Source organism: Triticum dicoccoides, chromosome 5A, assembly GCF_002162155.2.
Source record: "Triticum dicoccoides isolate Atlit2015 ecotype Zavitan chromosome 5A, WEW_v2.0, whole genome shotgun sequence".
Taxonomy (NCBI): Eukaryota; Viridiplantae; Streptophyta; class Magnoliopsida; order Poales; family Poaceae; genus Triticum; species Triticum dicoccoides.
Window position 1 is genome coordinate 417,047,455 of NC_041388.1, and position 72,089 is coordinate 417,119,543.

A 72,089-nucleotide genomic window follows, 5' to 3' on the forward strand; every position below is an offset into this window, starting at 1 on the left:
TAAGTAATTTGATTAATTGAACTTTAATTTATCATGAACTTAGTACCTGATAGTATTTAGCATGTCTATGTTGTTGTAGATAGATGGCCCGTGTTGTTGTTCCGTTGTATTTTAATGCATTCCTAGAGAAAGTTAAGTTGAAAGATGATGGTAGCAACTACACGGACTGGGTCCGTAACTTGAGGATTATCCTCATTGATGCACAGAAGAATTACGTCCTGGAAGCACTACTAGGTGACGAACCCGCTGCAGGAGCAACGCCATATGATATGAACACCTGGCAGAGCAAAGCCGATGACTACTCGATAGTTCAGTGTGCCATGCTTTACAACTTAGAACCGGGACTTCAACGACGTTTTGAACGTCATGGAGCATATGAGATGTTCCCGGAGTTGAAGTTAATATTTCAAGCAAATGCCCGGATTGAGAGATATAAAGTCTCTAATAAGTTCTACAGCTGCAAAATGGTGGAGAATAGTTCTATCAATGAACATATACTCAGAATGTCTGGGTACCACAACCACTTGACTCAGCTGGGAGTTAATCTTCCTGATGATAGTGTCATTGACAGAGTTCTTCAATCACTGCGACCAAGCTACAAGAGCTTCATGATGAACTATAATATGCAAGGGATGGATAAGACGATTCCCGAGCTCTTTGCAATGCTAAAGGCTGCGGAGGTAGAAATCAAGAAGGAGCATCAAGTGTTGATGGTCAACAAGACCACCAGTTAAAAGAAAAAGGGTAAAGCGAAGAAGGGGAAATTCAAGAAGAAGAACACGCAAGTTACTGCTCAAGTGTAGAAGCCCGAGTCTGGACCTAAGCCTGAGACTGAGTTCTTCTACTGCAAAGGGACTGGTCATTGGAAGCAAAACTGCCCCAAGTATTTGGCGGAGAAGAAGGATGGCAAAGTGAAAGGTATAGTTGATATACATGTTATTGATGTTTACCATACTAATGCTCGCAGTAGCGCCTGGGTACTTGATACTGGTTATGTTGCTAATATTTGCAACTCGAAATAGGGGCTACGGATTAATCGAAGATTGGCTAAGGACGAGGTGACGATGCATGTGGGAAATGGTTCCAAAGTCGATGTGATTATCGTCGGCACGCTACCTCTACATCTACCTTCAGGATTAGTTTTAGACCTAAATAATTGTTATTTGGTGCCATCATTGAGCATGAACATTATATCTGGATCTTGTTTGATGCGAGACGGTTATTCATTTAAATCAGACAATAATGGTTGTTCTATTTATATGAATAATATCTTTTCTGGTCATGCACCCTTGATGAGTGGTCTATTTTTACTAAATCTTGATAGTAGTGATACACATATTCAAAGTATTGAAGCCAAAAGATATAAGTTTAATAATGATAGTGCAACTTATTTGTGGCACTGCCGTTTAGGTCATATTGGTGTAAAGCGCATGAAGAAACTCCATGGTGATGGTCTTTCGGAATCACTTGATTATGGATCACTTGGTGCTTGCGAACCATGCCTCATGGGCAAGATGACTAAGAGCCCGTTCTCTGGAACAATGGAGCGAGCTACAGACTTATTGGAAATAATACATGCTGATGTATGCAGTCCGATGAGTGTTGATGCTCGCGGCGGGTATCGTTATTTTCTTACCTTCACAGATGATTTGAGCAGATATGGGTATATCTATTTGATGAAACATGAGTCTGAAACATTTGAAAAGTTCAAAGAATTTCAGAGTGAAGTGGAAAATCATCGTGACAAGAAAATTAAGCTTCTACGATCTGATCGTGGAGGTGAATATTTGAGTTATGAGTTTGGCTTCATTTGAAACAATGCGGAATAGTTCCGCAACTCACGCCACCTAGAACACCACAATGTAATGGTGTGTCCGAGCATCGTAACCGCACTTTATTAGATATGGTGCGATCTATGATGTCTCTCACAGATTCACCACTATCGTTTTGGGGTTATGCTCTAGAGACAGCTGCATTCACATTAAATAGGGCACCATCAAAACCCGTTGAGATGACACCTTATGAAATGTGGTTTGGCAGGAAACCCAAGTTGCCGTTTCTTAAAGTTTGGGGCTGCGATGCTTATGTGAAAAAGCTTCAACCTGATAAGCTCGAACCCAAATCGGAGAAATGTGTCTTCATAGGATACCCAAAGGAGACTGTTGGGTACACCTTCTATCACAGATCCGAAGGCAAGACATTCATTGCTAAGAATGGATCTTTTCTAGAGAATGGGTTTTCTCCCGAAAGAAGTGAGTAGGAGGAAAGTAGAACTTGACGAGGTAATTGTACCTACTCCCTTATTGGAAAGTAGTTCATCACAGAAATCAGTTCCAGTGATTCCTACACCAGCAAGTGAGGAAGTGATGACCCACAAGTATAGGGGATCTATCGTAATCCTTTCGATAAGTAAGAGTGTCGAACCCAACAAGGAGTAGAAGGAAATGATAAGCAGTTTTTAGTAAGGTATTCTCTGCAAGCACTAAAATTATCAGTAATAGATAGTTTTGTGATAAGGTAATTTGTAACGGGTGAGGGAGTCCTGGACTAAGGGGTCCTCAGGCGTCCGGCCTGGTAGCCATGGGCCGAACTGATGGGCTATGAAGAACACGAAGACCGAAGACTGCACCTGTGTCCGAATGGGACTCTCCTTGGCGTGGAACAAAAGCTTGGCGACCAAATATGTACATTCCTTTCTTTGTAACCGACCTTGTGTAACCCAAGATCCTCCCGGTGTCTATATAAACCGGAGGGCTTAGTCCGGAGGAGAGAGAGATATTCATTACCATAGCCATACAAGCTAGACCTCTAGGGTTTAGCCATTACGATCTCGTGGTAGATCAACTCTTGTAATATTCATATTCATCAAGATCAATCAAGCAGGACATAGGGTATTACCTCCATAGAGAGGGCCCGAACCTGGGAAAACATCGTGTCCCCTGTCTCCTGTTACCATCGACCTTAGACCCCCTACCCAAGATCCGCCAGTTTTGACACCGACATTGGTGCTTTCATTGAGAGTTCCACTGTACCATCCCCAAAAGGTTTGATGGCCCCTTCAATCATCAACAACGAAGCTGTCGAAGGTGAGACCTTCCTACCTAGACAGATCTTCGTGTTCGGCGGCTTCGCACTGTGGGCCAACTCGCTTGGCCATCTGGAGTAGATCGATAGCTACGCCCCTGGCCATCAGTTCAGATTTGGGAGCTTGAACTATGTTGCGGACATCTGTGGAGACTTGATCTTTGCCGGATTCGAGACCGCGACAACCACTCCCGGTCACCCCGATGGACATGACCTAAATCTGTCATCGCACCACATCTAGGAGATAGCTCCTGTAACCGGTCTGGCCTTAGATCCGGAGCAGACAGAGCCATCCAAGGACGAGAAGCTCAACCCCGCCACGAAGGCCACAGATTCCCTGATGTTGGACCCGCGAATAGACTTGATCTCACACGACACTTGTGCCACCGGAACTCCGGACTCATCTCGGTCATAAGTTCCGAACCATGTGAGCCCATGGATGCCGAACTTGATCGTTTATCGATCTTCAAATTCAGCGCCGCAGACATCTTCTAGCACTCGCCCTTGGGCAACATGCTAAACTTATGAAAGAACCTGTCCTTGGCGGAGGACTTACAGCCAAACTATATCCGGTTCGAACTAGGGGATGATGATGGAGAATTTTGCTTCCCACCCGCCACCCACTCCATAGCCACTATCGAGGACTTAACCGACATGCTCGATTATGGCTCCGAAGACCTCGACGGTATAGACGACGATGCCGATGAGGAGCAGGGCCAAAACCCGCCGTTTACCGGACGTTGGACGGTCACTTCTTCATATGATGTATACATGGTGGATACACCTAAAGAAACTAACGATGATGACAAAGAAGATCCAGTCGAGGATAAACCTCCTGAGACACAGCCTAGACGCTGGCGTCAGCGGCGCCGCTCTAAGTCACGTCGTGCAAAAGACAGCAATGCCGGCACCAGAGAAAACAACACCCCACACAATGCCGGAGACAACGAAGACCCTGTTGAGGCAACATCCAAACAGGATGAATGGGAAGACGGGCACGATATCCCTGATGAACAGACCATACACGAAGACTTGCAGGACAACAATTATCTTCCGCTCTTCGAGGATGAGGAGAGCCTCAGCGATGAGGATTTCATCGTGCCTGAGGAACCTCTTGAGTAGGAGCGCTTTAAACGCCGGCTATTGGACACTACAAGGAGCCTGAAAAAGAAGCAGCAGCAGCTCCAAGCTGACCAAGACCTGCTCAATGATAGATGGAAAAACATCCTAATAGCCGAAGAATACGGCCTCAAGTGCACAACCAAGGGTTACCAAAAGCGCAGATTGCTACCTCAGTTCGATGAGGAGGCGCTGGAACCTGTACCATGCGGTCGGGACAATGCGGTTAACCGACCACCATGTGGTCGGGATAAAGCGACAGCTCAAGCCGAACAGCAGCCCGCCACAACCCAAAGAAAAAACAGAGATAAAATAGCTCGGGATCATACATACGACTCCCGACAGGACCTGGACAGTAGAGCAGAACATACCAGATCGATCTACAGATCGCGAGGACGTGCCTCGGCGCGCAATGGCGGCTACCTATTCGGACGTGACAAGTCTAGTCACGACCAGGCCGAAAACCGCAGACGGACTCCATCTAAGCTACGTCGCGACCTGGCCCAATATAGAGGCACCACACACCCACTCTTCTTCACTGACGAAGTAATGGAGCATGAATTCCCAGAAGGGTTTATACCCGTGAATATCGAATCATATGACGGAACAACAGATCCGATGGTGTGGATTGAGGATTTCCTTCTCCATATCCACATGGCCCGCGGAGACGGCCTTCATGCCATCAAATGCCTCCCGTTAAAACTCAAAGGACCAGCTTGGCACTGGTTAAACAGTCTGCCTGAAAACTCAATTGGCAGCTAGGAGGAGTTGGAAGATGCCTTCCGCGATAACTTTCAAGGTACACATGTCCGGCCTCCGGATGCCGATGACCTAAGTCACATTGTCCAGCAGCCCGGAGAGTCCGCCAGAAAGCTCTGGACTAGGTTTTTAGTTAAAAAGAACCAAATTGTTGACTGTCCGGACGCGGAAGCCCTCGCGGCGTTCAAACACAGCGTCCGGGACGAGTGGCTTGCCTGCCACCTCGGTCAGGAAAAACCAAAGTCTATGTCATCCCTTACCGCTCTGATGACCCTCTTTTGCGCGGGAGAAGACAGCTGGCTCGCCCGTAGAAGCAATAGCGCCAGCGATACGTGCACCTCCGAAGTGCGGGACGGTAATGGAAAGCCAGGACGCAATAAAAACAAATGTCGCAATAATAACGAGGGCACACAGGACACATCGGTCAACACTGGATTCAACTGCCCCAAACCCGACCAACGGAAAAAGCCATTTACGGCAAACAAAGACGGACCATCCAATTTAGACAAAATATCTGATAGGCCCTGCCAGATCCATGGCCACCCCAATAAACCAGCTAATCACACCAACAGAAGTTGTTGGGTCTTTAAACATGCCGGCAAGTTCAATGCCGAACAAAAGGGGAAGAGGTCGGCCGGTGAAAACGACGACGAACAGGCTCACCAACCGAACAACTAGGGTTAGAAGTAGTTTCCCCTCGATGCAAAAACAGTAAACATGGTATACGTGACACACACCCCTAGAGGTGAGAGCACGGAACACTCCCTCCGCACAGGACATCATACTACGGCTACCTCAGCCGAACTACGCAGCGGCCTTGTCACGCCGCATACCATGTCAGCCATCATGCCGTTGATCTCCATTCAACATGACTGGTCAAATGTCCATATTGGACTAGCCATTTGGCTTCCGCCGTTCACCTAATATGCCTTCGAAGTGGGTACCATGCATACATAATTATGCACTTGAAATACCCTGGGCATCATCGGAAGCACAATGAGGGTGGGCCTGCAAACCACTATAACCCTACTTTTCTAACTGCCCTTTTCCTTTTTCCCTCTACAGGTAGCTCAAGGGCCGGTCACCCCGAGGACTCTACTAGAGTTCGGATTCGTACAATCACCCAAGGGTTATTCCTGTCAAGGAATCCCTTAACCGAGGACAGGCGGTGCAGACGTGCGACATGAGGTCCAAAATAAATTTTTGTAGACCGCGCTCTCTATTCCGAGCCTATAAAGTGCCTTTTCCACAGCCTTCGACCCCTGGCATGTCAAACAGCCAGAGTCGTGACTTTGTTATCTATATAATGATTGGCATATCACCCAGCTCCTAGTAAAAGTAGCCAGTGTCCAGTATTGACTTTTTCCTAATCGATCCGAATTTTTGCTCCTCTGGTTGTTTTACACACACACCTCGGCATAACCCGCCAAGGGCTCGGTAAGGGAACAAATGAGTTGCCGGCAAGTCCGAACAGCTTTATAGCGTACTTCGGCGTCGCGAGTTTGGCCTTATATGCATCAGCTCCGAATCATGTCTTGGGTCAATAGTTGGGTTGCCCGGCTCCTGTGCTTGCTACCCTATGTTCTGCTCTATCGGCTAGGGTAGTAAAGGGACAACTCCTGCGATTGTGCTTCCGGTTCATCTCGCCAAGCACCTCAGTAGAGAAAGCCGAAAACTGACTGTCATGATGCGACGAGAGCTGATCAACCACTCGACGACTTATCAGAATCTTTAGCGATTCTCTCCGTGTCATATGAAGGATCTTTTTGAGATCATTTTTTCAATGCATCTTACTAAAAAATAAGCCGAGTATATACCAGGGGCTATATCATAGACCCACCATAAAACTCCTATGGCTAAGTGAAAGTGTTAACGCCCTATAGTCTGATTGCTTGGTTCGCCGCATTGTCACCTCCTTCATGGACCAAGACATTGGGTCAAGAGTGATCAAATGCTTTTCTGAACACCCCCGTACTTCCTACAAGGGGTCTAAAGCCGATGACTGGAAAATTTCCAGATTATATAAAAACGGCCGCACAGGAGGAATAAAAGCTTTCGAGCAAAACTTAAAAATAGATTAAATATAAAATTGTCTTTTACAATTCCCATACACCTCACTCGAATATTATGTCTTTTGAGCATCGACCCTCTATCAAGCGGGCAGCCTCTAAGACGTCCTCAAAATAATGCTCCAGTGCGTGATGCTCCTTGCCCTTGGGTGGACTCTTCACTGCAACATCGATGGCCTTCATCTTCCCCCAGTATGTCTTGACACGGGCAAAGGCCATCCGTGCACCCTCAATGCACGCCAACCGCTTAACAACGTCGATACGTGGCGCCGCATCAACAAGCCATCGCACCAAGACGAAGTAGCTATTCGGAATAGCCTCAGTTGGACATAGCCGGATTATGACGTTCTTCATGGCAGCGCTGAATATCCTATGAAGCTCGGTCCATTGGGGCATCTGTTCATTCAGCAACAGAGGGCGTTCTGATGCACTAAACTACGACCAAAAAAGCTTCTCCATTGCATATCCCTCTTACGCCTGGTAAAACAACGCCGCATCAGAAGAACTCTTCGGCAGGTCCAAAAACGCGTTTGGAGAGCTCCACACTTGGTTAAGCTGAGCATAATTCGGATCGCCGAACTTAGTCTGTAATAAAAAGGTCTTACCAGTGGCAATCTCCCCAGCTTGCCGGATCTCCTCACGGGCCGCTCTAGATTCGGACCGCGCTTCTTTCGCCTCTCGCAAGGCCTTGTCAAGATCTGCCGTTTTGGCTTTATTCGCCTTCTCAAGGAATTCACAGCGGCTAGTAGCATTCTTTAGTTCGAGCGCCATCGCAGATATTTTCCCGCGTCTTGGTGCCGAGCAGCTCGTTCGGCCTTTAACTTGGCCCATGCCTTTTCGGCAGCCGCATTACTAAACCGGGCCTGCTCCTTAGCCTGGGCCAGCTCCTCCCGAAGAATCTCTAAAGCGGTGGCACCATCTGCAGCTATATATATCCCAGTATGCAATTTTCAGCGTCATGCTTATATTACAGACACGTATGTACAAGGACTGCTCCGAATACAAACCTTGCGACTCGTCAAGACGCCTATTGATTAACGCAATGTCATCCCCTGCCACATCAAGCTTCCGCTGCAGCTCGACAATATCTATAGTCCGGGCAGTCGTCAGGGGAGAAACAGCCTGCGTTCCAATTAATTAGGTCAGTCCCTGATAACCCACAAGTATAAGGGATCACAAAAGTTTTCGAGGGTAGAGTATTCAACCCAAATTTATTGATTCGACACAAGGGGAGCCAAAGAATATTCTCAAGTATTAGCATCTGAGTTGCCAATTCAACCGCACCTGGAAAATTAATATATGCAGCAAAGTAATATGATAGTAGTGGTAACGGTAGCAAAAGGTAATGATAACAAAAGTAATGTTTTTGGTGTTTTGTAGTGATTCTAACAATAGCAACGGAAAAGTAAATAAGCAAAGAACAATATATGAAATCTCGTAGGCAATGGATCGGTGATAGAGAATTATGCCCGATGCGGTTCATCATGTAACAGTCATAACCTAGGGTGACACAGAACTAGCTCCAATTCATCAATGTAATGTAGGCATGTATTCCGAATATAGTTATACGTGCTTATGGAAAAGAACTTGAATGACATCTTTTGTCCTACCCTCCCGTGGCAGCGGGGTCCTAGTGGAAACTAAGGGATGTTAAGGCCTCCTTTTAATAGAGTACCGGACCAAAGCATTAACACATAGTGAATACATGAACTCCTCAAACTACGGTCATCACCGGGAGTGGTCCCGATTATTGTCACTTCAGGGTTGACGGATCATACCACATGGTAGGTGACTATAGACTTGCAAGATAGGATCAAGAACTCACATATATTCGTGAAAACATAATAGGTTCAGATCTAAAATCATGGCACTCGGGCCCTAGTGACAAGCATTAAGCATAGCAAAGTCATAGCAACATCAATCTCAGAACATAGTGGATACTAGGGATCAAACCCTAACAAAACTAACTCGAATACATGATAAATCTCATCCAACCCATCACCGTCCAGCAAGCCTACGATGGAATTACTCACGCACGGCGGTGAGCATCATGAAATTGGTGATGGAAGAAGGTTGATGATGATGATTGATAACCCACAAGTATAGGGGATCGCAACAGTTTTCGAGGGTAGAGTATTCAACCCACATTTATTGATTCGACACAAGGGGAGCCAAAGAATATTCTCAAGTATTAATAGCTGAGTTGTCAATTCAACCACACCTGGAAACTTAATATCTGCAGCAAAGTATTTAGTAGCAAAGTAATATGATAGTAGTGGTAACGGTATCAAAAGGTAATGATAAAAAAGTAATGTTTCGGTGTTTTGTAGTCATTGTAACAATAGCAACGGAAAAGTAAATAAGCAAAGAACAATATATGGAAAGCTTGTAGGCAATGGATCAATGATAGAGAATTATGCCGGATTTGGTTCATCATGTAACAGTCATAACCTAGGGTGACACAGAACGAGCTCCAATTCATCAATGTATAATAGAGTACCGGACCAAAGCATTAACACATAGTGAATACATGAACTCCTCAAACTACGGTCATCACCGGGAGTGGTCCCGATTATTGTCACTTCGGGGTTGCCGGATCATAACACATAGTAGGTGACTATAGACTTGCAAGATAGGATCAAGAACTCCCATATATTCATGAATATGTAATAGGTTCAGATCTGAAATCATGGCACTCGGGCCCTAGTGACAAGCATTAAGCATAGCAAAGTCATAGCAACATCAATCTCAGAACATAGTGGATACTAGGGATCAAACCCTAACAAAACTAACTCGATTACATGATAAATCTCATCCAACCCATCACCGTCCAGCAAGCCTACGATGGAATTACTCACGCACAGCGGTGTGCATCATGAAATTGGTGACGGAGGAAGGTTGATGATGATGATGGCGATGGATTCCCCTCTCCGGAGCCCCGAATGGACTCTAGATCAACCCTCCCGAGAGGTTTTAGGGCTTGGCGGCGGCGGCTCCGTATCATAAAACGTGATGAATCCTTCTCCTCTATTTTTTCTCCCCAAAAGCAAATATATAGAGTTGGAGTTGAGGTCGGAGGAGCTTCAGGGGGGCCACGAGGTAGGGGGCACGCCCGGGGGGCAGGCGCACCCCCCACCCTCGTGGCTAGGGTGTGGGCCCCTGATCTTGATCTTTTGCCAGGATTTTTTATTATTTCCAAAAAGACTATCCGTGAAGTTTCATGTCATTCCGAGAACTTTTGTTTCTACACATAAATAACACCATGGCAATTCTGCTGAAAACAGCGTCAGTCCGGGTTAGTTCCATTCAAATCATGCAAGATAGAGTCTAAAACAAGGGCAAAAGTGTTTGGAGAAGTAGATACGACGGAGATGTATCAACTCCCCCAAGGTTAAACCTTTGCTTGTCCTCAAGAAATTCAGTTGATAAACTAAAAGTGATAAAGAAAAACTTTTACAAACTCTGTTTGCTCTTGTTGTTGTAAATATGTAAAGCCAGCATTCAAGTTTTCAGCAAAGATTATAGACTAACCATATTCACAATAACGCATAGGTCTCATGTTTACTCATATAAATGGCATAATCAACTAGCGAGCAATAATAATAAACCTTAGATCACAACACTTCCTCAAAACATTCATAATATGATATAACAAGATGGTATCTCGCTAGCCCTTTCTGAGACCGCAAAACATAGATGCAGAGCACCTTTAAAGATCAAGGACTGACTAGACATTATAATTCATGGTAAAAGAGATCCAGTCAAGTCACACTCAATGTAAACTAACAGTAATGAATGCAAATGATAGTGGTGCTCTCCAAATGGTGCTTTTTAATAAGAGGATGATGACTCAACATGAAAGTAAATAGATAGGCCCTTCGTAGAGGGAAGCAGGGATTTGTAGAGGTGCCAGAGCTCGGTTTTGAAATAGAGATGAATAATATTTTGAGCGGTCTACTTTCATTGTCAGCATAACAACCAAGAGATGGCGATATCTTCTATGCTACACACATTATAGTGGGTTCCCAAATAGAATGGTAAAGTTTATACTCCCCCTCCACCAACAAGCATCAATCCATGGCTTGCTCGAAACAACGAGTGCCTCGAACTAACAAGAGTCCCAGGGGGAGTTTTATTTGCAATTATTTTGATTTAGTTTGCATAAAGCATGGGACTGGGCATCCCGGTGACCAGCCATTTTCTCGTGAGTGAGGAGCGGAGTCCACTCCTCTTGAGAATAACCCGCCTAACATGGAAGATACGGACATCCCTAGTTGATACATGAGCTATTCGAGCATACAAAACAGGATATTTATTTGAAGGTTTAGAGTTTGGCACATACAAATTTACTTGGAACGGCAGGTAGATACCGTATATAGGTAGGTATCGTGGACTTATATGGAATAACTTTGGGGTTTATGGGATTGGATGCACAAGAAGTATTCCCGCTTAGTACAGGTGAAGGCAAGAAAAAGACTGGGAAGCGACCAGCTAGAGAGCGGCAACAGTAATGAACATGCATTAAAATTAATGAACACCGAATGCAAGCATGAGTAGGATATAATCCACCATGAACATAAATATCGTGAAGGCTATGTTGATTTTGTTTCAACTACATGCATGAACATGTGCCAAGTCAAGTCACTTAAATCATTCAGAGGAGGATACCACCCTATCATACCACATCACAACCGTTTTAATAGCCTGTTGGCACGCAAGGTAAACCATTATAAGCTCCTAGCTAATCAAGCATGGCACAAGAAACTATGATCTCTAGTTGTCATTGCAAACATGTTTATTCATAATAGGCTGAATCAGGAACGATGAACTAATCATATTTATAAAAACAAGAGAGGTCGAGTTCATACCAGCTTTTCTCATCTCAGTCAGTCCATCATATATCGTCATAATTGCCTTTCACTTGCACGACCGAATGATGTGTATAATAATAATAGTGCGCGTGCATTGGACTAAGCTGGAATCTGCAAGCATTCAATAAACATGAGAATACAAGGCAATATGGGCTCTTTTGTCAGATCAACAATAATGCATATAAGAGCCACTTCAACAATTTAATCATGGTCTTCTCCCATCGACCCCCAAAGAAAAGAAAAGAAAAAACTATTTACACGGGAAAGCTCCCAACAAGCAAAAGAAGAATAGGACATCTTTTGGGGTTTTGTTTTTAATTACCACTACCAGCATGGAAATTAAAACTAGCTAAAAGCTACAACTAATTTTTTGGTTTTTATTAATGTTTATTAAACACACAAGAAGAAATCATAAAAAGAGAAAATAAACTAGCATGTATGATACACTGAAAAAGTATGAGCACTGACATCTAGCAATGAGTGTGTGAACATGAATGTAATGTCGGTGAGAAATATGTACTCCCCCAAGATTAGGCTTTTAGCCTAAGTTGGTCTATGGCCACAGCTGGCCTGGCTGATATCCATAATAATAGTTGGGGTCGTACTGCGATGCAGGAGTCATTGCATCGTGGGATGCATCTTGGAGGCGAGCTATCTCAGCTCTCCTCTTATACTCATCCACCTCCTCTCTGGTTATAAAATATCTCCCTTTTGCCTGAAAGTCAAAGAAAGTAGAGGCAGGGAGAGCGACGTGATAGGTGCGTCGTCTGTCAAAGATTAGTCAGTACTGGAGGAACTGATCGTTCCTCTCAACAAACTGATGACGAACCATAGCCTCGTAATCTAAATAAGCAGGAGGCAACTCAATATCATCCTCACGTATGGTTATACCAAGAAAATTAGCTATGCGGGTTGCATAAATTCCACGAAATAAATCTCCATTAAATCTATTAAGATGCAACCTACATGCAACAATGGCTCCCAAATTATAAGATTTATCTCCTAACATAGCACTCCTAAGAATACTGAGGTCAGGGACACACATGTGACATGCCTCATCTTTACCATTAATGCATCTACCTGTGAAGAGAGCAAAATAATGTATAGCAAGAAAGTGAATGCTCCCTATGGTAGCTTGTGTTATATCTCTAGATTCCCCCACAGTTATACTAGCAAGAAAATCTCTAAATTCAGATTTGCGAGGTTTCCTAACACTACCCCATTGAGGAAGTTTGCAAGCAGTGGTAAAATCCTCTAAGTCCATCGTATAAGATTTTTCATAAAGATCAAACAGGATAGTTGGAGAATTGCGTGAAGATGAAAATTCAAACCTCCTCACAAAGGAACTAGTGAGATAGTGGTACTGGCGGCACTTTTCCTCCTCGAAGCTCACAAGATCAGCTTTACGCAAATATGCGTTAAATTCTTCCTTGATTCCAGCTCGATCCATAAAGTCCTCTGAAGGCCATTAATAGGGCCGCACTGGAGCGTCCCTTGGTGGCTCATCATCAGCATCACGCGTTGCAAGCCTGGGTTCTTGTTTCCTTGAAGAGCCACCTTGGTACATTTTCCTAAACATATTTCTTCCTCTATAAAATTTCTGAAATTTTTAGTAACTTCACATAAAAGTGAACCAAACTCAACAATATTGATAGCAACTACTCTTACAAGTGCCTAGAGCCTATATCATACATCAAAACTACTTGGAACAATATAAATTTGACATGCAAGCTCAAGAACAGGGTCACCTAGGCAGCACAAATTTTCAATGAATAAAGCACTAGAACAAAAACTAATTGGACCAATGGAGGAGTCACACACCAAGGAACAATCCCCCCAAGCAGTTCTGTGAGAGGTGCTTTGAGCAAGGAGATCGAAAATGGCAGCAAAATGAGCTTGGACTCGGGTTTGAGCTGGATAATGGTGTTCGTGGAAGGAATAAGGAGTGTGTGGGTGCAGGAATAAGTGGAGGAGGGCCACCGTGGGCCCACGAGGTAGGGGGCGCGCCCTCCACCCTCGTGGCCAGGTGGATGCCCCCCATGTTGTGTTCTCAGTGCCTAATATTCTCAAATATTCCAGAAAAAATCATATTTAAATTTTAGGGCATTTGGAGAACTTTTATTTTCGAGGTATTTTATATTGCACGGACAATTCAGATAATAGATGGAAAATACTTATTTTTACTTTATTTAATATAAATAACAGAAAGTAAAAGGAGGGTACAGAGAGTTGTGTTTTCTAAATTCATCCATCTCATGATCATCAAAAGGAAACCACTAACAAGGTTGATCAGGTGTTGTTAACAAACTCATTCCGAATAACATGGAACCGGAGAATTTTCGAATAACACTAGGTTACCTCAACGGGGATATGCACATCCCCAACAATAAGAATATCATATTTCTTCTTGATAGTAGGAAGAGGAAATTCGAAACCTCCAAAAATAATTGATGGAATTTTTCCAATAGAATTGATACTGTGGACTTGAGGTTGTTTCCTCGGAAAGTGTACCGTATGCTCATTACCATTAACATGAAAAGTGACATTGCCTTTGTTGCAATCAATATCAGCCCCTGCAGTATTCAAAAAGGGTCTTCCAAGAATAATAGACATACTATCATCCTCGAGAATATCAAGAATAACAAAGTCCGTTAAAATAGTAACATTTGCAACCACAACACGCACATCCTCACAAATACCGACAGGTATAGCAGTTGATTTATCAGCCAATTGCAAATATATTTCAGTAGGTGTCAACTTATTAAAATCAAGTCTACGATATAAAGAGAGAGGCATAACACTAACACCGGCTCCAAGATCACATAAAGCAGTTTTAACATAGTTTCTTTTAATGGAGCATGGTATAGTGGGTACTCCTGGATCTCCAAGTTTCTTTGGTATTCCACCCTCAAAAGTGTAATTAGCTAGCATGATGGAAATCTCAGCTTCTGGTATCTTTCTTTTATTAGTAACAATTTCTTTCATGTACTTAGCATAAGGATAAATTTTAAGCATATCAGTTAATCGCATACGCAAAAAGATAGGTCTAACCATTTCAGCAAAGCGCTCAAAATCCTCATTATCCTTTTTCTTGGATGGTTTGGGAGGAAAAGGCATGGGTTTCTGAACCCATGGTTCTCTTTCTTTACCATGTTTCCTAGCAACAAAGTCTTTCTTATCATAATGTTGATTCTTTGATTGTGGGTTATCAAGATCAACAACAGGTTCGATTTCTATATCATTATCATGGCTAGGTTGAGCATCGACATGAACATTATCATTAACATTATCACTAGTTTTAGGTTCATTACCAAATTGTGTTTGAGCATCAGAAATAGAAATATCATTTGGATTCTCAGGTGTTTCAGTAATAGGTTCACTAGAAGCATGCAAAATCCTATCATTTTTCTTTTTCTTCCTTTTCAAGGAACTAGGTGCACCTATATTATTTCTATGAGAATCTTGCTCAATTCTCTTAGGGTGGCCTTCAGGATACAAAGGTTCCTGAGTCATTCTACTAGTTCTAGTAGCCACTCTAACAGCATAATCATTATTCTTACTATTCAATTCATTGAGCAAATCATTTTGAGCTTTAAGTACTTGTTCTACTTGAGTGGTAACCATAGAGGCGTGTTTACTAATAAGTTTAAGTTCACCTTTAACATTAGCCATATAATCACCCAAGTGTTCAAGCGTATCAGCACTACGTTTTAATTCTCTACCAAAATAAGCATTGAAGTCTTCTTGCTTAACCATAAATTTATCAAACTCATCTAAGCATGGGCTAGCAAACTTAGTAAATGGGATTTCAGCTTTATCATATCTATAGAGAGAATTTACCTTTACTACCTGTGTCGGGTTATCAAGACCATGTATTTCTTCAATAGAAGATGGATTAAAATTATGCATTTCTTCTACGGGCGGTAAACTAATACCGTGTATTTCTTCAATAGGAGGTAAATTCTTAACATCTTCAGCTTTAATACCCTTTTCTTTCATGGATTTCTTTGCCTCTTGCATTTCCTCGGGACTGAGAAATAGCACACCTCTCTTCTTCGGAGTTGGTTTAGGAATACGCTCAGGAAGTGTCCAATTATTTTCATTAGTCAACATATTATACAATAGAATTTCAGCATCATCCGGTGTTCTTTCCCTGAAAATAGAACCAGCACAACTATCCAGGTAATCTCTGAAAGCATCGGTTAGTCCATTATAAAAGATATCAAGTATTTCATTTTTCTTAAGAGGATGATCAGGCAAAGCATTAAGTAATTGGAGAAGCCTCCCCCAAGCTTGTGGGAGACTCTCTTCGTCAATTTGCACAAAATTATATATATCCCTTAAGGCAGCTTGTTTCTTATGAGCAGGGAAATATTTAGTAGAGAAGTAGTAAATCATATCCTGGGGACAACACACACAACCAAGATCAAGAGAATTAAACCATATCTTAGCATCACCCTTTAATAAGAACAGAAAATTTTTATGGATATAAAAGTAGCGAGTTCTCTCATCATTAGTGAACAGGGTGGCTATATCATTTAATTTAGTAAGATGTGCCACAACAGTTTCAGATTCATAGCCATAAAAAGGATCAAATTCAACCAAAGTAATTATATCAGGATCAACAGAGAATTCATAATCCTTATCAGTAACACAGATAGGTGAAGTAGCAAATGCAGGGTCAGGTTTCATTCAAGCATTAAGGGATTGTTGTTTCCATTTAGCTAATAACCTCTTCAGATCATATTTATCATTGCAAGCTAAAATTGCTCTAGTAGCTTCTTCATCCATGAGATAACCCTCAGGAATAACAGGCAATTCTTATTTATTAGGGGGAGAGTCTTCATCATCACTTTCATCAATATTATCAGTTTCAATAATTTCATTCTCTCTAACCCTAGCAAGTTGTTCATCAAGAAATTCACCAAGTGGCATAGTAGTATCAAGCATAGAAGTAGTTTCATCATAAGTATCATGCATAGCAGAAGTGGCATCATCAATCACATGTGACATATCAGAATCAATAGCACAAGCAGGCTTAGGTGTCGCAAGTTTACTCAAAACAGAAGGTGAATCAAGTGCAGAGCTAGATGGCAGTTCCTTACCTCCCCTCGTAGTTGAGGGATAAATCATGGTTTTTGGATCTCTCAAGTTCTTCATAATGATAAGCAGATATAAATCCCAAGTGACTCAAAGAATAGAGCTATGCTCCCCGGCAACAGCGCCAGAAAATAGTCTTGATAACCCACAAGTATAGGGGATCGCAACAGTTTTTGAGCGTAGAGTATTCAACCCAAATTTATTGATTCGAGACAAGGGGAGCCAAAGAATATTCTCAAGTATTAGCAGCTGAGTTGTCAATTCAACCACACCTGGAAACTTAATATCTGCAGCAAAGTATTTAGTAGCAAAGTAATATGATAGTAGTGGTAACGGTAGCAAAAGGCAATGATAACAAAAGTAATGTTTTTGGTGTTTTGTAGTGATTGTAACAATAGCAACGGAAAAGTAATTAAGCAAAGAACAATATATGGAAAGCTCGTAGGTAATGGATTAGTGATAGAGAATTATGCCGGATGGGGTTCATCATGTAACAGTCATAACCTAGGGTGACATGGAACTAGCTCCAATTCATCAATGTAATGTAGGCATGTATTCCGAATATAGTCATACATGCTTATGGAAAAGAACTTGCATGACATCTTTTGTCCTACCCTCCCGTGGAAGCGGGGTCCTAGCGGAAACTAACGAGTATTAAGGCCTCCTTTTAATAGAGTACCAGACCAAGCATTAACACATAGTGAATACATGAACTCCTCGAACTACGGTCATCACCGGGAGTGGTCCCGATTATTGTCACTTCGGGGTTGCCTGATCATAACACATAGTAGGTGACTATAGACTTGCAAGATAGGATCAAGAACTCACATATATTCATGAAAACATAATAGGTTCAGATCTGAAATCATGGTACTCGGGCCCTAGTGACAAGCATTAAGCATAGCAAAGTCATAGCAACTGCAATCTCAGAACATAGTGGATACTAGGGATCAAACCCTAACAAAACTAACTCGATTACATGATAAATCTCATCCAACCCATCACCGTCCAGCAAGCCTACGATGGAATTACTCACGCACGGCGGTGAGCATCATGAAATTGGTGATGGAGGAAGGTTGATGATGATGATGGCGACGGATTCCCCTCTCTGGAGCCCCGAACTGACTCCAGATCAGCCCTCCCGAGATGTTTTAGGGCTTGGCGGCGGCTCCGTATCGTAAAACGCTATGAATCCTTCTCCTCTATTTTTTTCTCCCAGAAAGCAAATATATAGAGTTGGAGTTGAGGTCGGAGGAACTCCAGGGGGCCCATGAGGAAGGGGGCGCGCCCAGGGGGGCAGGCGCGCCCCCACCCTCGTGGCTAGGGTGTGGGCCCCCTAGTCTTGATCTTTTGACAAGATTTTTTATTATTTCCAAAAAAACGTTCCGTGAAGTTTCAGGTCATTCCGAGAACTTTTTTCTGCACATAAATAACACCATGGTAATTCTGCTGAAAACAGCGTCAGTCCGGGTTAGTTCCATTCAAATCATGCAAGTTAGAGTCCAAAACAAGGGCAAAAGTGTTTGGAAAAGTAGATACGACGGAGACGTATCAATGATGGCGACGGATTCCCCTCTCTGGAGCCCCGAACGGACTCCGGACTAGCCCTCCCGAGAGGTTTTAGGGCTTGGTAGCGGCTCCATATCGTAAAACGCGATGAATCCTTCTTCTTTATTTTTTATCCCCGAAAGCAAATATATAGAGTTGGAGTTGATGTCGGAGGAGCTCCAGTGGGCCACGAGGTAGGGGGCGCGCCCCCACCCTCGTGGCTAGGGTGTGGGCCCCCTGGTCTTGATCTTTGCCAGGATTTTTTATTATTTCCAAAAATACGTTCCGTGAAGTTTCAGGATATTCCGAGAACTTTTGTTTCTAAACATAAATAACACCATGGCAATTCTGCTGAAAACAGCGTCAGTCCGGGTTAGTTCCATTCAAATCATCCAAGTTAGAGTCCAAAACAAGGGCAAAAGTGTTTGGAAAAGTAGATACGACGGAGACGTATCAACTCCCCCAAGCTTAAACCTTTGCTTGTCCTCAAGAAATTCAGTTGATAAACTAAATGTGATAAAGAAAAACTTTTACAAAATCTGTTTGCTCTTGTTGTTGTAAATATGTAAAGCCAGCATTCAAGTTTTCAGCAAAGATTATAGACTAACCATATTCACAATAACGCATAGGTCTCATGTTTACTCATATCAATGGCATAATCAACTAGTGAGCAATAATAATAAATCTCAGATGACAACACTTTCTCAAAACAATCATAATATGATATAACAAGATGGTATCTCGCTAGCCCTTTCTGAGACCGCAAAACATAAATGCAGAGCACCTTTAAAGATCAAGGGCTGACTAGACATTGTAATTCATGGTAAAAGAGATCTAGTCAAGTCATACTCAATGTAAACTAACAGTAATGAATGCAAATGACAGAGGTGCTCTCCAACTGGTGCTTTTTAATAAGAGGATCATGACTCAACATAAAAGTAAATAGATAGGCCCTTCGCAGAGGGAAGCAGGGATTTGTAGAGGTGCTAGAGCTCGGTTTTGAACTAGAGATGAATAATATTTTGAGTGGTATACTTTCATTGTCAATATAACAACCAAGAGATGGCGATATCTTCCATGCTACACACATTATAGGCGGTTCCCAATCAGAATGGTAAATTTTATACCCCCTCCACCAACAAGCATCAATCCATGGCTTGCTCGAAACAATGAGTGCCTCGAACTAACAAGAGTCCCAGGGGGGGTTTTCTTTGCAATTATTTTGATTTAGTTTGCATAAAGCATGGGACTGGGCATCCCGATGACCAGTCATTTTCTCGTGAGTGAGGAGCGGAGTCCACTCCTCTTGAGAATAGCCTGCCTAACATGGAAGATACGGACATCCCTAGTTGATACATGAGCTATTCGAGCATACAAAACAGGATATTTATTTGAAGGTTTAGAGTTTGGCACATACAAATTTACTTGGAACGGTAGGTAGATACCGTATATAGGTAGGTATGGTGGACTCATATGGAATAACTTTGGGGTTTATGGGATTGGATGCACAAGCAGTATTCCCGCTTAGTACAGGTGAAGGCAAGAAAAAGACTGGGAAGCGACCAGCTAGAGAGCGACAACAGTCATGAACATGCATTAAAATTAATGAACACCGAATGCAAGCATGAGTAGGATATAATCCACCATGAACATAAATATCGTGAAGGCTATGTTGATTTTTTTTCAACTACATGCATGAACATGTGCCAAGTCAAGTCACTTAAATCATTCAGAGGAGGATACCACCCTATCATACCACATTACAACCATTTTAATAGCCTGTTGGCACGCAAAGTAAACCATTATAAGCTCCTAGCTAATCAAGCATGGCACAAGAAACTATGATCTCTAGTTGTCATTGCAAACATGTTTATTCATAATAGGCTGAATCAGGAACGATGAACTAATCATATTTACAAAAACAAGAGAGGTCGAGTTCATACCAGCTTTTCTCATCTTAGTCAGTCCATCATATATCGTCATAATTGCCTTTTACTTGCACGACCGAACAATGTGTATAATAATAATAGTGCGCGTGCATTGGACTAAGCTGGAATCTGCAAGCATTCAATAAACATGAGAAGACAAGGCAATATGGGCTCTTTTGTCAGATCAACAATAATGCATATAAGAGCCACTTCAGCAATTTAATCATGGTCTTCTCCCATCGACCCCAAAGAAAAGAAAAGAAAAAAACTATTTACACAGGAAAGCTCCCAACAAGCAAAAGAAGAATAGGAAATCTTTTGGGGTTTTGTTTTTAATTACCACTACAAGCATGGAAATTAAAACTAGCTAAAAGCTACAACTAATTTTTTGGTTTTTCTTAAGGTTTATTAAACACACAAGAAGAAAGCATAAAAAGAGAAAATAAACTAGCATGGATGATACACTGAAAAAGTATGAGCACTGACATCTAGTAATGAGTGTGTGAACATGAATGTAATGTCGGTGAGAAATATGTACTCCCCTAAGATTAGGCTTTTAGCCTAAGTTGGTCTATGGCCATGGCTGGCCTGGCGGATATCCATAATAATAGTTGGGGTCGTACTGCGATGAAGGAGTCATTGCATCGTGGGATGCATCTTGGAGGCGAGCTATCTCAGCTCTCCTCTTATACTCATCCGCCTCCTCTCTGGTTATAAAATATCTCCCTTTTGCCTGAAAGTCAAAGAAAGTAGAGGCAGGGAGAGCGACGTGATAGGTGCGCCATCTGTCAAAGATTAGTCAGTACTGGAGGAACTGATCGTTCCTCTCAACAAACTGATGACGAACCATAGCCTCATAATCTAAATAAGCAGGAGGCAACTCAATATCATCCTCACGTATGGTTATACCAAGAAAATTAGCTATGCGGGTTGCATAAATTCCACGAAAGAAATCTCCATTAAATCTATTAAGATGCAACCTACGTGCAACAATTGCTCCCAAATTATAAGATTTATCTCCTAACATAGCACTCCTAAGAATACTGAGGTCAGGGACACACATGTGACATGCCTCATCTTTACCATTAATGCATCTACCTATGAAGAGAGCAAAATAATGTATAACAGGAAAGTGAATGCTCCCTATGGTAGCTTGTGTTATATCTCTAGATTCCCCCATAGTTATACTAGCAAGAAAATCTCTAAATTCAGATTTGCGAGGTTCCCTAACACTACCCCATTGTGGAAGTATGCAAGTAGTGGTAAAATCCTCTAAGTCCATCGTATAAGATTTTTCATAAAGATCAAACAGGATAGTTGGAGAATTGCATGAAGATGAAAATTCAAACCTCCTCACAAAGGAACTAGTGAGATAGTGGTACTGGCGGCACTTTTCCTCCTCGAAGCTCACAAGATCAGCTTTACGCAAATATGCGTTAAATTCTTCCTTGATTTCAGCTCGATCCATAAAGTCCTCTGAAGGCCATTAATAGGGTCGCACTGGAACGTCCCTTGGTGGCTCATCATCAGCATCACGCATTGCAAGCCTGGGTTCTTGTTTCCTTGAAGAGCCACCTTGGTACATTTTCCTAAACATATTTCTTCCTCTGTAAAATTTCTGAAATTTTTAGTAACTTCATATAAAAGTGAACCAAACTCAACAATATTGATAGCAACTACTCTTACAAGTGCCTAGAGCCTATATCATGCATCAAAACTACTTGGAACCATATAAATTTGACATGTAAGCTCAAGAACAAGGTCACCTAGGCAGCACAAATTTGCAATGAATAAAGCACTAGAACAAAAACTAATTGGACCAATGGAGGAGTCACATACCAAGGAACAATCCCCCCAAGCAGTTTTGTGAGAGGTGCTTTGAGCAAGGAGGTCGAATATGGCAGCAAAATGAGCTTGGACTCGGGTTTGAGCTGGATAATGGTGTTTGTGGAAGGAAGAAGGAGTGTGTGGGTGCAGGAATAAGTGGAGGAGGGCCACCGTGGGCCCACGAGGCAGGGGCGCGCCCTCCACCCTCGTGGCCAGGTGGATGCCCCCCGTGTTGTGTTCTCAGTGCCTAATATTCTCAAATATTCCAGAAAAAATCATATTTAAATTTCAGGGCATTTGGAGAACTTTTATTTTTGGGGTATTTTTATATTGCACGGATAATTCAGATAACAGACGGAAAATACTTATTTTTACTTTATTTAATATAAATAACAGAAAGTAAAAGGAGGGTACAGAGAGTTGTTTTTTCTAAATTTATCCATCTCATGATCATTAAAAGGAATCCACTAACAAGGTTGATCATGTGTTGTTAACAAACTCATTCCGAATAACATGGAACCGGAGAATTTTCGAATAACACTAGGTTACCTCAACGGGGATATGCACATCCCCAACAATAAGAATATCATATTTCTTCTTGACAGTAGGAAGAGGAAATTCGAAACCTTCAAAAATAATCGATGGAATTTTTCCAATAGAATTGATACTATGGACTTGAGGTTGTTTCCTCAGAAGTGTACCGTATGGTCATTACCATTAACATGAAAAGTGACATTGCCTTTGTTGCAATCAATATCAGCCCTTGCAGTATTCAAAAAGGGTCTTCCAAGAATAATAGACATACTATCATCCTCAGGAATATCAAGAATAAAAAGTCCGTTAAAATAGTAACGTTTGCAACCACAACACGCACATCCTGACAAATACCGACAGGTATAGCAGTTGATTTATCAGCCACTTGCAAAGATATTTTAGTAGGTGTCAACTTATTAAAATCAAGTCTACGATATAAAGAGAGAGGCATAACACTAACACCGGCTCCAAGATCACATAAAGCAGTTTTAACATAGTTTCTTTTAATGGAGCATGGTATAGTGGGCACTCCTGGATCTCCAAGTTTCTTTGGTATTCCACCCTTAAAAGTGCAATTAGCAAGCATGGTGGAAATCTCAGCTTCCGGTATCTTTCTTTTATTAGTAACAATTTCTTTCATGTACTTAGCATAAGGATTCATTTTAAGCATATCAGTTAATCGCATACGCAAAAAGATAGGTCTAATCATTTTAGCAAAGCGCTCAAAATCCTCATCATCCTTTTTCTTGGATGGTTTGGGAGGAAAAGGCATGGGTTTCTGAACCCATGGTTCTCTTTCTTTACCGTGTTTCCTAGCAACAAAGTATTTCTTATCATAACATTGATTCTTTGATTGTGGGTTATCAAGATCAACAACAGGTTCAATTTCTATATCATTATCATGGCTAGGTTGAGCATCGACATGAACATTATCACTAGTTATCATTACCATATTGTGTTTCAGCATCAGAAATAGAAATATCATTTGGATTCTCAGGTGTTTCAGTAATAGGTTCACTAGAAGCATGCAAAGTCCTATCATTTTTCTTTTTTTCCATTTAGAGGGACTAGGTGAATCTATATTATTTCTCTGAGAATCTTGCTCAATTCTCCTAGGGTGGCCTTCAGGATACAAAGGTTCCTGAGTCATTCTACCAGTTCTAGTAGCCACTCTAATAGCATAATCATTATTCTTACTATTCAATTCATTGAGCAAATCATCTTGAGCTTTAAGTACTTGTTCTACTTGAGTGGTAACCATAGAAGCATGTTTACTAATAAGTTTAAGTTCACCTTTAACATTATCCATATAATCTGTTCAAGCATATCAGCACTGCGTTTTAATTCTCTACCAAAATAAGCATTGAAGTCTTCTTGCTTACCCATAAATTTATCAAACTCATCTAAGCATGGGCTAGCAAACTTAGTAAATGGGATTTCAGCTTTATCATATCTATAGAGAGAATTTACCTTTACTATCTGTGTCGGGTTATCAAGACCATGTATTTCTTCAATAGGAGATGGATTAAAATTATGCATTTCTTCGACATGCGGTAAATTAAGACCATGTATTTCTTCAATAGGAGGTAAATTCTTAACATCTTCTGCTTTAATACCCTTTTCTTTCATTGATTTCTTTGCCTCTTGCATATCCTTAGGACGAAGAAATAGCACACCTCTCTTCTTCGGAGTTGGTTTATGAATAGGCTCAGGAAGTGTCCAATTATTTTCATTAGTCAACATATTATTCAATAGAATTTCAGTTTCATCCGGTGTTCTTTCCCTGAAAACAGAACCAGCACAACTATCCAGGTAATCTCTAGAAGCATCGGTTAGTCCATTATAAAAGATATCAAGTATTTCATTTTTCTTAAGAGGATGATCAAGCAAAGCATTAAGTAATTGGAGAAGCCTCCCCCAAGCTTGTGGGAGACTCTCTTCTTCAATTTGCACAAATTTATATATATCCCTTAAAGCAGCTTGTTTCTTATGAGTAGGGAAATATTTAGCAGAGAAGTAATAAATCATATCCTGGGGACAATGCACACAACCAGGATCAAGAGAATTAAACCATATCTTAGCATCACCCTTTAATGATAACGGAAATATTTTAAGGATATAAAAGTAGTGAGTTCTCTCATCATTAGTGAACAGGGTGGCTATATCATTTAATTTAGTAAGGTGTGCCACAACAGTTTCAGATTCATAGCCATAAAAAGGATCAGATTCAACCAAAGTAAGTATATTAGGATCAACAGAGAATTCATAATCCTTATCAGTAACACAGATAGGTGAAGTAGCAAAAGCAGGGTCAGGTTTCATTCTAGCATTAAGGGATTGCTGTTTCCATTTAGCTAATAACCTCTTCAGATCATATCTATCATTGCAAGCTAAAATAGCTCTAGTAGCTTCTTCATCCATAACATAACCCTCAGGAACAACAGTCAATTCATATTTATTAGGGGGAGAGTCTTCATCATCACTTTCATCAGTATTATTAGTTTCAATAATTTCATTCTCTCTAACCTTAGCAAGTTGTTCATCAAGAAATTCACCAAGTGGCATAGTAGTATCAAGCTTACAGGTAGTTTCATCATAAGTATCATGCATAGTAGAAGTGGCATCATCAATAACATGCGACATATCAGAATCAATAACAGAAGCAGGCTTAGGTGTCGCAAGCTTACTCAAAACAGAAGGTGAATCAAGTGCAGAGCTAGATGGCAGTTCCTTACCTCCCCTCGTAGTTGAGGGATAAATCTTGGTTTTTGGATCTCTCAAGTTCTTCATAATGATAAGCAGATATAAATCCCAAGTGACTTAAGGAATAGAGCTATGCTCCCCTACAACGGCGCCAGAAAATAGTCTTGATAACCCACAAGTATAGGGGATCGCAACAGTTTTCGAGGGTAGAGTATTCAACCCAAATTTATTGACTTGACACAAGGGGAGCCAAAGAATATTCTCAAGTATTAGCAGCTGAGTTGTAAATTCAACCACACCTAGAAACTTAATATCTGCAGCAGAGTATTTAGTAGCAAAGTATAATGATAGTAGTGGTAACGGTAGCAAAAGGTAATGATAACAAAAGTAATGTTTTTGGTGTTTTGTAGTGATTGTAACAATAGCAACGGAAAAGTAAATAAGCAAAGAACAATATATGGAAAGCTCGTAGGCAATGGATCGGTGATAGAGAATTATGCCGGATGCGGTTCATCATGTAACAGTCATAACCTAGGGTGACACAGAACTAACTCCAATTCATCAATGTAATGTAGGCATGTATTCCGAATATTGTCATACGTGCTTATCGAAAAGAACTTGCATGACATCTTTTGTCCTACCCTCTCGTGGCAGCGGAGTCCTAGCGGAAACTAAGGGATATTAAGGCCTCCTTTTAATAGAGCACCGGACCAAAGCATTAACACATAGTGAATACATGAACTCCTCAAACTATGATCATCACCGGGAGTGGTCCCGATTATTGTCACTTCGGGGTTGCCGGATCATAACACATAGTAGGTGACTATAGACTTGCAAGATAGGATCAAGAACTCACATATATTCATGAAAACATAATAGGTTCAGATCTGAAATCATGGCACTCAGACCCTAGTGACAAGCATTAAGCATAGCAAAGTCATAATAATATCAATCTAAGAACATAGTGGATACTAGGGATCAAACCCTAACAAAACTAACTCGATTACATGATAAATCTCATCCAACGCATCACCGTCCAGCAAACCTACAATGGAATTACTCACGCGCGGTGGTGAGCATCATGAAATTGGTGATGGAAGAAGGTTGATGATGATGATGATGATGATGGCGACGGATTCCCCTCTTCGGAGCCCCGAACGGACTCCAGATCAGCCCTCGCGAGAAGTTTTAGGGCTTGGCGGCGGCTCCGTATCGTAAAACGTGATGAATCCTTCTCCTCTATTTTTTTCTCCACGAAAGCAAATGTATAGAGTTGGAGTTGAGGTCGGAGGAGCTCCAGGGGGCCCACGAGGTAGGGGGCGCTCCCAGGGGGGCAGGCGTGCCCCCCACCCTCGTGGCTAGGGTGTGGGCCCCTGGTCTTGATCTTTGCCAGGATTTTTGATTATTTCCAAAAAGATGTTCCGTGTAGTTTCAGGTCATTCCGAGAACTTTTGTTTCTGCACATAAATAACACCATGGCAATTCTGCTGAAAACAGCGTCAGTCCGGGTTAGTTCCATTCAAATCATGCAAGTTAGAGTCCCAAAACAAGGGCAAAAGTGTTTGGAAAAGTAGATACGACGGAGACGTATCAGTCCCTGGGCATTTCTTTTGTTCCTCTGATTCCCTCCCTCGGGAAGCCAATCAGAGTCTCAGGGGCTACTATCTATACACAGGTGCATTTCGTGAATAAACCACAATTGAATGTATTACAGTACAAACCTCAAAACCTCTTAGTAGGCCCACAAAAGCCTCATTCAATCCGTGCTTCGTGGACAAGACCTTTTCAACGACTGTGCCCATCAAGGTATGATGTTCCTCTGAGACGGACGCCTGCTGCAACATGTTAGTCAGTATATCTAGTGCCTCTAGATCTCCGGAGGCTGCTGTAGGAGTACGACCACCCTTTGAAGGGATCTGTATATTCGTATATGGCTGTAGACCGGATTGTTCGGGGCCTTCATTACTGATCCCCGGACCCTGGGCCACTGAAGTATCACCTTCGGTAATATCTTCATCATCCTTCGCACCGTCTGTTGGTCGGGGGAGACCCTCCGCGACGACACCTCGAAGTCGTCTGCCCTATGGGGCGGAGAGGCCGGTGGAGGCGTCTCGCTGTCCATCATCTCTGGGAGAAGGTCCCCCGAGGAAGAGGATTGTTGAAGAAGACTGTGTGCCGAACTGCAAAAAAATAATATAATCTAGGCATCACAAGGAAAAGAACAGGACTGGTCTAAAACGTCCTTGTTTACTTACAATTTGGCCTGAGGCTTCTCCTCATCATGAGACTGTGCGTCGACGTCCTCCAAGCCTGAGCCGCCCGACAAAGGCATCTTGCCTCGCTTAGAAGCCTTTTCCTCCCAATCTTCGAAGGCGGCCCTTTTCTTTCCATCGGGGGAAGAGGCGTTGACCTCCCCCACATTTTTGTCTTCAGACAATGGGATCTTGATTCCTCCGGACACAATGTCTGATGCACCTTCAGGATGGAGGCCATCTTTGGTCCTCTCCGGCTTGCCCCCCTTCGCAGGCATCTGGTATGGTACCAGGGCAAGCATCCTTGTTAAAACGGGATTCATTGGGCCTTCGGGCAGGGGGGGCAAACACATGATTAGTTCCGCTTTATTTATCCAGCCCTAGAAGAAGATTATTTGCTCAGTACCATATTACGGTATGCGTAACTACAAAGTGTTCGGAAGACCAGTGCTTACCGGGGTATCCGGACGATGGCAGTCAAGGGCAACATCCTCAGTACTGTCCGGCCAATGTTTTCGCTTCCCGAAAAACAGCTTCCACATCCCTTCGTGCGTACTGTCAAAGAAGTGTTGGAGGGTTCGTGGTCCTTCTGGATTAAGCTCCCACATGCGGCGAGACCTGCGCTGGCATGGCAGGATTTCGGAAACTAGCATCACTTGAATCACGTTGACAAGATCGATGCCTCTCCCAACGAGGGTTCGGATGCGGCTCTGTAGAGTTTGGACTTCTTCAACTGATCCCCAGTCCAGTCCCATGTTAATCCATGATGCAAGCTGCGGCGGAGGGCCGGAACGGAACGCGGGTATAGCTGCCCACTTGGTGCTACGGGGTTCCGTGACATAAAACCACTCTCGCTGCCATTGGTTGGAGGTTTCGGTGAAAGAGCCTTTGGGCCAGAGAGTGTTGGTAAGCTTGCTCACTACAGCACCACCGCACTCCGCCTATTCCCTGTTGACCACCCTCGGCTTCACACTAAAAGTCTTGAGCCATAAGCCAGAGTGTGAGGGGATTCGGAGGAAGGCCTCGCATGTAATGATAAACGCTGAGACATGGAGGAAAGAGTCCAGAGATAGATCATGAAAATCAAGTCCATAATAAAACATTAGCCCCCAGATGAAGGGGTGAAGAGCAAACACTAGCCCTCGGAGGAAGTGGGAGATGAATACGACCCTCTCTCCAGATCCGGGGGTCGGAATAACCTCTCCTTGAGCAGGAAGCCTATGGTGGATCTCTGCGGTCAAGTATCTGGCCGCCTGAAGCTTCGCAATATCCTCCTCTGTAACGGAGGAAGCCACCCATCGGCCTTGAGGGCTGGGTCCTGACATGGTGGGGAGGCTTGAAGCAATGAAGTTGGACCTTGGGTGCTAGAACTCGAGGTTGGGAAGGCTGAGGAGAGGTTTGGCATAAAAAAGATGGCCCTTGGTTCCTTTGTAAAGGCAACAGGTATTGGACGTCTCCTCCTAAGCCTGAGAACCTGCCTATTCCTAAGGAATCTTTCCCACAAGACGGTTGGGTTACCCACGCTCATATTGATGAGAATCCCGCGATAAGGGGACACGATCTCTGCTTCGACAGGACATGCCAACAAAAACCACGCCCCGAAACATGGAATGGCGGGACGGGAAACGGGTCAAAATAATAACCGGGCAAGCGTGACGTCACATTACTAAAATGGTCAGCAGATTGGATTCGTGAAATATTATACTCTCTATGGCTGTGTGTTGCAGATCCGGACACGTTTGTTTCATCCTTAGACTATCTTGGAGTTCAGAAGGAGGAACCCGCCTTGCAATGCCGAAGACAGATCTACGCGCCGGATACCTTGTCATTGAAGCCAGGTTCAGGGGCTACTGAGGGAGTCTTGGACTAAGGGGTCCTCGGGCGTTCGGCCTGTTAGCCATGGGCTGGACCGATGGGCTATGAAGAACATGAAGACCGAAAACTGCACCCGTGTCCGGATGGGACTCTCCTTGGCGTGGAAGGCAAGTTTGGCGACCAAATATGTAGATTCCTTTCTTTGTAACCGACCTTGTGTCACCCTAGATCCTCCTGGTGTCTATATAAACCAGAGGACTTAGTCCGTAGGAGAGAAATATATTCATTACCATAGCCATACAAGCTAGACCTCTAGGGTTTAGCCATTACAATCTCGTGGTAGATCAACTCTTGTAATATTCATATTCATCAAGATCAATCAAGCAGGACGTAGGGTATTACCTCCATAGAGAGGTCCAGAACCTGGGTAAACATCGTGTCCCCTGTCTCCTGTTACCATCGACCTTAGACTCATAGTTCGGGACCCCCTACCCGAGATCCGCCGGTTTTGACACCGACAACTGGTAACAAGTAATAAATGTAAATAAGGTGCATCAATATGGCCCAATCCTTTTTGTAGCAAATGACAAGCCTAGACAAACTCTTATATAAAGGAAAACGCTCCCAACCGTATCTAGGACTCCTAGATTATAGGCAAGTCCCAAACGGCTACGGAGAGGACGCTTGATATTCACCCTCTTTATAAAGGGACAAGGCTTTTACTCTTTCCCTCCCGTGCTCAATCGAATCCTTCCCCCGCCTCAAGTTCTAACACCCAAAGCCTAGGTCAGGTGCTTCAGACCTTTAATCATGTCCGGATCTAGCCTTCAAGGCCGGTGGATGCCCTCCTCCGTTACGGAAGAAGATATCAAGAAGTTGAGGGAGGCCAGATACCTGACCACCGAGGTTTCGCATCGGCTGCCTGCCCGAGGGCGGGTCATCCCTACTCCTAAACCCAACGAAAACATCGTGTTCATCTCCCACTTCCTCCAAGGTCTAGGCCTCACTCTGGATCCCTTCGTTAGGGGGCTGATGTTTTACTACGGGCTAGATTTCCACGATCTAGCCCCGGACTCCTTTCTCCACATCTCATCATTTATTGTTGTATGTGAGGCTTTCCTTCGCATTACCCCTCACTTCAGCCTATGGCTCAAGACCTTTGACGTGAAGCCGAAGATGGTCGAGGGGCAGGATGTAGTGTGCGGAGGCGCATTAATAAGCAGGATCGCCAGAGCTCCATGGCCAAAGGGTTCTATTCCAGAGGTGTCTGGATTATGGCAACGGGAGTGGTTTTAAATCACAGCTCCAAGAAGTACCAAGCGGACGGCTTCCCCTGCTTTCCGCTCAGGCCCTCCACCACAATTGATGTCATGGATTAGTAGAGGGCTGAGCTGGGGTCCCGCCAAGGACGTGCCTATACTGCAAAGCCGCATTCAAAATCTCTTCGAAGGAGATTTCAGTTTGATTTTGGTAATGCGAGTCATGCTGGTTCGACGAATCCAGCCATGCAAACGCCGGCCTCTTCGCATGTGGGAGTTCAACCCAGAAGGATCGCATGCTATTCAGAATTTCCTCGGCCTGACGCACAAGGAGATGTATAGATCATTCTTCGGACCCCAGATAGAGTGTCCAGATACTACCGAGGATGTGGGCCTGAGCAGTAACTGCACCGCCGACCAAGTAAGCTATCCTCTAGCCGAACACACCGCCTTTCATTTATCATGATGTTATTCTAAGAACTCGCTCTTTGACCAGGACTGGATAACAAAGGCGAAGATGATTCGGTGTTCGGCCCCCCTTCCTGAGGGTTTGGAAAATCCGGTACTGGAAAAGATGCTCGAGCTAGCACCTTGCCCGGAGCTCTCAGAGGAAGACAAAGGGGGGATAATGAGGGTGAAAGCAGGCCTCCATCGCTACCTATTCCGACCGAGGGAACGAGCGCCTCCGTGAGGGAGGATAACCGAGGGGAGGAATCTGACATTTTCTCACCCCGGGGAAGGAAGAGGGCTACCTCTAAAGATCCGGAGACCAAGGTTTCCAAGCGGGAGAAGAAATCTCCACCAGAGGGTCCTGCCTTGGAGGGTGCTCTTGCCGCACAAAGTCCGCGCGGGGATCAGCCCTCTAACGAGCTGTAAGTAATTAAAAAGTACTTTAATAGTGAAGATATATTACCTTACCTCTGAGGAAAATAACCAAAGTATTTATCTTGCAGTTCGGATCTTAGCCCTTCTCAGCAGAGCTCGTCTTTGGGGGATCTTCTTCCGGAGATGATGGAGAGTGAAACGCCTCCCCCGGACTCCTCCTCTCAAGAAGCGGGCGACCTTGAGGTGTCGTCACGGAGGGCCTCTCCGGATCTGGTGAGGCCAAAAGATAATCCTATAGTCACCCGAAGTCCCCAGCATCCGGCTCTCGAAGAGAGCAAATAGAAGAGTCCAACACCGTCTGGTATGCGGTCGGACGTACTGAGAGAGCTGTTGGAGCGAGCGGCCATCTCAGAAGAACACCGTACATTGATGGGTACGATGATGGAAAGGATTTCATCCGCCGAAAGCGGGTTGCATGATGCCTTTATGAGTCTACTGACGGGCTTTGAGGTACGTAAAATGATGTACATTTGTGATGGTACCGCACATTTTTTTAGGTGTGCCCTGTGTAGATAGTAGCCCCTGAGACTCTGGTTATCACCGAGAACAGTGGCAAACAGAGGATCATAGTCCCAGGCAATAACCATACCGCTTTAATGTGCAGGTAGTGGGAGCTCTGGTGGCTAGCCAGACTCATGAGTTTGCCAAACTAAAGCGGCAAATAGATGCGGCGGATGCCGACATCGAGCTTGTTAACAAGAGGCTTGACGAGGCACAGGGTAAGTGGTATTTTCTGGTGAATGCCACATAGTAAGAGCAGCATGATGCCAGTATCTTTAATATGTTGTGACTGCAGATGGAGCTGCCACCGTCGAAATCCTGCGGGCGGAACTTGCCCGAGCCAAAGAACAAGCAAGGATTAGTAATGCGGCTGCTTTGAAGGCGGCCGAAGAGTTGAAAGCCGAGAAGTCCGCGCATTGCCAGAGCAAAGAGAAGACGGCAAAAATGGCCGTAAAGTTAAAAGACACTGCCAACCGTTGCCAGTTCCTTGAAAAAGAAAACCGAGCGAAGGCAATGGACCTTGAAAAGGCCACGATGGCAAACAAAGACACCCGCTCTGCTATGAGAGCGAAGAAGGAGGAGCTGCATGAAGCCGGGGATATTGCGGCTGGGAAGCCCTTTATGCTGCGAAGGAAGTTCGGAGATCCGCGGTATGCCCCTCTGGATCGGCTGTGGAGTTCGGCAGATGCATATATGGACTTGGCGGCGAGCGCTGTCGATGCGGCCAAATACTTCTGAGATCAAACAGATCGTGAAGTGGACAAGCTGTTCTGGTTGCAATTTAATGTTCCAGAGCGTCCGCTTTCGTTTACTGATCAGCTAGCCGAATGGGCCGAACTCAATAGGTTGTGCGGACTCGCCATGAGGACTGTCGTGGATCGGCTGTGGCCGGAAAAGCCGAAGCCGAAGCCGAAGCCGAAGCCAAAGCCGAAGCCGAAGCCGAAGCCGAAGCCGAAGCCAAAGCCGAAGCCGAAGCCGAAGCCGAAGCCAAAGCCGAAGCCGAAGCCGAAGCCGAAGCCGTGCAGCAGTTTCTTGGTGCGGTGCCGCGCATCAATGCGATGAAGAGGTCGGCATGCATAGAAGGCTCGTGGATGGCCCTTGCCCGTGTTAAAACATACTGGGCGGAGATGGATGCTACCACTGTTGCGGTGCAGGGTTCGGCCATAGGCCGAGTGGCTGCCGAGCACTATTTCGAAGAGGTTCTCGAGGGTGCTCGTTTGATAGAGGCCCAGTGCTCAAAGAATATTATGTTTGAGTGACATGTATTCCCATTGTAAACACAATGTTTTTATGAAATTTATTAAGGTTGTGTTTATACTTTTGCTTGAAAGTAATATGATGCCTCCTGTGCGGCCGTTTATGTATACATGTGTATAACCTGAAAGATTGCGGTCGTCGGCTTCAGCCCCGACGCATATAATGCGGAGGTGTTCGTAGAAGACGTGTGTTCACACTTAACCCAACGTCTTGGTACTATTAAGGAGGTGTAGTGCAGCGAATGAGGCAACCGGACTATAATGCTTTAACACTTTCACTTAGCCATAGGAGTTTGACGGTGGGGCTAGTATATAGCCCCTGGTGGCTCCGCACTCTCTCGAATTCGGGGTGCGTACATGCCTGGCCGGGAAACGGCCCTTCGTTAAGGCGGAGGAATTCTAACATTCCGATAGGTCATCGAGTGGTTGACCAGTCTCACGCTATATCATGACAGTCAGTTTTCCGCTTTCTCTACTGAGGTGCTCATCCGGATGACCCGGGGCACAATCGCAGTAGTTCTCCTAGTGCTACCTTAGCCGATAGAGCGGAACGTAAGGTACCAAAACATAGGAGCCGGGCAAACCCAACATTTGACCAAAGACATGATTCGGAGCTGATGCATATAGGGCCAAACTCGCGACGCCAAACACTCCCTAAGGTATTCGGTCTTTATGGTATGAACCGGGCCTAATCAGTGCCCTTTGTAAGAAGCCCCTGGTGTTCAGGTACGTGCATTATTCTGACGTGGCCACATGCCAAGACGCCAGCATCCTTCTCAATTGTACTGAGAATCCGAGGGATGTGTATCAACAAGAGACAGTAAAAAAGGTTGACGCAGGGTCTTAATCTAAAAAGAATCCTTGGAACGGGTCCCTGTTGCACGTCTGCGCCTGTATCTCCGTTGTGCCATATCCTGGACGGGTGTAGCACGGTGGTCATCTATAAAAGAGAGGAACTTAGGTCAAGAGTTGTCGTGCAAAAAGGTAGGTTTTTTGAAAAAACCATGTATAATTCAAGATGAGTAAAAATTGCCACTTGTCTGCGCGCGTTGAGCCCCTTGTATTTGTGATAGGGGTATGGCCATCAAACCTATACGAATTACATACAGCTGCGCCGGACTCGTCTAACCATGTCTGTGGTCTTGACGACCTATCGAATACTTTAGTTGGTGAGGCCGTTTTAGTGTGCGGCTGCCCAGGCAGCCGCATTCTCTTTGGCGCACAGGGATCACACCATATTTCCATTTACTATAATGATGCCACATGGACCGGGCATCATAAGCATGAGGGAAGTGTAGTGTGGTATTGCGTTAAAGCGAGCGAAAGCTTCGCGTCCAAATAGTGCTTGATAGACACTTTGGAACGGAGCAATGTGGAAGGTTAAATTTCGCTACGGAAGTTATCGGGGAAGCCGAATATAACTTCTAGTAGCAGGGAGCCCGTGCAGTGAGCCCCTGGGCCTGGCGTTACTCCTTTAAAGGTAGTATTGTTGTGGCAAGTTTTCGTTGGGTCTATCCCCATTTTGCGGATTGTGTCCTGATATATCAGGTTTAGACTGCTGCCACCGTCCATCAGGACTCGTGTGAAATGGTATCCGTCAATTATTGGGTCTAATACCAAGGCAGCCCATCCTGCATGCCGGATATTTGCTGAGTAGTCCCGATGGTCGAAAGTGATCGGTTGAGCCGACTAGTGGCAGGACTCCGCGGTGATAGGCCCTTGGGCATATTTCTCTGGGAGTGCCGCTTTATTTCTCCCCTTGATCACGTGTAACACGTTTACTATTTTAACTTCTGGTGGAAATTTCTTTTGTTCCCAAGTGTCTTGCTTGAGAGGCTCATCCTCGTCTTTGCTTGGTGTATCCTCCTCTTTGTGTACGGTGTTCAGCTTGCCGGACTGCTTGAAGACCCAACATTCTCTGTGGGTATGATTAGCGGGTTTACTAGGGGTGCTATGGATCTGACATATTTGGTCCAGAATTTTGTTCAGGCTGGACAGTTCATCTCTGGTGCCTTTAAGGGGCGGCTTTTGCTGACCTGGCCGAGAGCTTTTGAATCCGGCGTTTACTGCCGTGCTCTTCGGGTTGTCTTCTTTATTCCGGCGCTTATTATTTTTGCTGCGTCATGATTTCCCATTTTCATCTCTAACTTTGGATGTACTTGGGTCGCTGGTGTTGCATCTGGCTAGCCAGCTGTCCTCACCCGCGCAAAAGCGGGTCATGAGGCTTGTTAATGCTGCAATTGTTCTCGGCTTTTCTTGGCCGAGGTGTCTGGCAAGCCATTCATTGCGGACGCTATGCTTAAAAGCTGCCAAGGCTTCGGCGTCCGGACAGTCGACTATTTGGTTCTTTTTAGTAAGAAACCTGTTCCAAAGCTTTCGGGCTGACTCTCTGGGCTGTTGAGTTATATGACTCCAATCATCCGCATCCGGAGGTCGGACATAAGTCCCATGAAAATTGGCCCGAAAAGCATCTTCGAGCTCTTCCCAGCTTCCAATGGAGTTTTCGGGGAGGCTTTTAAGCTAGTGCCGAGCTGGCCCTTTGAGCTTGAGGGGTAAGTACTTGATGGCGTGGAGATCATCTCCTCGAGCCATATGGATATGGAGGATATAGTCCTCAATCCAGACCCTAGGGTCTGTTGTTCCGTCATATGCCTCTATGTTTACGGGTATGAATCCCTCTGGAAATTCATGGTCCAACACCTCCTCGGTGAAACATAGGGGGTGTGCGGCACCCTGTATCTGGGTTTACCGTGTTGTTCGGATGTTTGTTGTGTTGCATCATATGCTAGAGCGCGCTTGCGTGGTCCATATCTGGATCTGGTTGCGCTGTCCTTTTGATGCGAGCCCTCACATGGATCGCGTATTGGCTTATGTGCGGCGTTGTTTGCCGCTCTATGTTGGCCGTGAGATCGTCTATCCGGCCAGGTGGCCGTTTTGATTTTTGGTTGCGGGGGATCTAAGGCCTCCTCATAGAATTCACGTAGCAACTTCCGCTTCGGGTAGCTCTTGGTGGGGCAATTACCGCCGTACTTCGCTGTTGTATTGAGTACTTTACTCCATCTGATTTTAAGTGTGTCTTGCACGCCCTTGAGCCTTTGCTTCTGCTTTTTTAGACTCCACGCGGTGGCAACGAGCCTTTGACGGGTATTCTGTTGCTCCGGGGGTGATGTCATCCGGACTGTTATCTTTGACAGAATCGGGTTGTTCGGTTTGATTCTCTGTGTTGCCGTGGTCCGGCGATGGTTCACCCTGCTCTAACGCTGGGTCTGTATGATCGTTGTTTCTGCCGAGGCAGTATTTGGAGCGGCGATTACGCTGCCGCTTTGACTGCTTCTTGAGGGGACAACCCTTCATTGCGTCCTTCTGTTCCTCGTGGTCGTTTTCTTTTGGTGTGTCCACCATGTATACGTCATGTGATGAAGTGGGCGTCCAGTGCCCTGTGGGCAGTGGTTCCTGTTCGTCTCCTGCATCGTTGTCCATACCGTCGATGTCTTCGAAGTCGAAGTCGAGCATGTCGGTTAGGTCATCGACAGTGGCTACTAAGTGGGTGGTGGGTGGGCGGTGAATTTTGACGCCATCCGCATCCCAATCCTGCCGGACATAGTTCGGCCAGGATTCTCCTAACAAGGAGAGAGACCTTAATGAGTTCAGTATGTCACCAAGGGGCGTGTGCTGAAAAATATCCGCGGAGGTAAACTCCATGATCGGCGCCCAATTGGATTCTCTAGGAACGGGCGCAGGCGGTTCGGAGTCCGTGGCCGGAGAGAGATCCGGCAGTTTGTCAACACGGCTCTTGTCCAGAGTAAGGTCGATGTTCGGCTCGATCGCCTATGGGGGTAAGGCCTCCGTGGCGGGGTCCATCCACCCGTCCACGGACGGCGCAACTGGCTCCGAATTGAGGGTCGGAGCGGCTGCCGATGCGATCTCCTGAACACTGTCAGATGGTAGAGCTAAATCGTACTCATCATGACCGCATGACGCACAAGGCAGAGGCTCGAATCCATCGAAGATCAAGTCTCTGCGGATATCAGCCGTGTAGCTTAAGTTTCCAAACCTGACCTGATGGCCAGGGGCGTAGCTTTCAATCTGCTCCAAATGGCCAAGCAAATTGGCCCGCAGTGCAAAGCCGCCGAATACAAAAATCTGCACGGGGAGAAAAGTCTCACCCTGGACTACATCGCTAACGATGATAGAAGGAGCCATCAAGCCTAACGGCGACGACACAGAGGAACTCTCAATGAAAGCACCAATGTTGGTGTCAAAACCGGCGGATCTCGGGTAGGGGGTCCCGAACTGTGCATCTAGGCGGATGGTAACAGGAGGCAGGGGACACGAAGTTTTACCCAGGTCCAGGCCCTCTTGATGGAGGTAAAACCCTACGTCATGCTTGATTAATATTGATGATATGGGTAGTACAAGAGTAGATCTACCACGAGATCAGAGAGGCTAAACCCTAGAAGCTAGCCTATGGTATGATTGTATGTTGTCCTACAGACTAAAACCCTCCAGTTTATATAGACACCGGAGAGGGCTAGGGTTACACAAGGTCGGTTACAAAGGAGGAGATACATATATCTGTATTTCCTAGATTGCCTTCCACGCCAAGTAGAGTCCCATCCGGACACGAGACGAAGTCTTCAATCTTGTATCTTCATAGTCTAACAGTCCAGCCAAAGAATATAGTCCGGCTGTCCAGAGACCCCCCCAATCCAGAACTCCCTCACTAGGGTTTAAGCTTCTGTCACTCTGGCAACCCATCATCTACTTATTACTCCCCAATGCCTTCCTCTAGGCCCATACAATGGTGAAGTGTCATGTAGTCGTCGTTCACATGACACCACTAGAGGAAAGACAACATACATCTCACCAAAATATTGAACGAATACCAAATTCACATCACTACTTATAGCAAGACTTCTCCCATGTCCCCAGGAACAAACATAACTACTCACAAATCATATTCATGTTCATAATCAGAGGGGTATTAATATGCATAAAGATTCTGAACATATGATCTTCCACCGAATAAACCAACTAGCATCAACTACAAGGAGTAATCAACACTACTAGCAACCCACAGGTACGAATCTGAGGCTTTGGGACAAAGATTGGATACAAGAGATGAACTAGGATTTGAGATGAGATGGTGTTGGTGAAGATGTTCATGGAGATTGACCCCCTCCCAATGAGAGGATCGATGATGATGACGGTGGTGATGATTTCCCCCTCCCGGAGGGAAGTTTCCCCGGTAGAACAACTCCTATAATCTCAGTCATTGAAGCAACTGCAATTTATCATAACATAGGAAAGAGTCAATAACCTATAATCAGAAACTTCATTGAGAACCAACAACCTATAATCTCAGTCATTGAAGCAACTGCAATTTATCATAACATAGGAAAGAGTCAATATAAGAACTTTTAAGCAAGTCCACATACTCAACCATCATTTAGTCTTTCACAATTGCTAACACTCACGCAATATTTATGGGTATGAAGTTTTAATCGGACACAGAGAAAGATAGGGGCTTATAGTATTGCCTCCCAACCTTTTGCCTCAAGGGTAATGTCAACAATAATAGTTCATGAAAACTCACATCCAATTAGCTATATATATATCAGGATCTTTCCAACACATTGTGCTTGCCAAAGGATAAAATGTAAAAAGGAAAGGTGAAGGTCACAATGACTCTTGTATGAAGTATAAGACAAGAATAAAATATAGGCCCTTCGCAGAGGGAAGCAGAGGTTGTCATGTGCTTTTATGGTTGGATGCACGAAATCTTAATGCAAAAGAATGTCACTTTATATTGCCACTTGTGATATGGACCTTTATTATGCAGTCTGTCGCTTTTATTTCTTACACATCACAAGATCGTATAAAGCTTATTTTCTCCACACTAATAAATCATACATATTTAGAGAGCAATTTTTAGTGCTTGCAACAATGACAACTTACTTCAAGGATCTTACTCAATCCATAGGTAGATATGGTGGACTCTCATGGCAAAACTGGGTTTAAGGATATTTGGAAGCACAGGTAGTATCTCTATTTGGTGCAAAGAATTTGGCTAGCATGAGAGGGAAAAGCAAGCTCAACATGTTCGATGATCCATGACAATATAATTTATTTCGGATGTAAGAAAACATAACACATTACGTTGTCTTCCTTGTCCAACATCATCTCTTTAGCATGTCATATTTTAACGAGTGCTCATAATCATAAAAGATGTCCAAGATAGTATATTTATATGTGAAGACCTCTCTTTCTTTATTACTTCCTATTAATTGCAACGGTGACCAAAACTATGTTTGTCAACTCTCAACAACTTTTATTCATCATACTTTTTATATGTGAAGTCATTACTCTCCATAAGATCCATATGATCTCTTTAATTCTTTTAATCTTTTTATTTTTATTCCCTCAAGATCATAGCAAGAAGCAAAGCCCTTGACTCAACAGTAATCTTTATTATATAGCTCGCGGACTCGATTACATAGAAGGATCATAAAGCAAAAACTCAAAACTAGACCATACTAAAACTTCATTCTACTAGATCAAGATATTACCAAAAGGATCGAACTAAGAAAAACGGTAAATATAAAAGTGTGATGGTGATACGATACCGGGGCACTCCCCCAAGCTTGGCAGTTGCCAAGGGGAGTGCCCATACCCGATGCTCAGTTCTTCTTTGCTGGTGATGGTGATGATGATGACAATTGTGCCTTCGGCTTTTTCATGTTGTAATTGAGAAGAGCGATCTCCTCCTTTAAATCATCAACCTCTGATTCCAGCTTCAAGATCTTGTCACATAAATCTCCTTTGCTTTTCTTCCGAAAACGAGAAGGAATAGATCGGTTGTTAGACAGTTTAGCCCTCTTGGGGAGACTAGACTTCTTGAACTTCACGTGCATATCCCCAGGTTGAGGTAAAGGGGCATCCGCCTCCTCCGAACTTGAATCATTGATCATCCTCAAGTGAGCATCCTCCTCATCATCCGTAGTTCGACCACAAGGAGATAGGTCCCCATAGGTCTTTGGATCGGCAATGAGATGTGAGATATAGCTTTCTCCGTCTGAGTCTTGAGACGACATCTCTCTCTAAATCTGCGGCAGAAACAGCTCGAAACAAAAATAGAGGATAATCGCGTGGTACAGTGGTCAAAACCTTCGGGAGAATATATAATGAATTTTTACCGACCAAAGGAAGTACCAACCAAGAAAACAGAGTCCGGATAGCACACGAGGTGCCCACGAGGCAGGGGGCGCGCCCAGGGGGGTAGAGCGCGCCATCCACCCTCGCGGAAGCCTCGTGTCCTTCCCGGACAGCTTCTTATTTTTTCTATTTTCTTAAATATTCCAAAACGGAGAAAATTTTCTATTAGAACTGTTTTGGAGTCGGTTTACTTACAGTACCTCATACCTCTTCCATTTCAAAGTTTGAAATGTTCTGGAAAGTGTCCCTTATGTATTCCTACGGGGTTACGGTTTCAATAACATTAGTTTCAACATTTATAGGATTACCAGAGATATAATGTTTGATTCTTTGACCGTTCACCACCCTCAGATTTGTGCCTTCGAAGTTGTTGATTTTTATGGCACTGGAACAATAGACCTCCTCGATGACGTAAGGACCTTCCCATTTAGAGAGGAGTTTTCCTGCAAAAAATCTTAAACGAGAGTTGTATAACAATACATAATCACCTACATTAAACTCACATTTTTGCATCCTTTTGTCATGCCATCTTTTGACTTTATCCTTAAAAAGTTTGGCATTCTAATAGGCCTGGGTTCCCCATTCATCAAGTGAGCTAATGTCAAAAAGCCTTGATGTCTACTACACAACAATCTTCTTGTAGACGTTGTTGGGCCTCCAAGTGCAGAGATTTGTAGGACAGTAGCAAATTTCCCTCAAGTGGATGACCTAAGGTTTATCAATTCATAGGAGGCGTAGGATGAAGATGGTCTCTCTCAAGCAACCCTGCAACCAAATAACAAAGAGTCTCTTGTGTCCCCAACACACCCAATACAATGGTAAATTGTATAGGTGCACTAGTTCGGCGAAGAGATGGTGATACAAGTGGTATATGGATGGTAGATAAAGGTTTTTGTAATCTGAAAATATAAAAACAACAAGGTAACTAAGGATAAAAGTGAGCACAAACGGTATTGCAATGCGTTGAAACAAGGCCTAGGGTTCATACTTTCACTAGTGTAAGTCCTCTCAACAATAATAACATAATTGGATCATATAACTATCCCTCAACATGCAACAAAGAGTCACTCCAAAGTCACTAATAGCGGAGAACAAACGAAGAAAGATTATGGTAGGGTACGAAACCACCTCAAAGTTATTCTTTCCAATCAATCCGTTGGGCTATTCCTATAAGTGTCACAAACAGCCCTAGAGTTCGTACTAGAATAACACCTTAAGACAAAAATCAACCAAAACCCTAATGTCACCTAGATACTCCAATGTCACCTCAAGTATCCGTGGGTATGATTATACGATATGCTTCACATAATCTCAGATTCATCTATTCAACCAACACATAGGACCTCAAAGAGTGCCCCAAAGCTTCTACCGGAGAGTCAAGACGAAAATGTGTGCCAACCCCTATGCATAGATTCCCAAGGTCACGAAACCCGCAAGTTGATCACCAAAACATAGATCAAGTGGATCAATAGAATACCCCATTGTCACCATGGGTATCCCACGCAAGACATACATCAAGTGTTCTCAAATCCTTAAAGACTCAATCCGATAAGATAACTTCAAAGGGAAAACTCAATCCATTACAAGAGAGTAGAGGGGGGAGGAAGATCATAAGATCCAACTATAATAGCAAAGCTCGCGATACATCAAGATCGTATCACCTCAAGAACACGAGAGAGAGAGAGAGATCAAACACATAGCTACTGGTACATACCCTCAGCCCCGAGGGAGAACTACTCCCTCCTCATGATGGAGAGCGCCAGGATGATGATGATGGCCACTGGAGAGGGATTTCCCCCTCCGGCAGGGTGCCGAAACGGGTCTAGATTGGTTTTCGGTGGCTACGGAGGCTTCTGGCGGCGAAACTCCCGATGTATTGTGCTCCCCGAAGTTTTTAGGGTATATGGATATATATAGGAGGAAGAAATACGCCAGGGGAGCCACGAGGGGCCCAAGAGGGTGGAGGGCACGCCCAGGGGGGTGGGCGCGCCCCCTACCTTGTTGCTTCCCTTACGTACACCCCAAGTCTTTTGGATTGCTTCTGTTCCAAAAATAAGTTCCATGAAGTTTCAGGTCAATTGGACTCCGTTTGATTTTTCTTTTCTGCGATACTCTAAAACAAGGAAAAAACAAAAACTGGCACTGGGCTCTAGGTTAATAGGTTAGTCCCAAAAATCATATAAAATAGCATATAAATGCATATAAAACATCCAAGGTTGATAATATAATAGGATGGAACAATCAAAAATTATAGATACGTTGGAGACGTATCAGCATCCCCAAGCTTAATTCCTGCTCGTCCTCGAGTAGGTAAATGATAAAAACAGAATTTTTGATGTGGAATGCTACCTAACATATTTATCCATGTAATTCTCTTTATTGTGGCAAGAATATTCAGATCCATAAGATTCAAGTCAAAAGTTTAACATTGACATAAAAATAATAATACTTCAAGCATACTAACTAAGCAATTATGTCTCTTCAAAATAACATGGCCAAAGAAAGTTCTCCCTACAAAATCATATAGTCTGGCTATGCTCCATCTTCACCACACAACGTATTCAAATCATGCACAACCCCGATGACAAGCCAAGAAATTGTTTCATACTTTTGATGTTCTCAAACCTTTTCAATCTCCACGCAATATATGAGCGTGAGCCATGGACATAGCACTATGGGTGGAATAGAATGGTGGTTGTGGAGAAGACAAAAAGGAGAAGATGGTCTCACATCAACTAGGCGTATCAACGGGCTATGGAGCTGCCCATTAATAGATATCAATGTGAGTGAGTAGGGATTGCCGTGCAACGGATGCACTAGAGCTATAAATGTATGAAAGCTCAACAAAAGAAACTAAATGGGTGTGCATCCAACTTGCTGGCTCACGAAGACCTAGGGCACTTGAGGAGGCCCATTGTTGGAATATACAAGCCAAGTTATATAATGAAAGATTCCCACTAGTATATGAAAGTGACAAAACAAGAGACTCTCTATCATGAAGATCACGGTGGTACTTTGAAGCACAAGTGTCGAAAAAAGGATAGTAGCATTGTCCCCTTTTTTGCCTGTCTTTTTCTTTTTCTTTTTTTGGCCTTTCCCTTTTTTGGGGACAATACTCTATGAATGATGATCATCACACATCTATTTATTTACAACTCAATGATTACAACTCGATACTATAACAAAGTATGACTCTATATGAATGCCTCCGGCGGTGTACCGGGATAGCAATGATGCATGAGTGACTTATATGAAAGAATTATGAACGCTGGCTTTGCCACAACTAAAATTTCAACTACATGATCATGCAAAGCAATATGACAATGATGGAGCGTGTCATGATAAACGGAATGGTGGAAAGTTGCATGGCAATATATCTCGGAATGGCTATGGAAATGCCATGATAGGTAGGTATGGTGGCTGTTTTGAGGAAGGTATATGGTGGGTGTATGATACCGGCGAAAGGTGTGCGGTATTAGAGAGGCTAGCAATGGTGGAAGGGTGAGAGTGCGTATAATCCATGGACTCAACATTAGTCATAAAGAACTCACATACTTATTGCAAAAATCTATTAGTTATCGAAACAAAGTACTAAACGCATGCTCCTAGGGGGATAGATTGGTAGGAAAAGACCATCGCTCATCCCCGACCGCCACTCATAAATAGGACAATCAATAAATACATCATGCTCCGACTTCTTAACATAACGGTTCACCATACGTGCATGCTACGGGAATCACAAACTTCAACACAAGTATTTCTCAAATTCACAACTACTCAACTAGCATGACTCTAATATCACCATCTTCATATCTCAAAACAATCATCAAGTATCAAACTTCTCATAGTATTCAATGCACTTTATATGAAAGTTTTTACTATATCCCTCTTGGATGCCCATCATATTAGGACTAGTTTTGTAACCAAAGCAAACTACCATGCTGTTCTAAGACTCTCAAAATAATATAAGTGAAGCACGAGAGTTCATCTATTTCTTCAAAATAAAACCACCACCGTGCTCTAAAAAGATATAAGTGAAGCACTAGAGCAAATGACAAACTACTCCGAAAGATAAAAGTGAAGACCAATGAGTAGTCGAATAATTATGCAATTATGTGAAGACATTAAAGAATTTCAGATCTTGGTATTTTATTCAAACAGCAAGCAAAACTAAATAAAATAAAATGACGCTCCAAGCAAAACACATATCATGTGGTGAATAAAAATATAGCTCCAAGTAAAGTTACCGATGGAAGTAGACGAAAGAGGGGATACCTTCCGGGGCATCCCCAAGCTTTGGCTTTTAGGTGTCCTTAGATTATCTTGGGGTGCCATGGGAATCCCTAAGGTTAGGATCTTTGCACTCCTTGTTCCATAATCCATCAAATCTTTTACCCAAAACTTGAAAACTTCACAACACAAAACTTAAAGTACAAAATCTCGTGAGCTCCGTTAGCGAAAGAAACAGAAAACACCACTTCAAGGTACTGTAATGAACTAATTATTTATTTATATTGGTGTTAAACCTACTGTATTCCAACTTCTATATGGTTTATAAACTATTTTAATAGCCATAGATTCATCAAAATAAGCAAACAACACACGAAAAACAGAATCTGTCAAAAACAGAACAGTCTGTAGTAATCTGTAGCTAACGCAAGTTCTGGAACCCCAAAAATTCTAAAATAAATTGCTGGACTTGAGTAATTTATCTATTAATCATCTGAAAAAATAATTAACTAAATAGCACTTTCCAAAAAAATGTCAGCAGTTCTCGTGAGCGCTAAAGTTTCTGTTTTTTACAGCAAGATTAAAAAGACTTTCCCCAAGTCTTCCCAACGGTTCTACTTGGCACAAACACTAATTAAACACAAAAAACACAACCAAAAGAGAGGCTATATAAATTATTTATTACTAAACAGGAGCAAAAGGCAAGGAACAATAATAAAATTGGGTTGCCTCCCAATAAGCGCTAACGTTTAACACCCCTAGCTAGGCATGATGATTTCAATGATGCTCACATAAAAGATAAGAATTGTAACATAAAGAGAGCATCTTGAAGAATATGACTAGAACATTAAAGTCTAACCCACTTCCTATGCATAGGGATTTTGTGAGCAAATAACTTGTGGGAACAAGAATCATCTTGCATAGGAAAGTAAAACAAGCATAACTTCAAAATTTTAAGCACATAGAGAGGAAACTTTGATATTATTGCAATTCCTACAAGCATATATTCCTCCCTCATAATAATTTTCAGTATCATCAAGAATGAATTCAACAATATAACGAGCACCTAAAGCATTCTTTTCATGATCTACAAGCATAGAAAATTTACTACTCTCCACATAAGCAAAATTCTTCTGATTCGGAATAGTAGTAGGAGCAAACTCAACAAAATAACTATCATGTGAGGCATAATCCAATTGAAAGTTAAAATCATGATGACAAGTTTCATGGATATCATTAATCTTTATAGCATACAAATCATCACAATAATCATCATAAATAGGGGGCATGCTCTCATCATAATAAATTTGCTCATCAAAACTTGGGGGACAAAAAATATCATCTTCATCAAACATAGCTTCCCCAAGCTTGTGGCTTTGCATATAATTAGCATCATGGATATTCAAGGAATTCATACTAAAAACATTGCAATCATGCTCATTATTCAAATATTTAGTGCCAAATAATCTAATGCATTCTTCTTCTAGCACTTGAGGACAATTTACCTTTCCATCATTCTCACGAAAGATATTAAAATGATGAAGCGTATGAGGCAAACTCAATTCCATATTTTTTTGTAGTTTTCTTTTATAAAATAAACTAGTGCTAAAACAAGAAACCAAAAGATTCGATTGCAAGATCTAAAGATATACCTTCAAGCGCTAACCTCCCCGGCAACGGTGCCAGAAAAGAGCTTGATGTCTACTACACAACCTTCTTCTTGTAGACGTTGTTGGGCCTCCAAGTGCAGAGGTTTGTAGGACAGTAGCAAATTTCCCTCAAGTGGATGACCTAAGGTTTATCAATCCGTAGGAGGCGTAGGATGAAGATGGTCTCTCTCAAGCAACCCTGCAACCAAATAACAAAGAGTCTCTTGTGTCCCCAACACACCCAATACAATGGTAAATTGTATAGGTGCACTAGTTCGGCGAAGAGATGGTGATACAAGTGGTATATGGATGGTAGATCAATGTTTTTGTAATCTGAAAATATAAAACAACAAGGTAACTAAGGATAAAAGTGAGCACAAACGGTATTGCAATGCATTGAAACAAGGCCTAGGGTTCATACTTTCACTAGTGTAAGTCCTCTCAACAATAATAACATAATTGGATCATATAACTATCCCTCAACATGCAGCAGAGAGTCACTCCAAAGTCACTAATAGCAGAGAACAAACGAAGAGATTATGGTAGGTAGGAAACCACCTCAAAGTTATTATTTCCAATCAATCCATTCGGCTATTCCTATAAGTGTCATAAACAGCCCTAGAGTTCGTACTACAATAACACCTTAAGACACGAATCAACCAAAACCCCGATGTCACCTAGATACTCCAATGTCACCGCAAGTATCCGTGGGTATGATTATACGATATGCATCGCACAATCTCAGATTCATCTATTCAACCAACACATAGGACCTCAAAGAGTGCCCCAAAGCTTCTACCGAAGAGTCAAGATGAAAACGTGTGCCAACCCCTATGCATAGATTCCCAAGGTCACGGAACCCACAAGTTGATCACCAAAACATACATCAAGTGGATCAATAGAATACCCCATTGTCACCATGGGTATCCCACGCAAGACATACATCAAGTGTTCTCAAATCCTTAAAGGCTCAATCCGATAAGATAACTTCAAAGGGAAAACTCAATCCATTACAAGAGAGTAGAGGGGGAGGAACATCATAAGATCCAACTATAATAGCAAAGCTCGCGGTACATCAAGATCGTATCACCTCAAGAACAGGAGAGAGAGAGAGATCAAACACATAGCTACTGGTACATACCCTCAGCCCCGAGGGAGAACTACTCCCTCCTCGTCATGGAGAGCGTCGGGATGATGAAGATGGCCACTGGAGAGGGATTTCCCCCTCCGGCAGGGTGCCGGAATGGGTCTAGATTGGTTTTCGGTGGCTACAGAGACTTCTGGCGGTGGAACTCCCGATCTATTGTGCTCTCCGAAGTTTTTAGGGTATATGGATATATATATATATATATATATATATATATATATATATATATATATATATATAGGAGGAAGAAATACGTCGGGGGAGCCACGCGAGGGTGGATGGCGTGCCCAGGGGGAGTGGGCGCGCCCCCCTGCCTTGTGCCTTCCTCGTTGATTCCCTTACGTACACCCCAAGTCTTCTGGATTGCTTCCGTTCCAAAAATATGTTCCGTGAAGTTTCAGGTCAATTGGACTCCGTTTGATTTTCCTTTTCTGCGATACTCTAAAACAAGGAAAAAAACAGAAACTGACACTGGGCTCTAGGTTAATAGGTTAGTCCCAAAAATCATATAAAATAGCATATAAATGCATATAAAACATCCAAGGTTGATAATATAATAGCATGGAACAATCAAAAATTATAGATACGTTGGAGACGTATCAAGCCTCTTCTCACCGGCAAGTATGAAATCATAATTGAGCTCTTTAATGGCCTAATATGCCTTATGTTCTAGTTCGAGAGGTAAGTGACATGCTTTTCCATAAACCATTTTATACAGAGACATACCCATAGGATTTTTATATGTAGTTCTATAAGCCCATAATGCATCATCAAGTTTCTTGGACAGTTCTGTCTAGATCTATTAACAGTCTTTTGCAAAATTAATTTAAGCTCTCTATTACTCAGTTCTACTCGACCACTAGACTATGGATGATATGGGGATGCAATTCTATGATTAACATCATACTTAGCAAGCACTTTATGAAAGGCACCATGAATAAAATGTGGACCACCATCAGTCATTAAGCATCTAGGGACTCCAAACCTCGGAAAAATAACTTCTTTAAGCATCTTAATAGAGGTGTTATGATCAGCACTACTAGTTGGAATAGCTTCTACCCACTTAGTAACATAATCAACAGCAACTAAAATATATGTATACCCATTAGTGGAAGGAAACGGTCCCATATAATCAAAGCCCCAAACATCAAATGGTTCAATAACAAGTGAATAATTCAAAGGCATTTCTTGACGTCTACTAATATTACCAATTCTTTGACATTCATCACAAGACAAGACAAACTTACGGGCATCTTTGAAGAGAGTAGGCCAATAAAAACCGGATTGCAATACCTTATGTGCAGTTCTATCTCCAGCATGGTGTCCTCCATAAGCCTCAGAGTGACACTTGCTTAGGATCTGTTCCTGTTCATGCTCAGGTACACGGCGGCTAATAACACCATCTACTCCTTTATAAAGGTGTGGGTCATCCCAAAAGTAATGTCTTAAGTCATAGAAGAACTTTTTCTTTTGCTGGTATGTGAAACTAGGTGGTATAAATTTAGCAACAATGTAATTAGCATAATCAGCATACCATGGAGCAGTACAAGGAGCATTTATGACAACTAATTGTTCATCAGGAAAGCTATCATCAATAGGTAGTGGGTCATCAAGAACATTCTCTAACCTATATAAATTGTCTGCAACGGGGTTCTCCGCTCCCTTTCTAAAATAATATGCAAATCAAATTCTTGTAGCAAGAGAACACATCTAATAAGTCTAGGTTTAGCATCTTTCTTTTCCATAAGATATTTAATAGCAGCATGATCAGTGTGAACAGTTACTTTAGAATCAACAGTTCTGAACTTATCACAAGCAAATACAACTGCTAATAATTCCTTTTTAGTAGTAGCATAATTTCTTTGGGCATTGTCTAGAGTTTTACTTGGATATTGGATAACATTTAATTTCTTATCACCTATTTGTCCTAGAACAGCACCTACAGCATAATCACTAGCATCACACATAATTTCAAAGGGTAAATTCCAATCAGTAGGCTGAACAATAGGTGCAGAAATCAAGGCTTTCTTAAGTATTACAAATGCTTCTACACAATCATCATTAAAGACAAAAGGAACATCTTCTTGTAAGAGATTAGTCAGAGGCCTAGAAATTTTAGAGAACTCCATAATGAACCTCCTATAAAAACCGGCATGACCAAGGAAACTTCTTATACCTTTGATGTCCTTAGGACACGGCATCTTTTCAATAGCATCTACCTTAGCTTTATCAACTTCAATACCTCTTTCAGAAATTTTATGCCCCAAGACAATACCTTCATTAACCATAAAGTGGCACTTCTCCCAATTCAAGACAAGATTAGTTTCCTCACATCTCTGCAAAACTCGATCAAGGTTGCTTAAGCAATCATCAAAAGATGTTCCATATACGGAGAAATCATCCATGAAAACCTTATCAATCTTTTCACAAAAGTCAGAGAATATAGCAGTCATACATCTTTGAAAGGTAGCAGGTGCATTGCATAAACCAAAAGGCATGCGTCTATAAGCAGAGGTACTGAAAGGGCAAGTAAAGGTTGTCTTTTTCTTGATCCTCTTTTGACACGGGTATTTGAGAAAAACCAGAATAACCATCTAGAAAGCAAAAATGTGTATGTTTGGATAATCTTTCTAGCATTTGATCAATAAAAGGTAACGGGTAATGATCCTTTTTAGTAGCTTTATTTAATTTGCAGAAATCAATTACCATTCTATAACCTGTAACAATTCTTTGTGGGATCAATTCATCTTTATCATTAGGAACAACACTAATACCTCCCTTCTTAGGGACACAATGGACAGGACTTACCCACTGACTATCAGCAATGGGATAAATTATACATGCCTCCAGAAGCTTTAGTGTTTCTTTTCTTACCACTTCTTTCATCTTAGGGTTTAACCGTCGTTGGTGATCAACAACAGGTTTCGCGTCTTTCTCCAATTTTATTTTGTGCTGGCATAGAGTGGGACTAATGCCCTTAAGATCATCAAGAGTATATCCAATAGCAGCACGGTGCTTCTTCAGAGTTTTCAATAATTTCTTTTCTTCATGCTCTCAAAGGTTAGCACTAATAATAATAGGATACATCTTTTTCTCATCAAGATAAGCATATTTAAGAGTATCAGGTAGAGGTTTAAGCTCAAACATGGGATCACCCTTGGGTGGAGGAGGATCCCCTAGGATTTCAACAGGCAATTTGTGTTTCAAAATAGGTCCCTGTTTAAAAAATACTTCATCTATTTCCCTTCTTTCATTCATAAACATATCATTTTCATGGTCTAGCAAATATTGTTCTAAAGGATCATTAGGAGGCACGGCAATAGAAGCAAGACCAATAATTTCATCTTTACTAGGCAATTCTTTATCATGGGGTTCTCCACGAAATTTAGCAAAATTAAACTCATGAGACATATCCCCCAAACCAATAGTAACAACATCCTTTTTTGCAATATATCCTAGCATTAACAGTATTCAAGAAGGGTCTACCAAATATAATGGGACAAAAGTTATCTTGTGGGGAACCAAGAACAAGAATATCAGCAGGATATTTAACATTCCCACACAAGACTTCAACATCTCTAACAATCCCAACTGGTGAAATAGTGTCTCTATTGGCAAGCTTAATTGTAACATCAATTTCCTCTATCTCAGCAGGTGCAATATCATGCATAATTTCTTTGTATAAGGAATGAGGTATTGCACTTGCACTAGCACCCATATCACATAAGCCATGATAGCAATGATGTCCTATTTTAACATAATTAACAAGCATGCCTACAACATGTCTATGTTTATTTAGTGCCAGGTCTAGCAATTCTAGCAGCTTCATCACAGAAGTAAATAGCATGCCCATCAATATTATCGGCCAAGAGATCTTTAACCACAACAACACTAGGTTCAACTTTAATTTGCTCAGAGGGTGTAGGTGTTCTAGTATTACTCTTATGAACCACAGTTGAAGCTTTAGCATGATCCTTTATTCTAACAGGAAAAGGTGATTTCTCAATATAAGCAGTAGGAACAGCAGAATCATTATAAGTGATTGTCTTTTCTTCAACTTTAATACGTGCAACTACTTTTACTTAAATGGGAGGATTATATTTAAACCACTTCTCCTTAGGGAGATCAACATGAGTAGCAAAGGATTCACAGAAAGAAGCTACTATCTCAGAGTCAAGTCCATATTTAGTGCTAAATTCACGGAAAGCATCGATATCCATAGAAGATTTAACACAATCAAGCTTAGGCGTTATACCTGACTCCTTACCTTCATCGATATCCCAATGTTCAGAGTTGCGTTTAATTATTTCCAATAAATCCCAATTGAATTCAATAGTCTTCATCATAAAAGAGCCAGTACAAGAAGTATCGAGCATGGAGCGATTATCGAGAGAAAGCCGGGCATAAAAAATTTGAATAATAATTTCTCTTGAGAGCTCATGATTGGGGCATGAATATAACACTGACTTAAGCCTCCCCCAAGCTTGAGCGATGCTTTCTCCTTCACGAGGCCAAAAATTATATATATAACTACGATCACAATGAACAAGATGCATAGGCTAAAACTTCTGCTGAAATTCCAATTTCAATCGGTTGTAGTTCCATGATCCCATATCATCACATATCCTAAACCATGTCAATGCCTTTCCCTTCAAAGATAAAGGGAAGACCTTCTTCTTGATAACATCCTCGGGCATACCTGCAAGCTTAAATAATCCACAAACTTCATCCACATAGATTAGGTGCAAATCGGGATGCAATGTTCCATCTCATGTAAAAGGATTAGCTAGCAGTTTCTCTATCATATCCGAAGGAATTTCGAAGTAAACATTTTCAGTAGGTTCAGTAGGTTGAGGAGAAACTCTTTGCTCTACTGGTCGGGGTGAAGATACCCCAAACAAGCCCCTCAAAGGATTATGTTCCATAGTAACAAGTGACAGTAAATTTCAGCACACTATATAAATTTTTCCTTACCAAATTCCACTCACCAAAGGCGCTTCACTTCCCGGCAACGGCGCCAGAAAAGAGTCTTGATGACCCACAAGTATAGGGGATCTATCGTAATCCTTTCTATAAGTAAGAGTGTCGAACCCAACGAGGAGCAGAAGGAAATGATAAGCAGTTTTCAGTAATTTATTCTCTGCAAGCACTGAAATTATCAGTAACATGTAGTTTTGTGATAAGGTAATTTGTAACGGGTAACAAGTAATAAAAGTAAATAAGGTGCAGCAAGATGGCCCAATCCTTTTTGTAGCAAAGGACAAGCCTGTACAAACTCTTATATAAAGGAAAACGCTCCCGAGGACACATGGGAATTATCGTCATGCTAGTTTTCATCACGTTCATATGATTCGCGTTCGGTACTTTGATAATTTGATATGTAGGTGGACCGGTTCTTGGGTACTGCTCTTCCTTGGACAAGCATCCCACTTATGATTAACCCCTCTTGCAAGCATCCGCAACTACAAAAGAAGTATTAAGGTAAATGTCGGTGTCAAAACCGGCGGATCTGGGGTAGGGGGTCCCGAACTGTGTGTCTAAGGCGGATGGTAATAGGAGGCAGGGGACACGATATTTTACCCAGGTTCGGGCCCTCTTGATGGAGGTAAAACCCTACGTCCTGCTTGATTAATATTGATGATATGGGTAGTACAATAGTAGATCTACCACGAGAAGAGAGAGGCTAAACCCAAGAAGCTAGCCTATGGTATGATTGTATGTTGTCCTACGGACTAAAACCCTCCGGTTTATATAGACACCGGAGGGGGCTAGGTTTACACAAGGTCGGTTACAAAGGAGGAGATATACATATCCGTATTGCCTAGCTTGCCTTCCACGCCAAGTAGAGTCCCATCCGGACACGAGACGAAGTCTTCAATCTTGTATCTTCATAGTCCAATAGTCCGGCCAAAGGATATAATCCGGCTATCCGGATACCCCCTAATCCAGGACTCCCTCAGTAGCCCCCGAACCAGGCTTCAATGACGATGAGTCCGGCGCGCAGTATTGTCTTCGGCATTGCAAGGCGGGTTCTTCTCCATCTTCCGAACGTTCATAAAGTAGTGTCCGGTCCCATAAATGTTTGGACCTCTTGGCTTCTGTGCCCAGTAAGGGCTTTCTCCCACGCGTCGAATGAATACGAGGCGCCAGGGCATTTTTACATTCGCCCCCCTAGCCAGATAAATGAATTGTCTATTAAAGGGATGGGGATCCTTAGATCCGATCCATACCATCCTCCCCCAGTGAGAGTCCATCAGATCACATTCCGAAAAGATCCATTCCAGCATGGCCGACCTCCGCGGCTCCTCCTCCCGCTCCCGAAGCCCTAAGCCCGGTGATTGGGAGAGGTGTTCAGTCCCACACAGTCATTTAGTCGAACTGCAGACTAAGGGATTTCTCCCTCCAGCGTATATGGTGCCCGTTCGAGCCGGGCTTGCCACCTACAACGGCGGGGAGCAAGCAGAGAGCTTTCCCTGTCCCTCCATGGGGGAATGGGTTTGCCTTGTTCCTTATTTACTAAGGGGACTCAGATTTTAATTCATCTGTTTCTCCGCGGGCTCCTGGAGTTCTACGGCCTCCAATTACACAATCTCACCCCTGCTTCCATTCTACATATCGCCGGCTACATTGCTCTCTGCGAGTTGTTCTTGGGCTGCGAGGCTCACTTCAAGCTGTGGAAAAGGCTATTTTGCCTCGTCCCTCGCACACAGAGGGAATCACTTTATCAAGTGGGCGAAGCCGAAATATGGTGCATCGCCGATACCAGATACCTGTCCGGTACCCCGAAGAAGTCGTCCGAAGACTGGCCTTCAGAATGGTTTTATATGGAGGATGTTCCTCTTCCGGACCCTGTTCGGCGGGGTCTTCCTGAGTTCAACAATGCTCCTCTGAAGAAGCGCCGAAGTTGGCGCCCATGGAGCCCCCAGGCGGAAGACAACAGGGAAGTCCTTTATCTGATGAACCGGATCAAAGCACCGGCTCAATCAGGATTGACAATAATCGAAGTTATGTCGATTTGCATAATGCAGGGAGTGCATCCACTTCAATATCATGGGCACCCCATGTGGTGTTATAACGGGGGTGGATGACGCCACCCGCTGCAGGTGTAAGGGTCCGGACAATGTCGCCGCTCTAGCGAAAATTCTGTCTGAACTGTTCAAGGGTGAGGAAGAGGAGTTCACCCGCATCAAGCCACGGGATGGATTCTCCATGTACAATCCTCCAAGCTGGGTTAGTTATATTTCCCTGCTGTCATTTTTCCCGCATTCTTTGTCGTAAGTATTCACCTTGCCCCTTTGCGGCAGGAACTGCAAAAAGCCATAAAGGAGGTCTGCAGCCCTTCTCCATAACCAGAGGACCCTGACCGGGCCCTCGACTCCAGACTTGAAGAAGATTCAGTTATCTCCGTGGAGCTAATAGACCGGCAGTTCTATCAGTTAAGCTACGACGATGCCATGGTGGCCATTATGGCCAACTACCCTGGACTGCTCCCTGCATCACAAGTAAGAAAAACCAAAAAATCCTAACTCCAAAAACTAGGATCCCCTTTTAAACACTTCACCCACCATATACATATGGCATTTTTTACAGGGAAGGCATTCGGGACGCCCTGCCGAACCCGCAGCAACTCGCCAACCAGAGGCGCCGAGGCCGGGTAGGCCAAAAAGGAAGGCAGTCAGGACGGAGATGCCGGCGCAAAGGTATAAAAACCCCACTCCTTGGTTGTCATCTTTCTCAAAATGTAATGACACCCATGTTTCTTTAATAGAAAAAACGCTCGCCGGAATATGTCCGGCGATGTTGCCGATCACACCTCCACCAGTCGGGCGCCAGGACCGGACATAGAGGCGGAAGCCGATATGGGGCAGGTGCTGGATAATCTCCCTACAGAGGATGCGGATAGATTATCCGCTACTAACTCAGAAGTGGAAAGCGCTATGAATCATAGGCACCGCCGGGCCGTACTCCGTGACACTTGTTTCTCACCAGAGGCATTTGATGCCTTCAATTCTGGAGAGGCGTACCTCTGTGCCGCTCAAGATGGTCTAGCCAGAGCCACGGGTCAGTATGTAAAGGATGTACGGGTGAGTGAATCTGGTGATTTATATGTATCAGTAGCCCCTGAGACTTGAAACAGATAGCAGAACTGATCTAAGGATCATCTTTATTGTGCAAGTTCTTACAGAGAAGAATACTAGGTTGTCCCAGGAGCTGGAGGAATGCAAGACCCAACTGCGGGCCGCTGTTGCCGCATTGCAGGAACAGAAAAAGCCTCCCGCTGGTAACATTTACTTTAAAGGATGATGGTTACCATATAGTGTGCGGCGCGGCTGTAGATCTAACAACAGATGTTGCAGATGAATCCAGAGGTCCAGCATGTTATGCGACATCTAGAGGCTGGCAAACGCGTGCTGACTGAAGTTAGGTGGGAGAAAAACAATCTCCAAGATGCCAATATTAAGCTGAGCGTGGAACTAAAAGACGTTCGTGGCCAGCTTGCAGACTCTGAGAAAGAGAATAAGCGGCTTCGGCGCGGCATTTTCAGTAAGTGCTTGAACGAGTCCTTTTAAAGGAGTTCGGCGAAGAAGTCGACTAACAGCGTTATGTCTGTAGGTATGCTGACGGGTCGTCCCGCGGAGGAAATGCCCGGGTCTGCGGATGATCTTCTGTCCAAGCTGTCACATCTGCACGAACAAGTTCGGTAGGTGATGCAGGGTGTTGCCCAGGCCTTGTGGACGTCCGTCTCCCTGCCAGAGGGCGTTGCCGAGCTTGCGGAGAAGCTCAAGGGAGCACGGCGGCGCTTCTGATTATGGAAGATATCAGCCTGCCGACAGGGTGCCAGAGAAGCCTGGGCCATGGTGAAGTCGTGGTATACCAAGGCAGACCCAAATCACATGGCCGAAGTCGGACTTGTGGGGCCCGACGAGAAAGAGATCCCCGTTAGCTTAGTTTATGGGCAAGTAGAATTAGCCGCAAAGTATTCTCAATAGGATTGTAAGCTAGAGCGCCTGTTGGATGGTATAGAAGAGGAATTTAGTCAGTATGCATGACTATGTAATTAAAGTGACATGTATAATGCCTTCTATCCGGATTGTAGATCATTTGTCGTTGCGAACCTTTTCGCTTCAACCTCCGGGCCCAAAAGTCCGGAGTGTATCCGAATACCCGCTCAGTTATGTAAGAACCGGGGTATGCGTGGAGACCAGGCGTAGGGGTCATTAGTGCTTTATCAGACAAGTGCCCAACTAGTTATGTTATATTACATGGGTAGTAAGAAACATCTTCCAGGGAGAATAGTTCCGTTAAGAGTTCCTTTCCCTGGGTAAGCATGCCCTAAAGTGCATGTCCGGACTGCGATAGGAAACGCAGGAAAAACATTTAGGGGCAGATATGGATAATAAATAAAAATCATCTTTTGTTCACCGACCAAATATTCCCTTAAGAATGCTAGCTTTCGGCTTCACCCAGTCTGAGGTACACATCCGGCTGACCCGGCAGTAACAATCGCAGAGGTGCTCCCCTTATGCCCTAGCCGAATTAACGGGAACGTAGGGCATAAATACAAGAGCCAGGCAACCCAGCTTGGCCAAAACTTAAGTCATATCGGTGCATATAATGGTGAAAAAAGGTACATGCGGAAGTATAACACATGTGTGGGGCATGAGGCCCAGATAAATAATTTAAGCTTCTGTGAAAGAAGCCCCCAGGTATGTAGAGTGCAGCTAGCGCATCTGTAATGTGCAGGCGAGGCACAAGGTGACCCTTGAAGGCCTAGAGAAATAATAAAGAAAAGAAAGAAAGAGAAACAAGATAGATAATGCATATGCGAAAAATGTACAAGGGGAGGGGACTAACTTAGAGTCCGGTGCTAGGCGTAGAATCTTCGGAGCCTGGCTGCGTTCCATGGGTTCGGCTTGAGTCGAATAGTCGATGCATCCCACAGTCGGTACGCTCCACCGGTCAGAACTTGGTCGATAATGAAGGGACCTTCCCATTTGGGATCGAGCTTGTTCTTTTTCTTATCCGGCAGGCGTAGAACTAGTTCGCCAACGTTATAAGTTTTGGCCCGTACTTCTCTGCTTTGGTATCTGCGAGCCTATTGCTGATAAAATGCGGAACGGGCTTTGGCTATGTCGCGCTCCTCCTCCAGGGTGTCCAGACTATCCTGCCGATCGAGCTCGGCTTCTCTTTCTTCGTACATGCGCACTCGAGGTGAGTCATGAATTATGTCACAGGGCAAGACTGCCTCTGCGCCGTACACAGTAAAGAAGGGTGTATATCCGGTACTACGATTCAGCGTGGTCCGCAGCCCCCAGAGTACGGAGTCAATCTCCTCTACCCAGTGCGTATTAGACTCTGTTAAGGAACGCACTAATCTGGGTTTAATGCCGCTCATTATAAGACCGTTTGCTCGCTCGAATTGACCGTTGGTTTGTGGGTGATAGACTGAGGCATAATCGAGCTTGATGCCCATTTTGCTGCACCAGAGTTTTACCTCGTCGTCCGTGAAGTTTGTGCCATTATCAGTGATGATGCTGTGGGGGACGCCATAACGGTGTACAACCCCAGATATGAAGTCTATCACTGGTCTGGATTTGGCTGTTTTAACAGGTTTGGCCTCTATCCATTTGGTGAATTTATCCACCATGACCAATAAGTATTTTTTCTTGTGGGTTCCCCCTTTGAGGGGTCCAACCATGTCAAGCCCCCAGACCGCAAAGGGCCATGTAATGGGGATTGTTCGGAGGGCGGTGGGTGTCATGTGGCTTTGATTTGCAAAGAGCTGGCAACCGACGCAGCGTTGGACCAAGTCATGTGCATCTGCCCAGGCCGTTGGCCAATAGAATCCTGTACGGAAGGACTTGCTTACAAGAGCTCGAGCTGCGGCGTGATGACCGCTGAGTCCGGCGTGAATTTCTGCCAAACGATTCCGCCCTTCCTCTTCGGAGATGCACCTTTGAAGGACTCCGGTAGTGCTTTTTTTGTACAATTCTCCCTCATGGACCCTGTAGGCCTTGGATCGCCGCACTATGTAGCGTGCCTCATTTTGGTCCTCCGGAAGTTCCTGTCTAGTCAGGTAGGCCAGGAATGGTTCTGTCCACGGGGCAATAATGGCCATTATTTTGTGGTCTGAAAGTGTTATTTCGGTGGCGGAGCCTCCGATTGTGTCAGAGAGTTCGGTATCGGGTATTTTGGCCGGGTCCGGACTGTTGTTACCGGTGTCCCCTTCCCATACTACGGATGGCTTGAACAGCCTTTCCAAAAATATGTTGGGGGGACCGCATCACGTTTTGCGCCGATGCGGGCGAGGATATCCGCCGCCTGATTGTTTTCCCAAGCCACATGGTGAAATTCGAGCCCCTCGAACCGGGCTGACATTTTTAGGACGTCATTTCGATAGGCCGCCATTTTCGGATCCTTGGCGTCAAAGTCTCCATTTATTTGGGATATTGCGAGGTTTGAATCCCCGCGCACCTCCAAGTGTTGAATGCCCATGAAGACTGCCATCCGAAGACCATGCAACAGAGCTTCGTATTCGGCTGCATTGTTGGAGTCTGTATACAATATTTGCAATACGTACTGAACGGTATCTCCGGTTGGGAACGTCAGGACGACGCTAGCCCCTAGACCAGCCAGCATTTTAGAACCGTCGAAGTGTATGATCCTATTGGAGTATGCGCCGTACTCTTTAGGGAGTTCGCCCTCCGTCCATTCGGTGACGAAGTTGGCCAATACTTGTGACTTAATGGCTCGTCGAGGTTTGTATGTTATGTCGAACGGGAGGATCTCAATGGCCCATTTGGCAATCCGGCCCGTAGCGTCGCGGTTGTTTATAATATCATTAAGTGGCACTTCCGAGGCTACTGTAATCGAACACTCTTGAAAGTAATGTCGCAGCTTCCGCGATGCCATGAATACCGCATATGCTATCTTTTGGTAATGCGGGTACCGTGTTTTGCATGGAGTGAGGACAGTGGATACATAGTATACCGGCTTCTGAAGAGGGAACTTATGTCCGTCCGCTTCCCGTTCGACAACGAGCACCGCGCTTACAACTTGATGAGTTGCCGCAATGTACAATAGCATTGGTTCGCCGATGTTTGGCGCGGCCAAGATTGGGTTGGTTGCCAAGATGGCCTTTATTTCTTCCAATCCGGCTGTGGCCGCGTCCGTCCATTTGAAGTGTTCGGTGCGCCGAAGGAGGTGATAAAGGGGTAAATCCTTTTCTCCTAAGCGGGAGATAAAGCGGCTTAGAGCCGCCATGCATCCAGTTAACTTCTGGATTTGTTTGAGGTCTGTTGGGGTAGCCAACTATGACAAAGCTCGGATTTTAGCCGGATTAGCTTCAATACCTCTACTGGAGACAATGAAACCCAGGAGCTTTCTGGCTGGTACACCGAAGACGCATTTTTCCGGATTGAGCTTGATGTCGTATGTTCGGAGGTTTTCGAATGTGAGCCTCAAGTCGTCTAACAAAGAGTCGACGTGTTTGGTTTTGACGACCACATCGTCTACATATGCTTCTACTGTTTTGCCGATTTGTTTCTCCAGACATGTCTGAATCATGCGCTGATATGTTGCGCCGGCGTTTTTGAGCCCAAAAGGCATTGTGTTAAAACAGAAGGGACCGTATGGTGTGATGAATGCCGTTGCGGCTTGGTCGGACTCCGCCATCTTGATTTGGTGGTAGACGGAGTAAGCGTCGAGGAAACACAATGACTCGTGTCCTGTAGTAGCATCAATGATTTGATCGATGCGTGGGAGGGGGAAGGGATCCTTTGGGCAAGCTTTGTTGAGGTCTTTGAAAACAACACAAAGGCGCCAGGATTTGTCCTTCTTTGGTACCATCACCAGGTTTGCTAGCCAGTCCGGGTGTTTTATTTCTCTGATGAATCCGGCCTCCAATAACTTGGCTAGTTCTTCTCCCATAGCCTGTCTCTTAGGTTCGGAGAAACGCCGAAGAGCTTGCTTGACCGACTTGAATCCCTTTAGGATGTTGAGGCTATGCTCGGCCAGCCTGTGTGGGATTCCTGGCATGTCTGAGGGATGCCAGGCGAATATGTCCCAGTTCTCGCGCAGGAACTCTCGTGGTACGGCGTCCACAATGGGGTTTAACTGTGCCCCGATGGAGGCTATTTTTGTAGGGTCCATTGGGTGGACTTGGAATTTGACTATTTCATCCGCTGGTTTAAAAGAGGTGGACTTGGATCTTTTGTCGAGTATCACGTCGTCCATGTCCACTGTGGAGCGTAGCGTGGTTAATTCCTCGGCCTCGAGGGCTTCGGATAATGCCTCGAGGGCCAATGCGGCTGTTTTGTTTTCGGCATGGAGTGCTGTGTCCGGATCACTGGCGAGAATGATGATTCCGTTGGGCCCGGGCATTTTGAGCTTCATGTACCCGTAATGGGGTACGGCTTGGAAGATTGTGAGCGCCTCCCGTCCTAGAAGAGCGTGGTAACCACTGCTGAACGGGGCCACTTGGAATGTAATTTCTTCGGACCTGTAATTATCCTGTGTGCCGAATACCACATCTAGTGTGATTTTCCTAGCACAGCGTGCTTCCTGACTGGGGATGATTCCTCTAAAGGTTGTGCTACTTTACTCAATGCGGTTCTAGTCTATTTCCATCTTTGAAGAGTTTCCTCATAGATGAGGTTTAATCCGCTGCCGCCGTCCATGAGTACTTTGGTGAGTCAAAAGCCGTCCACGATTGGACTGAGGACCAGTGTGGCTGGTGCTCGGGCTGTTCGGAATTTAGGTTCGTGACTGGCATTGAAGGTAATAGCCTTGTCACTCCATGGATTTATTGCTGCTATGTGGCAGATTTCGGCCATGCTGCGGAGTGTTCGCTTGCGCCTATTATTTGACGCGAAGGTCTCGAAGATTGTTAACACGGTATTGTTATCCACGGGAAGGTGCTCTGTGGTATTTGGGATAAGAAGATCCTCACCACTTTTGGCCACCTGCCGGAGTATACAACATGCTCTAAGGTTGTGCGTTGGTATTGTATCAGTTGTACCATGAATTTTGCAGGGCCCGTTGAGCCATCCCTCCAGTACGGTTCCATGCCCTGTAGAGGGTTTTTGCTTTTTGGTAGTTGACCCGGGTGTATTGTGATAATGCACCCTTTTATTGCGGACTGGGTTTGTATTCAGGGCCGGATTATCCCAAAAGCTTGTTTCGGTTTTCTAGGCACTTTCTATCGCACAGTACTTTCGTACTATGGACGCCAAGTCAGTGAAGCGTGTTATCTCACGGCGATTTATGGCATTAAGGATTCCCTTGTCCGTGCAATTGTTGCAGAAAAATAGGATTGCGTCTTCCTCGCAACAGTCCTTAACCTTGTTCATCGCAAGGAGGAATCTGGCCCAATAGTGATGTACTGTTTCCTGGGGCTCTTGCCTGATGTGGGAAAGATCGCTTATGTTTGGGTGGGTGGCTGGAATTGAATCCGAACCCTTACCAGATCTGGGATCCAGGGGCCGAGGAGTTTCCAATTTTGGAAGTTCCGGTTCCGGGGTGTTACCCGATAATCCTGGCCCGCTACCTGACTCTAAGTTCAGGGATTGGATGTTGTCCTCCTGCGAACGGGCGTCCGGCTCGGAGAGCTCGGGAATCCGGACGTAGTTAGTCCTCAAGATAGAGGAAAGGTTGCCGCATTGTTCCTCCACCACTGCGATATGATGGGTGACCGATGGAGAGTTAATCTCCCTTTGATCGGGTTTAAGCCCAATCCGATCATAGTCCGTAGCGACTCCCAAGGCGGCGATGTGATCCAAGACCTCGTTTAAGGAGATGAGCTCCATTGGATCAATCTGTTCGGCGAGTGACGATTTCATGTGGAGGTTGTTTTTGATGACCCGAGAAGTCATCGTCGGCACGGCGGCCGAACAGGCGGTCATGATGAAAGCGCCTAGCCGGAGAGTTTGGCTGACAGCCAAAGCTCCCCCAACAGTAGTACCGTATTTAAAGACGAGACGAGACATCCTTCCTTCTGGCGACGGCATAGAGGAACTCTCAATGAAAGCACCAATGTCGGTGTCAAAACCGGCGGATCTCGGGTAGGGGGTCCCGAACTGTGCGTCTAAGGCAGATGGTAACAGGAGACAGGGAACACGATGTTTTACCCAGGTTCGGGCCCTCTTGATGGAGGTAAAACCCTACATCCTGCTTGATTAATGTTGATGATATGGGTAGTACAAGAGTAGATCTACCACGAGATCAGAGAGGCTAAACCCTAGAAGCTAGCCTATGGTATGATTGTATGTTGTCCTACGGACTAAAACCCTCCGGTTTATATAGACACCGGAGGGGGCTAGGGTTACACAAGGTCGGTTACAAAGGAGGAAATATACATATCCGTAATTGCCTAGCTTGCCTTCCAATCCAAGTAGAGTCCCATCCGGACACGAGACAAAGTCTTCAATCTTGTATCTTCATAGTCCAACAATCCGGCCAAAGGATATAATCCGGCTATCTGGATACCCCCTAATCCAGGATTCCCTCAGTAAACCTAACAATAGCATGAAACATATGGATCCAAATCAGCCCCTTACGAAGCAACTCATAAACTAGGGTTTAAGCTTCTATCACTCTAGCAACCCATCATCTACTTATTAATCCCCAATGCCTTCCTCTACGCCCATACAATGGTGAAGTGTCATGTAGTCGACGTTCACATGACACCACTAGAGGAAAGACAACATACATCTCATCAAAATATCGAACGAATACCTAATTCACATGACTACTTATAGCAAGACTTCTCCCATGTCCTCTGGGATAAACGTAACTACTCACAAATCATATTCATGTTCATAATCAGAGGGGTATTAATATGCATAAAGATTTTGAACATATGATCTTCCACCGAATAAACCAACTAGCATCAACTACAAGGAGTAATCAACACTACTAGCAACCCACAGGTACGAATCTGAGGCTTTGGGACAAAGATTGGATACAAGAGATGAACTAGGGTTTGAGATGAGATGGTGTTGGTGAAGATGTTGATGGAGTTTGACCCCCTCCCGATGAGAGGATCGATGATGACGATGGTGGTGATGATTTCCCCCTCCCGGAGGGAAGTTTCCTCGGCAGAACAGCTCCGCCAGAGCCCTAGATTGGTTCCGCCAAGGTTCCGCCAACGTTCTGCCTTGTGGCGGCAGAGTTTCGTCCCGTTAGCTTGCATATGATTTGTTTCCTGGACGAAAGACCTCATATAGCAGAAGATGGGCATCAGAGGCCTACCAGGGGCCCACGAGGCAGGGGCGCGCCCAGGGGGTAGGGAGTGCCCCCACCCTCGTGGACGGTGGGTGGACCCCCTCTGGTATTTTCTTCGCTCAGTATTTTTTATATATTCTGAAAATAATTCCCGTGGAGTTTCAGGACTTTTGGAGTTGCGTAGAATAGGTCTCTAATATTTGCTCCTTTTCTAGCCCAGAATTCCAGCTGCCGACATTCTCCTTCTTCATGTAAATCTTATAAAATAAGAGAGAATAGGCATAAGTATTGTGACATAATGTGTAATAACAGCCCATAATGCAAGAAATATCGATATAAAAGCATGATGCAAAATGGACGTATCAGAAAGCTAATGATGATGATCATGAAACTTCTCATCAAGTTACTACCGAACCTCATAGGTCAACCAGAATAAGATCCGCACCAGACTGGTACGGTAATCTTCTTCTGGAGGACATGTTACTTGACCATAATGAACCTACTAACTATGAGGAAGCGATGATGAGCCCAGATTCCGCAAAATGGCTTGAAGCCATGAAATCTGAGACGGGATCCATGTATGAGAACAAAGTGTGGACTTTGGTTGACTTGCCCAATGATCGGCGGGCCATAGAAAATAAATGGATCTTCAAGAAGAAGACTGACGCTGACGGTAATGTTACTGTCTACAATGCTCGACTTGTTGCAAAAGGTTTTCGACAAGTTGAAGGAGTTGACTACGATGAGACTTTCTCACCCGTAGCGATGCTTAAGTCTGTCCGAATCATGTTAGCAATTCCCACATTTTATGATTATGAAATTTGGCAAATGGATGTCAAAATTGCATTCCTTAATGGATATCTTAAAGAAGAGTTGTATATGATGCAACCAGAAGGTTTTGTCGATCAAAAAGGTGCTAACAAAGTGTGCAAGCTCCAGCGGTCCATTTATGGACTGGTGAAGCCTCTCGGAGTTGGAATATATGCTTTGATAGTGTGATCAAAGCATATGGTTTTATACAGACTTTTGGAGAAGCCTGTATTTAAAAGAAAGTGAGTGGGAGCTCTGTAGCATTTCTGATATTATGTGTGGATGACATATTGCTGATCGGAAATGATACTAAATTTCTAAATAGCATAAAAGGATACTTGAATAAGAATTTTTCAATGAAAGATCTCGGTGAAGCTGCTTATATATTGGGCATCAAGATCTATAGAGATATATTAAGATGCTTAATTGGACTTTCACAAAGCACATACCTTGATAAAGTTTTCAAGAAGTTCAAAATGGATCAAGCAAAGAAAGGGTTCTTGCCTGTGTTACAAGGTTTGAAGTTGAGTCAAACTCAATGCCTAACCACTGCAGAAGATAGAGAGAAAATGAAAGTCATTCCCTATGCTTCGGCCATAGGTTCTATCATGTATGCAATGTTGTGTACCAGACCTGATGTGTGCCTTGCTATTAGTTTAGCAGGGAGGTACCAAAGTAATCCAGGAGTGGATCACTGAACAGCGGTCAAGAACATCCTGAAATACCTGAAAAGGACTAAGGATATGTTTCTCGTTTATGGAGGTGATAAAGAGCTCGTCGTGAACGGTTATGTTGATGCAAGCTTTGACACTGATCCGGATGACTCTAAGTCACAAACCGGACACATATTTTTATTAAATGGTGAAGCTGTCAGTTGGTGCAGTTCCAAGCAGAGCATCGTGGCGGGATCTACATGTGAAGCGGAGTACATAGCTGCTTCGAAAGCAGCAAATGAAGGAGTCTGGATGAAGGAGTTCAAATCCGATCTAGGTGTCATACCTAGTGCATCGGGTCCAATGGAAATCTTTTGTGACAATACCGGTGCAATTGCCTTGGCAAAGGAATCCAGATTTCACAAGAGAATCAAGCACATCAAGAGACGCTTCAATTCCATCCGCGATCAAGTCAAGGAGGGAGACATAAAGATTTGCAAGATACATACAGATCTGAATGTTGTAGACCCGTTGACTAAGCCTCTCTCACGAGCAAAACATGATCAGTGATAACCCACAAGTATAGGGGATCGCAACAGCTTTCGAGGGTAGAGTATTCAACCCAAATTTATTGATTCGACACAAGGGGAGCCAAAGAATATTCTCGAGTATTAGCAGCTGAGTTGTCAATTCAACCACACCTGGAAACTTAGTATCTGCGGCAAAGTGTTTAGTAGCAAAGTAATATGATAGTGGTAGTAGCGGAAACAAAAGTAAAGACAGCAAAAGTAATATTTTTGGTATTTTGTAGTGATTGTAACAGTAGCAGGGGGAAAGTAAATAAGCGTAAACCAGTATATGGAAAACACGTAGGCACCGGGTCAGTGATGGATAATTATGCCGGATGCGGTTCATCATGTAACAGTCATAACATAGGGTGACACAGAACTAGCTCCAATTCATCAATGTAATGTAGGCATGTATTCTGTATATAGTCATACGTGCTTATGGAAAAGAACTTGCATGACATCTTTTGTCCTACCGTCCCGTGGCAGCGGGGTCCTATTTGAAACTAAGGGATATTAAGGCCTCCTTTTAATAGAGAACCGAAACAAAGCATTAGCACATAGTGAATACATGAACTCCTCAAACTATGGTCATCACCGGGAGTTGTCCCGATTATTGTGACTTCGGGGTTGCCGGATCATAACACATAGTAGGTGACTATAAACTTGCAAGATAGGATCAAGAACTCACATATATTCATGAAAACATAATAGGTTCAGATCTGAAATCATGGCACTCGGGCCCTAGTGACAAGCATTAAGCATAGCAAAGTCATAGCAACATCAATCTCAGAACATAATGGATATTAGGGATCAAACCCTAACAAAACTAACTCGATTGCATGATAAATCTCATCCAACCCATCACCGTCCAGCAAGCCTACGATGTAATTACTCACGCATGACGGTGAGCATCATAAAATTGGTGATGGAGGATGGTTGATGATGACGACGGCGATGAATCCCCCTCTCCGGAGCCCCCGAACAGACTCCAGATCAGCCCTCCCGAGAGGTTTTAGGGCTTGGCGGTGGCTCCGTATCGTAAAACGCGATGATTTCTTCTCTCCTATTTTTTTATCTCCGAAAGCAAATACATAGAGTTGGAGTTGGCGTCGGAGGGTTTCCAGGGGCCCCCGAGGTAGGGGGCGCGTCCTAGGGGGGCGCCCCCCACCCTTGTGAGAAGGGTGTGGGCCCCCTGGTCTTCATCTTTGGTGAGGATTTTTTATTGTTTTTTCTAAGATGTTTCATGAAGTTTTAGGTCATTCCGAGAATATTTGTTTTCTCCACATAAAACAACACCATGGCAATTCTGCTGAAAATAGCGTTAGTCCGGGTTAGTTCCATTCAAATAATACAAGTTAGAGTCCAAAACAAGGGCAAAAGTGTTTGGAAAAGTAGATACGACGGAGACGTATGAACTCCCCCAAGCTTAAACCCTTGCTTGTCCTCAAGCAATTCAGTTGACAAACTGAAAGAAAGAAAGAAAAACTTTTACAAACTCTGTTTGCTCTTGTTGTTGTAACTATGTCAAGCCAGCATTCAAGTTTTCAACATAGATCATAACTAACCACACTTGCAATAATTCTCAGGTCTCATCATTACTCATATCAATAGCATAATCAACTAGCAAGTCATAATAATAAATCTCGGATGACAACACTTTCTCAAAACAATCATAATATGATATAACAAGATGGTATCTCGCTAGCCCTTTCTGAGACCGCAAAACATAAATGCAGAGCACCTTTAAAAATCAAGGACTGACTAGACATTGTAATTCATGGTAAAAAGAGATCCAATCATAGTCATACCCAATATAAATTAACAGTGATGAATGCAAATGATGGTTGTGCTTTCCAGCTAGTGCTTTTTAATAATAGGGTGATGACTCAACATAAAAGTAAATGGATAGGCCCTTCGCAGAGGGAAGCAGGGATTTGTAGAGGTGCCAGAGCTCGGTTTTGAAATAGAGATAAATTGTATTTTGAGCGGTATACTTTCATTGTCAACGTAACAACTAAGAGATGGCGATATCTTCCATGCTAAACACATTATAGGCGGTTCCCAAACAGAATGGTAAAGTTTATACTCCCCCTCCACCAACAAGCATCAATCCATGGCTTGCTCGAAACAACAAGTGCCTCCAACATACATCAGGTCCCAGGGGGAGTTTTGTTTGCAATTAATTTTGATTTAGTTTGCATAAAGCATGAGACTGGGCATCCCAGTGACCAGCCATTTTCTCGTGAGTGAGGAGCGGAGTCCACTCCTCTTGAGAATAACCTGCCTAACACGGAAGATAAGGACAACCTTTGTTGATACATGAGCTATTCGAGCATACAAAACAGAATGTTTATTTGAAGGTTTAGAGTTTGGCACATACAAATTTACTTGAAACGGCAGATAGATACCGCATATAGGAAGGTATGGTGGACTCATCTGGAATAACTTTGGGGTTTAAGGGATTGGATGCACAAGCAGTATTCCCGCTTAGTACAGGTGAAAGCTAGCAAAAGACTGGGAAGCGACCGACTAGAGAGCGACAACAGCCATGTACATGCATTAAAATTAATAAACATTGGATGCAAGCATGAGTAGGATATAATCAACCATGAACATAAATATTGTGAAGGCTATGTTGATTTTGTTTCAACTACATGCGTGAACATGTGCCAAGTCAAGTCACTTAAATCGTTCAAAAGAGGATACCACCCCATCATACCACATCATAATCATCTCAATAGCATGTTGGGATACAAGGTAAATCATTATAACTCATAGCTAATCAAGCATGGCAAAAGCAACTATGATCTCTAATTGTCATTGCAAACATGTTTATTCATAATAAGCTGAATCAAGAACGAGGGACTCATCATATTTACAAAAACAAAAGAGGTCGAGTTCATACCAGCTTTTCTCATCTCAGTCAGTCCATCATATATCATCATAATTGCCTTTCACTTGCACGACCAAACGGTGTGAATAATAATAAGAGTGCACGTGCATTGGACTAAGCTGGAATCTGCGAGCATTCAATAAATAGGAGAAGACAAGGCAATATGGGCTCTTGGTTAAATCAATCAATAATGCATATAAGAGCCACTTCAACAATTTAATTATGGTCTTCTCCTACTGACCCCCAAAGAAAAGAAAAGAAATAAAACTATTTACACGGGAAAGCTCCCAACAAGCAAAAGAAGAACGGGAAATATTTTTGGGTTTTCTTTTTAATTATTACTACTATAGCAGAAAAATAAACTACTACTATTTTTTTTGTTTTTCTTAAGGTTTAACAAACACACAAGAAGAAAGCAGGAAAAAGAAAATAAACTAGCATGGATATTACAGTGAAAAAGTATGAGCACCGACATCTAGCAATGAGTGTGTGTGAGCATAAATGTAATGTCGGTGAGAAATATGTACTCCCCCAACCTTAGGCTTTTGGCCTAAGTTGGTCTATGGTCATGGCTGGCCTGGCGGATATCCATAATAATAGTTGTTGGGGTCGTACTGTGATGAGGAGGAATAGTTGGGATCATACTGATGTGCAGCGGTTATCGCCTGCTGTGCTGCAGCGTGGAGTCGAGCTGCCTCCGCTCTCCTCTCGTACTCTTCTGCCTCCTCTCTGGTAATAACATATCTTCCTTTTGTCTATGAATCAAAGAAGGCAGGAGCAGGGAGAGTAATACGGAAAACGCGTCATTTATCAAAAATTAAGCGATATAAGAGAGGTGATTCAGGCCTCCCGACAAACTGGTGCGAAGCCCTAGAGTCATAATCTAAATATGCAGGAGGCAACTCCATATCACCCTCACGAATGTCTATCTCAAGAAAATGAGCTAAGCGGGTTGCATAAATTCCTCCAAAGAAATCTCCATTATGTCTATTATGATGCAACCTACGAGCTACAATGGCTCCCATATGATAAGATTGGTGTCCTAACACAGCACTCCTAAGAATGTTATGATCAGGGACACACATGTGACATGCTTCATCCTTAGCATTTATGCATCTACCGATGAAGAGAGCAAAATAATGTATAGCAGGAAAGTGAATGCTCCCTATGGTAGCATGCGTTATATCTCTAGATTCCCCCACAGTTATACTAGCAAGAAAGTTTCTAAATTCAGATTTAGGGGGATCCCTAACACTACCCCATGATGGAAGTTTGCATGCAAGAGTGAAATCCTCTAGGTCCATGGTATAAGATTTGTCATAAAGATCAAACATGATTGAAGGAGAATTACGCGAAGATGAATACTCAAACCTTCATTTGTGAGATCATGATACTGGGGGCATTTGTTAGCCTCAAAATCCTCAAGACCGGCATTGCACAAATATGATTTGAATTCTTCTTTAATTCCTGCACGGTCCATAAAATTTTCCGATGGCCATTCGCAAGGCCGTACTGGAGCGTCTCTTGGTGGGTCCTCATCAGCATCGCGCATAGCAATCCTGGGTCCTTGCTTCTTAGAGGAACCACCTTGGAACATATTCCTAAGAATATTGTTTTTCTCTGAAAAATTCTGAAATTTTTAGTAACTTCAAACAAAAGTGAACCAACTTCAATAAAACTGATAGCAACTACTCGTACAAGTGCCTAGAGCCTATATCAAGCATTAGAACTACTTAGAACCATATAAATTTGACATGCAAGCTCAAGAACATGGTCACCTATGCAGCAGAAACTTGCAAAGAATAAAGCACTAGAACAAAAACTAATTAGACCAATGGAGGAGTCACATACCAAGGAACAATCTCCCCAAGCAGTTTTGCGAGAGGTGCTTTGAGAAAGGAGATCGAAAATCACAGCAAAAGTGGCTGGAACTCGTGCTTGAGTTGGTTTTTCGGGTTTGTGTGAGATAGAGGAAGAAGATGGGTGCTGCGATAAGTGGAGGAGGGCCACCATGGGCCCATGAGGTAGGGGGCGCGCCCTAGAGGGGGGGCGCGCCCACCACCCTCGTGGCCAGGTGGCAGCTTCTCCCGCGGTAATTTTTGCACGGTAAATCCTCAAATATTCCCGAAAAATCATATTAAATTGGCATGGCATTCTAAGTACTTTTATTTTCGGGATATTTTTATATTGCACGGATAAGTAAGGAAACACACAGAAAATACTATTTTTACTTTATTTAATATAAATAACATAAAGTAAAAGTGGGGTACAGAAGGTTGTGCTTCTAGTTTCATCCATCTCATGCTCATCAAAAAGAATCCACTAACAAGGTTGATCAAGTTTTGTTAACAAACTCATTCCGATAATCATGAAACCGGAGAAATTTCGAATAACACTAAGTTACCTCAACGGGGATATGCACATCCACAATAATAACAATATCATATTTCTTCTTGACAGTAGGAAGAGGAAATTCAAAACCTCCAAATATAATCGATGGAATTTTTCCAATAGAGTTGATACTATGAACTTGAGGTTGTTTCCTTGGAAAGTGTACCGTATGCTCATTACCATTAACATGAAAAGTGACATTGCCTTTGTCGCAATCAATAACAGCCCCTGCAGTATTAAGAAAAGGTCTTCCAAGAATAATAGACATACTATCATCCTCGGGAATATCAAGTATAACAAAGTCCATTAAAATAGTAACGTTTGCAACCACAACAGGCACATCCTCACAAATACCAACAGGTATAGCAGTTGATTTATCAGCCATTTGCAAAGATATTTCAGTAGGTGTCAACTTATTCAAGTCAAGTCTATGATATAAAGAGAGAGGCATAACACTAACACTAGCTCCAAGATCACATAAAGCAGTTTTAATATAATTTCTTTTAATGGAGCAAGGTATAGTAGGTACTCCGGGGTCTCCAAGTTTCTTTGGTATTCCACCCTTAAAAGTATAATTAGCAAGCATGGTGGAAATTTCAGCTTCCGGTATCTTTCTTTTATTAGTAATGATATCCTTCATATATTTAGCATAAGGATTTGTTTTAAGCACATCAGTTAATCTCATACGCAAAAATATAGGCTTGATCATTTCAGCAAAGCGCTCAAAATCCTCGTCATCCTTTTTCTTGGATGGTTTCGGAGGAAAAGGCATGGGTTTCTGAACCCAAGGTTCCCTTT